Here is a 72,089-nt window from a genome sequence, read left to right as displayed (position 1 = left end):
ATTAAACCTGAGGCATAGGAGATGGTTAGAATTATTGAAGGATTATGATTTAAGAATTCATTACCATCCGGGAAAGGCAAGTGTGGTAGCCGACGCGCTAAGCCGAAAATCAGGAGGTACTTTGGCGCATTTACCGATAGTTAAAGAGATTTCTGTTTGTGCCATAGCACGTTCCTCTTTTATTGAGCGTGTTAAGTCTAAGCAATTTGAAGATCCAAATTTGGTGGATATTCGAAATGGTGTACAATCTAAAGATATCCTCGCTTTTTCTCTTGACGAAGATGGGGTATTGAGGATGAACGGTCACTTGTGTGTGCCAGATATTGATGGATTTCGTAATGAAATTATGGCTGAGGCACATAGCTCAAAATATTCTATACATCCAGGGTGCACAAAAATGTATAAGGACTTGCGGGAGATTTATTGGTGGAATTGAATGAAGGACAACGTTTAAGACTTCGCGGCTAGATGTTTAAATTGACAGCAAGTAAAAGATGAGCATCAAAGACCTGGTGGGTTGGCTAAAAATATTGAGATTCCACGTTGAAAGTGGGAGATGATTAATATGGACTTTGTGGTTGGTTTGCCTCGCACCCCCTTGAAGCATGACTCTATTTGGGTGATTGTAGACTGACTTACAAAGTCGACGCATTTCTTACCAATAAAGATGACTGACACTGCACCACAATATGCTAAGTTGTACTTGAAAGAAATTGTCAGACTTCACGGTATTCCAGCTTCCATTATATCTGATAGTGGGGCCCAATTTACTGCTCATTTTTTGCAGTCCTTTCAAGAGGGACTGGGTACAAGTGTCAATTTGAGTACCGTTTTTCATCCACAGACTGACGGATAAGCTGAAAGAACTATTCAGATGCTTGAGGATATGTTGCGGGCTTGTGTCCTTGATTTTGGTGGAAATTGGGATGAACACTTACCTCTAATCGAATTTGCCTACAACAATAGTTATCATGCTAGTAACCAGATGGATCCATATGAGTCTTTTTATAGACGACGTTGTAGATCACCTATTGGAAAACCCTTGTATTTTCCAAAACTTTACCATGACGGTTGGTCGCATGGGACTTAACCTTTTTCAGCTTCATTTTGCCTTTGTGGGCTTTTCACTTATTTCTTCTAAATTTAACTTCGGAGCATTGGGGAACCTTTGGCTTTTCAAACTTTGCCAAGACGGTTAGCCACGTGGGACTTAACCTTTTCAACTTTATTTTGCCTTTGTAGGCACTTCAATTAAATTTTCTCCTTCTAAGAGCTTTTGATTTTGGAGGATCGGCCGCCATGGCCAGTCGGGGTTGACTTGATACCTACCAAGGCTGTGGGTGCCTTTGTTTTTGCATATTAGCTTGTATCAAATGAGAGCCCTGTAAATTAGTCTTACTATTTTTTGCATATTAGCTTGTATCAAATAAGAGCCCTGTAAATTAGTCTTACTATTCTTTCTTTGTCTTAATTTGGGAACAAAGTTAGACCGAAAGGGATTCAAAGAAAAACAAACAGTAGAATAGAGAATGAATTTAGACAAGAAGTGGCCCTTTCAGGGAAACGAAAGAAGGACTTATCTGAAGTACATGCGGACTTCAATGAATATGACATGCCTTATGGACTGGATGCCTGATCTGTGTAAACTGTCCGACTCTCAGAAATTCATCACAATTTTTGCCTTGAAACCGAGAAACCTTGCCTAGGACTTTGTCAATGCCAATGGCTATGAAGATCCTATTTTCGATCAGTGGCGCCCTTTGCGGTTTTTCACCAACTGACCTCTCTCATTTCTCTTCTCACCATCGCCTTATAGTGCTCTTTGCGAGTTTTCACTAACAAGACTCCCATTCTAATTTCTTTACTTCCCATCGCCTTATGGTGCCCGTGAGAGTTTTCACCAATAAGACTCTCTCATTTCATTTCTCTCATTTTGGTTGCATCAGATCTTGTGACTGTATCTTCCAATTCTTGAACATTCTTATTGATTGATCGGAAGGACTTTGAAAAAGGTTTGGGTGAAAAGGATTTGGACTAACTTATAACTTTGGAACCCTTCGGGCGAAACCATCGCCAAACCATTATAAATTCTGCCCCAGTTTCAACTTTTGGGGAATGTGGATTTTTATTTTGGTGTGACTGAACCCCAGAGAGAGGCTACCTATGTATCCTTTCGGAATCAAGTCAAACGTAGTTCAAGGGTGAGAAATTTGTTTTTGATTCTCTTTTGTTTTGGTTTTCTTTTCTATTTTGGTTTCTTCTCTTTCTTTTTCCTTTCCTTTTTTCTCTTTTTTTTCATTTTCTTTGTCTTTTCTTCCTTTTTTGTATATTTCCTTTTCTTCTCTTTTCATTGTTTTTTTTCATTTTTCATTCAATAATGACTTTCGGGTTCCAATGAGGGTAATCAAAGAATAGGAACCGGCTCGAAAGGGTTTGCAAAGGGTTAAATATTTGGATAGTGAGAAAAAAAACCTTTTTCATCCCAACTGGAGAACATTAATGCTATATAGAGGATCCAACATAGTACCTTTTGACTGCACCTGCGTTGACAGTTGTTTCAGGGACATTTTCTTCGATGTGTCCCAAGTACAACGCTCTCTTTTGGCAGTACTCTTGTTCAATGTATGGACCTTTCCAACCTGAAGCCAATTTTCTTTTAGTTGTTCTGATTCTTTATTTTATTTCCTTAAACATATCTTCATTGCATTCTGATTCTTGATTCATTATTTCAAAGTCTACCATCATTTTAGGATCGGGGCATGAAGTCCATAAGCATGCCATGTTATTGAAATCTGCATTTAACAGAACTGAAAAAAGAATAAGAGAAGTGACAAAATTAAGAAAAGAGACATTCCTCGACAATGAAATATTAATTTCATTTGATTTTTTTCTTCTTTTTTTTGATTTCGATTGATTTTTTTTTTTTAATTTTAAAGATAGAAGTGTTTACACCGGAAAGTAAGATAATAAAGTAAAACATCCGGATCACACCCTGAGATAATCCGGACGCAGAAAGGATAGCAAGACTGGCTACTAAGACTCCCGTCTGATAGGGAACTTTTAGGCTTGACGACCATTTTTGGCTTTTCCTCTGTCTCGGCAAGGGCTGTAAGGGCCTTCAGTGCTGTATCAAATTCCTCATCTCTCCAATTTATGTTCATCAAACCCTTTGAACCACTCTGAACGGCCTGTGATGTGGCCTTAAAGGCAACATGACTCAAGATTTGGCCCGTTTTTAAACCATTTTCGACCATCTCCCCAATTTTGATAGCCTCGGCGAACGGATTACCCATAGCAGACATCATGTTCTGGAAGTAGTTCGCCTCTTGGGCCTGTAGGAAGACCGTAACCATTTCTGTTTCGTCCATTGAAGGCTTTCCCCTGGCGGCTTGCTCGCGCCATATGACAGCATATTCACAAAAATATTCAGCGGTTTTCTTTGTCAATCTGGACACAGAGTTCTCTTTTGGGATTTTTCACTCTTGCTTTTTTTCTTTCTTTTTTTATTTTATTTTTTTTCGCTCTTTTTTTTTGTTATTTTTGTCACTCTTTTCTTTCTTTTTCTTTCTTCTCTTTTTTTCACTCAGTTTATTTGATGTCAATGATCGAATCCAATGGGATTGCCTACGTATCATGACGCCGCATGAATCAGATCTTGCATAGTTCGGAAATATAAGGAATAAAGTAAATAAACTAACTCTTTTTTTTTGGATTTTGATTTTGATTTTTTTTTCTTTTTTCTTTTAATTTTTGAAAGACTTATAAAGAAGAAAGATTTTTTTATTTCGATTTCTTTATTTATTTTTTTTGAATTTTTGAAAAGAAAGAAAATATTATTTTGGATTTATTTTTAATTTTTTGGGAGAAAGACTTCTAAAGAAAAGGTAGAAAATATTGTTGGATTTTGATTTGATTTGTTTCTTTTTTCAAATGAAAGACTTCTATAAAGAAATAATTTTTTTTTTGGTTTCAAATTTTTTTTATTTGAAATTTTCTAAGGAAAAACTTCTAAAGAATGAATTAAAGAAAATTATTTTTGGATTTTCACTTGCTTTTTTTCAATTTTCAAAAGAAAAACTTCTATAAAAGAAGGCAAAATTTTGGATTTTATGTGTCAAAGAAAAACTTATAAAGAAGGAATTAAAGGAAAATATTTTTGAATTTTTAAAAATTGGGACCGGAACCGATGAGGTTTGCCTACGTATCTCACATCCGGTGAGAATCAGACCAACGTAGTTCAGTCAGTTTTGACGGAATAGGGGAAGAAGCATGACTTTTGAAAACATTGGCTTATTTTCTTTTCTTTTTTTTTTCAAACTTTCCGCAGAGTTTCGGAATTTTTTAAATACCTATCTTTCACTCTTGTTTTTTTATTTTTTATTTTTTTTTATTTTGATTTTCTTTCCCTATTCTAGAAGTCAGTCAACATGCAAGCCGAAACAAACATATGCACAAGTAACACATAAAATGCATCAGGATGGTCCTTTATATTGGGTACACCTGTCCTAGACTGACGCAACCCCTGTGTTGAGTCTCCAAAGTCAAATGCACGTGATGCAAATAAACGTTCCTACTAGGGATCTGGCATGAGGCTATGTTATTCTAGGTTTAGATCCTGGGTGTGTTGTTCTAGACCTGGCTTACCCGAGCGGACAACTCGAGCCGGGGAGGGGGCAGCTTACCGGGAATACAGAAACTTCACCAACTTTGTAACTTGTCCAATCCTCGTTCTAAAATTAGGGATATGACTCTAATAGAAAAGAAGCCACGCGAAGCGCACGCTTCCCAGAAGATTTAGAAGACTCAAAGAGAAGAGGGTTTTGTAACAGTTTATATACAGTTCAAGCAATATCAAAGCGGCATTTAGCATATTAGGCTCAAACACGTAAAAATCAGATAATAAATAAAAGCCAAGTATAACAGCTATTCTAAGCTCGAATTCTGAACCCCGAACCAGAGATTCTGGGTTCTTATCCCCAGCAGAGTCGCCAGAGCTGTCACACCTCATTTTTCCCGAGGGGATAGTGAGTTTTTCCAATTTAAGTGACATTATTCGAAATGGGATTATTTATTTATTCAGAGTCGCCACTTGGAATAATTTATGGTGTCCCAAGTCACCGATTTATTTTAGAATCCCAAATCGAGGAAATTTAACTCTTATTTATGGTCTGTGAACACAGAAGATCGGGTAAGGAATTTTGTTAACCCGAGAGAAGGTGTGAGGCACTCCCGAGTTCCGTGGTTTTAGCACGGTCGCTCAACTATTAATAATTGGCCTAGTTATCTGATTTAATACATGTTTTAAACATATATGTGCATTTTTATTCCTTTTAACCACTTTTAATTATTTATGAAACTTTTTTGAACAAGTCGCGATGTCGAAAACTCATTTGTTTTTGTACATATTGTGAATCGCGTCACGTGAAACGCACCTGATATTTACAACATGTTTATTTTTATTATTATTCGAAGTTGAAGTCAAGTCGCGTGAAACGCGCACTTGAGTTGAGATTTACGTATCGTGACCATGCCACGAGAACCATACCCATAGTCATGATGATTTATTAATCGCGCCTAAAGCAACTAGCACGTGTTCATGATTTGTTTTTCCTTACGGGTTTGAGATCTGTGTAAGATCAAGAGCTATGGAAATCAATTGTGGAAAATGGGTCAGCTTTTGCTCTTACTAAATTGGGCCTGACAGAAACTATTTTGGACCAGATAAATTAAATTGGATCGTAGTATAATTGGCCCTTTAAAGTCAATTAATGAGTATGCCCAGTTACTAGTTCATCAAGCTACTCCCTTATCAATTAGTCAATTGCAGTAGTACATATTTCATTAAGCAAAGCCCAACCACCGGGCCCAATTATTATTATTTTTAAGTCCAAACCTCATTTTTCAATTTTAACTAGCAGACATAGATTTTATCCCCAAAGTTCAAAAATACACTACGTGCCCAAAAATTATTTTTTTATCAATCTTCATGTTAATCATCAAGAATGTAGCAAAATTTAACAAAGCTAATGAGACCTAACAATTAATATAGAAAAAAATATATTTTAATCTTCACGAATCTAAATAAGATCAAATTATATATTTAAGCATAATATCTTAATAAAATAATGATGAGAGAAATAGACCTTTACAAGACTGTTTTGAAGCTCGGACAATGGAAAAAGATGTAAATGGAGCCTCGGCCAAAATCGACAAATGGAGCTCGAACTCGACGACTCAACTTTGGAGCTGTTGTTTTCTATACAAAAGGGGACTGTTTCGCTGGGTTATCAGCTCGTTTTTTAGGTGCTTTTTAGCTTGGTTTCCACTTGGTTCGGGGCTGGAGTTTAGGTGATGAATTGCTGGATTTTTCGAAAGAAAGTCGAAGAAAGAATGACACGAGTAGAAATTTCCTTATCCTAGAAGAAGAAAATATTTTTTTATCAATTCCTTCCTCCCTATTTTTTCCTTTCTCTCCCTCTTTTTTTTCCTCACATTTCTCTTCTATTTATAGAAAAAATTTCGGAATTTTATTAAGTTTTTTATTTTTATTTTTTAATTAAAAAGAATTTTCACTTCATATTTTTGTTATTTTTTTAAAAAAAAAATTCCCCACTTTCCTTTACTTTAATTTTTTAATTTCTCACTTTTTTTTAATTTTAATATATTTAAAATCCCACTTTTTTACTTTTCTTTTTTATTTCCCACTTATTTTACTTTCTTTTTTTTTTTTAATTTTTGCTTACTTTTACTTTTATTTAAAAAAATCAGATACCCTTACTTTTATTTTTTAATTCTAACTTTATTTTACTTTTCATTTTTTTAAATTTTTACTTTCTTTTACTTTTTTTATTAAACAATTTCTACCTACTTTTACTTTTAACTTTTTAATTTTATATTTCTACTTTTTCTATTTTTTAATTCCCATCTGAATGTTTTTTAAAATAATAATTAATTTTCATTTATTTTCAGTTTTTTAATTCATTTTATTTAAAAATAAAGATAAAAATAAAAATAATACTAATAGTAATAATTGACCTTTTAAATTATTATTAATTTTTACCCTATATAAAAAAAATTATAACAAAGCTAAAAAAACTATATATTAAATTTCTGAAAATATTTACATAGTAGAAGGTGATAAAAATTCAAATATAGTAAAAAATTAGGTGCTCACACTGGTGTTTGGAGATATATGAAGTCGCGGATGCATTCATTGAGGTAGCTGTGATGAGTATAGTCATGTGGGAAATTTTATATTGTATTCTTATGGCTCGTTGTGAGGTTGGAATTTTGGGATAAGCCTAAACGAAGGAAACTCTACCGAAATTTTTAAAAATTTAGAGAGTTAGTCAAATTTCAAAGCCGTAAAGAGTCAAGGCCGGGAGATTACACTTTCATACTTAAACATGACCAAGAATTTACATTCGATGACGAATGTTTCTAAGTGGGGGAGAATATAAAGCCCCGTAAATTCTTTTAGTTAATTTCTACTAATTTTGAGCTTGAGAATGCAATATAATTAAATCTGAGTTACATGATTATTCGAGTAGAACAAAGTTATTGGGATGCTTGAGGATAATATTGATAGTTAATCATTGAATTAGTAGAGGTTACAAGGTCATCAAATGCATTTGGAGTATATCAAGTTTCTATGTCATAAGTGCTGAAATTTTGAGAATTCAATGGTATGTAACTAACTTGAAGAGTTGGAATTTAATAAAAAAAACAAGGATTTAATATCTAGCCTTCAGTTGGCAATGAGAAAGGATTTAGAAAACTAGGAAAGTTGTTGGCCAACAAAGAGATAAAGGGGACAAGGATATGGGGGAGGGGGGGGAGGGGAGAGACAAGGAAACTAACTAAATAGCAAAGATAAGGGAATAATGGAAGTAATTATGAAAGACAAAAGGCAAACATATTAAGTTGGGAAATGGAATGATTAAAGTTGAAGACCAAAATATTTCTTCAGTGATGGAAAAAATTGGAACCCAGCGTGAGAGAGTGAAGTGCAGCGAAGGCGTGCAACTCAGCACCCGAAATTTAAAACCCATAACTGAAGTTTTTATAGGCATTTCGTAGAGAGAGAAATTATATTATTTTGGACTTGGTCTTGGGGATTAGAGAGAAGGAGGAGCTCTTTATCATTAATACATCTTCAAGGAAAGAATTAAATGTCTTTCTTTGATAGATTTGGTTCATTTATTACATCTCTTAACCCTCCAACATCGTGGGATTCATAGATTTTTCAAGACAATCTCAAGGACATTTCAAGAAACTCAAATCTTGAAACTTTTAGGGTTTGACAAAGAGGTAATTTCGTCACTCCAATCTTATGTACTATACTCCATGGGCGTAGTAGAGTATATTTATGAAGTTAGATTTATATTTAAACATCTATTCATAAAACCCTAGAAGCTATTCTTGAAATAGTGTTGGGTCTTTTTTGAACAATGTTATTTTGAGTTTCTAGTGGAACGACTAGATCTCATAACAAGTTTAATGAATGAGTTGGAGTTAAAATTCAAGAATTGATCTTCAAATGATGAAATGAGGATTTTTGTTAAACTTATGAAATTGGACTCAAGTGTTAGAAACATAGTTGGTTTAGTTGGTATCCTTGTGATCTTCTCCGTATTGTAGCAACAAAAACTCATTGGAGTCCACCCGTCCCATAAAAAGTGTATCTTCTCCGTATTGTAACAAGCTAACACCGGGTCTAAGTGGTTATCGTGTAGCGGATTGCTCATGTCGGCCCCCAAATCATCAAATCTTCACCTTTCAAAAAACTTTAAATCGAGGTATTTCGCCTTACTTTTTGGTAAAACTCATGTATAAAAAATACGTATTAGTTGTTTTTTACTTTGGTCTATATTTTTTCGTGATTGTTTCGTGATTTAATTAATTTATTATTTTTTATCCGGATTAGATTATTTATATGCTAAAAAATAGATAAATTATTATTTTATAAATAATTAATATTATTAGTTGTTATAAAAAATGTTTATTAGTTATTTTTTACTGTGTTCTATATTTTTTTGTGATTGTTTTGTGGTTTAATTAATTTTTTTTAATCTGGATTAGATTATTTATGTGCTAAAAAATTAGTAAAATAGATAAATTGTTATTTTATGAATAATTAATGTTATTAGTTGTTATAAAAAATGTTTGTTAGTTATTTTTTTACTGTGATCTATGTTGTTTCGTGATTGTTTTTTGATTTAATTAATTTATTATTTTTTATTCGGATTAGATTATTTATGTGCTTAAAAATTAGTAAAATAGATAAATTATTATTTTATGAAAACACAAAAGGCACTAAACAACAATAAAGTCACATATTAATATACGTACAACAATAAAATCCAAATAACATTGTAATATAGTGCCATGTAGCATAGTAAAATTGATATTAAATTTTAGCTAATGGTAGTTGACTTTGTTCATGGCCTTTTTGAGTAGTGTTACTTTAGTGGGAAAATGTTAGAAACTAACATATGAAATATTAATATAGAAAATTTATCAACTTAAGTATCTTTGTAGTTATTGAAATCAATCATTTAATTATCTATTAACCCCAAAAATATCTGGAAAAAAAAATGATAGTTCAAACACAAACTCTCTCGAATTTTAGCCAGCAAATGTAATAAAATAACATAAAAACAATAATATTTGTCAAACTAAGTATTTTTATATGAATACTTATTAATTATATCATGTATAACTATAAATATTAATTATTTAATCTATTATACCCAAAAATAGCTGAGTAAGAAACAAACATATAAAATAATAAACTAACATATAAAATAAGAAACAAACATATAAAATAAAATAAAAAATATAAAATAATAAACTAACATATAAAATAAGAAACAAACATATAATGTAATAAACTAACATATAAAATAATAATATAGAAAATGTATTAACCTAAGTGATAATATATTAAAAATACCGATTAGATATTAATATAAAAGATTAATTACGATGTATTTAAAGGTGTTAAGCAATAAAAAAAATACTTTAATTAATATTGTTCAATTTATAGACATCGTCATTGAGGTTCCCCCTCTGCATCCCGGACCTACATCTCGAGAGATACTGTTGCTACAGGGCAACCATAAGTCTTCATACATCTGGGATGGGCAGTGTCTAACCAAAACATTCCATTCCGCCTCAGACGTATAGACGATATGCGAGAGTTCATTAGGGACCACCCACTTTATCCCCGTATAGTTAGACGCCTTCAGGATACGGGTTTCTACATGATCATAGAGATCGGCCGGTTGCAGTTCGACCGACCGTTGATCACGACTATGATAGAGCGGTGACGACCGGAGACGCACATGTCTCATCTACCCACCGAGGAGGCTACCATCACGCTTGAGGATGTGGAGGTTCTTTTCGGGCTGCATGTCCATGGATTACCCGTAGGTTACTCGCTTGCTCTTAAAGACTATAGGGGAGTGCATTACCTGCATATGTTGCAGCGGCTCACCGGTTTCCAGCCAGCGGAGCTGACTGCATTGAGTAGGGCCAGTCGATTGCAGCTAACGCCCGTCCGGCATCATCTGGCGGCGATGGATGCGGAGATTACGGATGATTCAACACCAGAGGATATCGATCGACACACGAGATTGTTGTTGCTGCTTATGTTTGGTGGTGTACTGTTCCCGAGCACTTCGGGAAGCCTAGTCGGCTTGAGATTTCTACATCATCTGGAGCGGCTAGATGATTTACATGGTTACAACTGTTCTAGGTTACATGTATATGCAGATGTGTCGGGCGTGCATGGGCACCCAGAGAGACAGTGCCGGATTTTTACCGCTGCTGCAGGTGAAAACATAGTCAATTCCTTTCATGATTATAACATACATAGTAAAAAATACCTTAAATTTTACGTCCACAATCGATATTAGATATGGGCCTGGGAGCGGTTCCTGCAATTCCAGCCACATCTACCACCGATCGCTCCGGATGCACCACCTCTACCGTTTCTCCCTTTAGCTTAGAGGTGGGTTGATAGACGAGGCTACGGATGCAAGGTCGAGGCTCGACATCATCTCCCCTATTACAGGGATTTGTTGGATTTGCTTGAAGGCGCGCATGTACATATATACTTATGTTTACTTGGCCTGGCTTTATATGTGTTGCGTTTACTTACGATTCTTATGTTTAATAAATAGTTCGTATGAAGGCCATACAACGGCGCACTCATAGCTGGTTTGACCGATTATTGCTCCCGCGACCGAGCTATGTGGAGCTCTTCCGTCCCACTGATATGTCTCGATATAGTCGAGCATCATGCTACGGAGTGAGTCCTTCGCCAATTTGGTCGACTGCACCTTGTACCTATTCTGCCCACTTGGGTTAGGACACATTACCAGCGGGATGATCGTTGCAGGGTTGACGAGACATACTTGGCCTGGCTAGAGGCCCAGATTGAGGTTTGAGACCAGAGGTATGACTTGATTCCGCCACCCACTCCACCTGAGCGTATGGATGGCGAGCATGAGTATATGGGTTGGTATCGCAACGTTACCCGACTTGTCGTCGGGAATCCCGTTCATCGCCCTGGTGGTCGGTACATTCCGTACGCCGAGAGGCATGAGGCACTGGTATGTTATTTGTTATACTTACTTATAATGTTACATTATCCTTCCGTAATTAATATTTTACATGTTAGGCAGGCTATTGGCTTACATCAGTTCTACCAGTTGGGACTGCGATGTTGCAACATACCGGCGAGGGAGCGACAACTTTGCACGTGTTTGGCCGTCAGGTTACTGATCTTGTTGTCGAGACATTGAGATGTGCCCTAGATGATTAGCGCTTAGGATACGAGACTGCTTATGTGCCACTAAATGAGTACCATCATGGGCCACCAGTGGAGCCTGAACGTGGTAAACGTGGCAAGCGTGGCTAGAGAGGAAGGGGTGTCCCACGAGGTCATGGTGGTCGGCGAGGACGGGGTCCCCAACAAGCGGGCGTTGAGGAACCCGTGGAGGATATTAGAGATGATCAGCCAGGTGACCACCCTGAGCCACACGATGCTCATCATGACATGCCATCATTCAGCCTTTAGTTGTCGCCAGGGACTTTGTAGGTGACCCCGTCAGCTCCATTGTTGATTGCGGGCACGACCATTACGCGACAGGAGTGGGATCTGTATTTTCCTAATCCCCCAGAGCCATCGACGGTTGGTGATGATCGTCCGACACGAGAGGTGCATAGTGGGTGACGACTGAGTTATGGCTTATCACCGAGGGATGTTGAGGATCTATCACATACTTCGTCTACTCCAGTGCACCTCGATGTTCCGACATAGTGTTGTGGCGCTACTGAGGCACAAGTTTGTTTGTATTGCTATTATTTCTTTTTGTTTTTATCTCATTGATTAGTTAGTAATATCCAAAACGTTTTTTTTCTTTTAAATACATCGTTGTCGCCCATGACGGAGGCCACATTGTGCGATACTGACATGTCGGAGACGGATGATCTTATTCAGGAGCCCATTGAGACCATGGTATGGCCATTAAATATTTTTTTGCTAACACGTACGTTACTAATTTATATTTCATATAGTAAAATATCTTATTATTTTGTAGGTTACTATTGGCCCGACAGTCGATTCTACCGAGTCTGTTAGCCTTACTGACGATCATGTTGCAATGCATCCTCCGATAAAGAGGCGACGTGATGAGGATGATCCTGATAGCGTAGCCGGGCGAGATGGGGTGTTCCTCAGGCCAGCCAATGCCTTAAAGCATACAGACTATGGGACACATTGACATTTATTATTATTTGTATATATGACATTAAATATATAATAGTAACATTATTTATGTTTTACATAATTTGCGCATGTGTTTATATTTCTCGGATTATTTATTAGTTTAACGCTTAGAACAAAAAAAAAATGACAGCTTAACATAAAATTTAAATTTATTACCAATTAAAGATAATATTGGTGGTCAGTTTAGTGCAGAAGAATTATTGGTGGGGCAAGACAATTTATATATAGCGTGGTTATTCACCGCGCTATAACTTGCCGTTAAGTCATAGCATGGTGAATAACCGCACTATATATATATATATAATGATACACAATATTATTTTACCTATTTGTGTCGTTTGATTCAAAAACAAAATAAAAAACTTTGGTTTCAGATTTCTGAAAATCGTCCATAGAGCTTCGGCGACTTTGACGACAGCTTTGGACAGTAAAAAATGGTGCCTAAGAAAGTACCTCCCTCCCTAAAATTTGGCTTTTTTGGACTGAAATGAATCTTTGGTTATGAAAATAGTGGATTTTGATATGATGGAATGAAGAAGTAGAAAATCAGATAGGTGGGTTTGTATGTCAAAATGGTATACTATTTGTTGTCCATTTCTGTTGTGCCAAAATGGCAAAATGCCATTGTTGTTTTGTTTGTATGTCCCAGACAAGTGACTGGAGAAGAGAACTGTTTTGTTTTGTTTTGTTTTCTTACTGCAGTACCATAAAAGATAAGCCTTTTTCTGTTAGTTTTAGGGTTTATTCTTGAGCTGGATATTAGTGTCCACACATTCCAAACACAAAAGATCTTTTATAGGTGTATACATAAACAACCAAACTACACCAAGCCCCACAGATAAGGGACTATTTTAATTTTCTTCTCTGGCTGTAAATTATTGTCTTTCTTTTAGACTTTAGTGGTCCACTAACAATAGCAAACGAAGACTTTACAAGTTCTTTGGGAAGACTTTGGTGTAGAGGAAGAAAACTTTGTGAAAGAGCAAAGCAACAATGGCCGATCCTGTAATTGGTGCTACTGTTCAAGTTTTTCTTGAGAAGCTGCTTTCTCTCACTATTGAGGAAGTCAAATGTTTAAGGAACTGCAACAAAGATGTCGATATGCTAACACAAAATGTATCCATGATCCAAGCTTTCATTCACGATGCTGAAAGACGACAAGTTGAGGATCAAGCTGTGGAACAATGGCTCAAGAGGCTTGAGAGGGTTGCTGAAGATGCTGAAAATGTGTTTGACGAGTTCTTATATGAATCTCGCAGAAGAGAAGTGAAGATCCGAAACAACCCAATGAGAAAGGTCAGTGGTCTCTTTTCTCATACAGCTTTTAAGAGCAAAATGTCTCGAAAAATCAAAAACATCAACGAAGAGTTGAGTGCTATCAATCAGTTAGCCAATACCCTTAGTCTCCAACCTTTAAAAGGTCCTTCTCGGCAAATACTACCAATTCGAGAAACAGATTCTGTGGTAGTTGCTTCTGATGTTGTTGGTAGAGACAAGGATGTTGCTGAAATAAAGGAGAAGATGTTGAACATGAGAGTGGATGTTGTTATGTGCACCATTCCTATAGTGGGTCTTGGAGGTTCAGGGAAAACAACTGTCGCTAAGATAATTTTCAATGATGAAGAGATCAAGCAACATTTTGAAAAGAGAGTTTGGTTGTGTCTACCTGAAATGTTAGAAACTAAGAGCTTTCTTGAATTGATGCTCGAATCATTGACAGAAAGGAAACTTGAGGTCCAAAGTAGGGATATAATAGTCAAGAAGCTGCAAGATGAATTGGGAGGGAAGAAGTATTTGCTTGTCCTGGATGATTTGTGGCATGTTGACCCCCCTACATTGTGGCACGATTTCGTGGACACTTTGAGAGGAATAAATACATTCAGAGGAAACTGCATTCTTGTGACTACTCGTAGGGATCAGGTGGCATCCTCAGTAGCAGCAGATCCTCATAAGTTGAAAAAATTAACAGATGATCATTGTTGGTCCATTTTCAAACAAAGAGCATTTGTTGATGGGGAGGTTACAGAGGAATTAGTGAGCATGGGCAACAGGATTGTTGAAATGTGTAAAGGTCTACCATTGGCAGCAAGTGTGTTGGGAGGCCTCTTACGCAACAAAGAAAAACATGAATGGCAGACAATTCTTGGTGGCAACTCCCTTGTTGCAGGTGGAGGTGATAGTGGGGAGAATAATTTAAAGAAAATCCTAGAATTCAGCTATGTTTATCTACCATCTCCACATCTGAAAAAATGCTTTGCGTACTTTGCAATGTTTCCAAAAGATTTTGAATTTGAAAAGGACCAACTAATCCAACTCTGGATGGCAGAAGGATATCTTCGTCCTTGCCAAAAGACCACCTTGATGGAAGACGTCGGCAACAAGTTTTTTCAAATTTTGTTGCAAAATTCCTTGCTGCAAGATGTTAAGCTAGATGAGCACAACAATATAACACACTGTAAGATGCATGATCTTGTGCATGATTTGGCTGGAGATATTTTAAAATCTAAACTATTTGATGAGAAGAGCGACGGTGGAGAAAATCTTTCTCAAGTTCAATACTTTGGATGGAACTCACCAAGAGATAAAATAGATAAGATAAATAAGCCAGGACATCTGTGCACATTGTTCTTGAGAAGTAATCATATATCTGAAGATACGCTATTGAGCTTTCAGTTCTTGAGAGTTTTAAATTTGTCCAGGTCAGCCATCAAGGAGATATCAACCTCAATCGGCAAGCTTATACACTTGAGATATCTTGATCTCTCCAACACTATGATCAAAGCGCTGCCCAACTCCATTTGCAAGCTCTACAATATGCAAACATTTCGAGTCAATAACTGCTTTTCACTCAAGGTGCTTCCAGACGAGATGGGAAATATGATAAGTTTGAGACATATATATTACAAATCTAAATACAAACCAAATTATCATCATCCTACAGGTTGGGGAGAATGGTGTATTGATAATTATCTCTTTCATATGCCACTTAAGATGGGTCAATTAACTTGTCTTCAAACCCTACAGTTTTTCAAGGTAGGTTTAGAGAAAGGTCGTCGAATAGAAGAATTAGGTTTTTTAAAAAACCTTAGAGGTGAATTGACAATCAACGGTCTGCAATTGGTTCATAATAGAGAAGAAGCTGGAAGAGCATATCTACAGGAGAAACCAAATATCTACAAGCTGGCATTTCTATGGTCCCATGATGAACCAGAAGACTGTCAAATAAATGATGAGGATGTTTTGGATGGTCTTCAACCACATCCTAACTTGAAAACCTTAGCAGTAATGGACTATTTGGGGACTAGATTTCCTTCATGGTTCAGTGAAGAGTTGCTACCACATTTGGTCATGTTGAAATTAAGTGGCTGCGGAAATTGCAAAGAAATTCCATCGCTTGGCCAACTGAAAGTCCTTCGGCATCTTGAACTGGTGGGCTTCCACACGTTGGAATGCATTGGGCCTCCATTTTATGGCGTTGAAGTTAACAATAATGGAGCAAGCAGCAATAACGCTAATATTCAAGTGTTCCCGTTACTTAGAAAACTAGTATTGGAGGATATGCCTAGCCTCACTGAGTGGAAGGGAGTGGAATTGATGCCAACTGGAAGTGGTGGTAGAGGCGGAGTTGGAGTAAGAATGTTTCCCGAGCTTGAGATGTTGTGTATTAGTAAATGTCCATTGTTAAAAAGTACTCCAAATCAATTTGAAATCTTACGTGAATTAAGGATTGAAGGAGTTAACAATGAAATGCCATTGTTGAACTTGTGCAGCAACTTGACTTCTCTCATTGAGCTTTTTGTCAATAATGTGAAAGAGCTCACTTGTCTTCCACATGAAATGCTACACAACAATTTTTCTCTTCAACATCTATGGGTCTTAAATTGCGGAGAGTTTTGTGAATTTCCACAGAGTTTGTACAGTCTCCGTTCTCTTAAGAGCTTGATAATTAAGGACTGCACCAATTTCAGTTCCATTCCTGTTCCCAGTGGACAGAATCATTTGACTTCCCTCCAAAGTTTTCAGTTATACAATTGTGATGGATTGACTAGCTTACCAAGTGGTCTGCTAGAGCATTGTCCGTCTCTGGAGTCTTTGGCAGTCTACAACTGTAACAACTTAGTTTCCTTCCCTTTACATGTGTGGGAAATGCCTTCACTTTCAGCTATAGCTATATCAGAATGTCCCAAACTGAATAGTGTACCCACAGGGGGCCTTTGCTGTCTCACTGGTTTAAGGGCATTGTCAATAGGTCCTTTCTCAGAGTTGGTGGATTTTGGCGCATTCCAATTGATTTTTAATGGCATTCAGCAGCTATCGTCCCTTCGTACATTGTGGATGTATGGACGTGCGCACTGGGATTCTCTGCCCTATCAGCTTATGCAACTTTCTGCCCTAACAGAGCTTGGAATGGTTGAATTTGGAATCGAGGTTCTTCCTCATAGTCTTGGCAACCTTACTTCTCTTGGAAAATTGACGCTAGTGAGGTGCAAACTTCTAAAACATGTGGACTTCTTAGATGCCATGCCCAAATTACGGCATTTGGAGATCCGTGATTGTCCATTGTTAGAAGCTCTGTTGGATGGGCTCGTCAACCTTGTTTCTTTGGAAGAGTTAATTTTAAGGAACTGCGAAAAACTACAACATCTGCCATCTAGAGATTCCATTCAACGGCTCACCAAATTACGGCACCTGGAAATTCATAACTGCCCACAGTTAGAAGAAAGTTGCACCAATCTGACAAGCCAAATTACGGCTCCCATATTTCAGTTTTTCCGCAAGTCTCTGTTTCTCTTTCAGTTTCTGAGTCTATCTTTTTTCTTTTTCAAAATCTCCTCCATCCTCCTCTCCCTAAATTTCCAAAACTTCTCATTCCCCAAACCAATACATGTTACTGTAGTACTGAAGAATTCCAGGAAAAAAAAAGGTTCTATATTAATTCAATCCTTCAACTTGCAATTATATGACATCACGAAAAATGCAAAGTTATCAGTGAATTGAATGCTTTCCCTTTAGTATTTTGCACTTCCACTTGAAACTGTTGGATTTTCCATGTGGATTTTTCACTTGAAACCTCTTCTTTTTTTTCTTCTACTTGTTCTTCTTTTATTCCTTGTAATAGGAAAAATAGCTTGTTTTTGAAGTTATTTATACAGACTGGGCAGATAGGAATAACCGAACAAGTAATTGAAAACCAAAGACCTCTGAGAACGATTTGCTCAGAGTCAGCACTCTAAATAATTACTCTCTTCAGCTGGTGCTCTACAAGGATGCAAATGCATCACAAAAGGTTGCTCTAAAGTTTGGCATTTCCTTTTGCAGATTAAATTTCAATTGAACTGCGAAATTATATTATCCACATTCAGACCTTGTTTGGGTACGAAGCAACATTTTCAGGAAACTGAAGTCTACATATGAAATATCAATAAACCCAAAGCTTAAAGGGGTTTCAGTGAGAAGCTATACGGGTCTCTCCTTCGTCTTTGGATGGCCTTCTTTGCCTTTTTATTCCCCCTGTAAGTTTCTGCAATATTATTTGACCATAAAGTCTGATACCTGCTCTCATCGAAACTTGGTGTTTAACTTATTTTAATGCCGAGATGACTCCAGCAGCATTTTATAGCTTAAAAATGAGTTTCGGCATTTGGATCAAAGAAATTATTTAATTTATCGATCTCCTACAATATGACATTCCCTGTTTCCTAAGGATCTTTTTGTCTTGCTTCTTTTTTGGTTCGCCTTATTGCATCAGTCAACTATCTACGATATTGTTTAACTGTTAGAATGTAAGCTGCTAGGAAGAGCCTACATTAGTTTCTGTCAATTTGGTGCTTCTCTCCATATAAGTTTTCCTCTTTCGTTGGCCAGAGCTTCGCTTCATATAATCCAGTGTTTTACGTTGATGATAGGAGTGTCTATTACATTCTCACAATATTAAAATTCTACCAAGTTTCCCCATTTCCTTTGTTGTATTAATGTCTGACCCCTCCCCTCTTCCAACCTGTAAAAGAAGAAGAATCAGTATTTGTCATATCTGTTCAGGTACTATGTTGAAGATAATAAAGGGTGTACAGGGAGGTGCAATTGAATTATGTTCATGAGCTATCCCTGCGATGTAGCTGTGGAGGTTGCTATGACACAAAGACAAAATGGATGTGCAGTATTAGCTGCACCTTGCTTCCATGCCAGCCTAGACTTAAAAGTTGTGTAGAAGTATGCCTAAGAACAATTTCGTCGATTTTACTTTTCAGCTCCTTTTTCTCATGAAAATATTGTACTGTTTAACAGGGATGCTTTTCTAGCAGTCTCCCTTGGGGAAGAACTGAGACTTGAATGGATTGAACAGTTTGAGGGACATTCATCCAGTAGGTTGAAAGATTCTCTACTTTTATAGGACCAATATTTCCATTTAAGCATCTTCCAAGTTGTTAATCTCCTAGATCCCTTGGTTAGCACTGTTTTTATCGCTTTTCTTACCTCTTTTGATCCCCTAGTTGCATAGGGACTAACTTAACCGAGGTAAGTTAGTCCCTATGCAACACAATGATTCAAAAGTTATGTTTGTTTTGCATGATTATCGTTCAACAAAAGAGTCTATCTTTAGGAAAGTGATGTGATTTTGGGTAAAGAAAACTGCTCATATCTTTAGGAAAGTGAAGTATTTGATTGGCATAACATTGGTTTGTCATGATTGGTATAATCAGTTGCTCTTGCATAAGAGAAGGAGAAATGTAGAGAGGCAAAAAAAAAATGACCCTCTTCCCATGTTAATATTCATATTTTAAAAGCCACTGACAATGGACTCTTATTATGTTCACTGTCTTCAACAGTATTTTCTTTTTCCTATTTAATTTTCAGGGCACGGATTGGAACATTGTGCAGAGTGGTGCCTTTGGAGACCGTGATTGCACAAATCTGGGAAATTAGGTAAGTTAGCTTTTGTTCATAAAAGATTGCAAATGGTGCCTTTAGATCAATGCTTTTTTCTCTGCAATTGATTTTCTTTTCCCCCCTAAATGCTGTTTTTCCTATTTACCTTTTCAATGTAAATAGGATACCGGGAGAGCAGATATAGGAGGGGTGATAAGAGACTCTAATTGAGATCTCCTCATGGCTATTCTCAATACCTGTTCAATGTAAAAGCAACAATGAGGCAGAAGCTGTAGCAGTTAAACTTGGTGGAGAACGGTGTATACAGCTAGGCTACACCAGATTTCATCTAGAGCTTGATTCTCTGATTGTTGCCAACATGATTACAGAAGGATGTACCAACAATGCAAAGATGAAGCAGATCATCAGAGATGCCAAAAGAAGTATCAACCATGCAGAAGTTGTGGTCTCTCATTGCTATAGAGAAGCCAATCAGGTGGCTGACGCTTTAGCCGAAAGAGCTGCAATCACTGGCAGCAGTTCCTATTTCTACTATTTTTAGAATCTCCCTAAAGAAGCTAGAGGTCCTTTCCTACTAGATAAATGGAAATTGCCTAGTATACGAAGTAGGTATGATAAAGCTAACTTTTTTGTAAGCTAATTCATTTAGTTTTTCTCATGGAAGAGTAGTTGTATATTTCTCTATCTTCCATGGGTTTTTTGAAGACTGTCTTTGCAACGGTCTTGTGTATACGAAGTTCAGGTCTATGCCCCCCTTCTTTTGTCATCTTTACCTTCTATATACATGGTACGGGTCAAGCCAAACCCCCCAACACCACAGGAACCTTTCCCTGGGTGATGGCTTGAAGGGAAAAAAAAAACAGCATCCTATTTTCCTCCATCTCTTTTGTACTGTTCTTTTTAAATTGAAAACTCTCAAGGAACGATCCTAAGTCGCGATTGAAGGATTTCAACAAAGAAAGTTGCAAAAGACTGCTATATGATGAATCTTATACTAGCAAAGAGTGCCTCATTGGCTCTTAAAATGTCTTTAGCAATCTCTGTTCGTATTAATAGGTCTGCTTTATCCTAAAGCATCTCTTTTTCCAGTGGCTACTTATGACCTGCTTCTCCATTCTCCAAGAAGGATATGTGTGCAAAAACTAACCTTTTACTATTTCCTGTGTTTCAGATTCATGGTTGAAACAAACGGCATGGACCTTGTCGAAATCGTAGGCTGTAAAAGACTTCTCTTATATGTGTTTCAGTGTCATGGTAGGCAAGGGAAATTGCATTTGGTAAACTCATTTGCATTTGGCTGAATCTGGATTAGAGATATTATTTCCTTGTATGTGGAAAATCCTGGACTAAGATTTGACATCAGAGGCCTTTCTTGCACAGTGCACATGCTACACCTGCCTCTTCTTATAAATAGAATTTGTCTCCAGCAAACACTTCAAACTTGTAGCACTTATCTGCTGTATCATTACCTAGTTGATAGTTTCTTTAATGTATTCTGTTTTTCCTTCTGAAATTTATCGTGCTTTATTTATGTCCAAACACTATGATGGCTCAAATCTAAAGTTTGCATTCCGAATCCCCAAGTCATGCACTAGACGTGTGTAACTCCAATTCCCAACCTGCACATATCTATATATTGTTTAAAAGGAAAAAAAGGTTAGTTTTTGAGTTGGTTTGTTTATTCTAAACTTCACTTATGATAATGTTAAAACCAGCATGTCGGCTTCAAAATAGGTCGAGTGATTAAGTTTTGTTGCACATGATAATTAGTTGAGCTTTTGCTTATGCAGAAATCAAAGTCCACTGGACCAGTCGGAACGCCAAGCCTACAGCTCCTAAAATCAGTTGACCGATAAAGTGAGTTTTTGACCTTTTTCATCCCTATTGTTTCACCTCAACTTTCACTACATCCTTATAATATCATACTTAACTGAAAACATCCCTTAAGTTTTTCAAACTTAACCGAGAACATCCTTCCGTTAACTTTTCCATCACTTTCTAACGGAGCTTTCTTTTTCTCATGTGCATTGCTTCTTCTTCATTTTTCTTTCCGATAATTTCCGGCAAGCTCTTTAAAAAATAGAAATAATTGACTAGTTAGTCGTCCGACATCAAACCAGCAACACACCTTCTCCAAAAATTTCTCCTCCTTTTTATGTTCAAAACCTCACAGATTCAACCCATATCACTAGATTCCTCATATAAGTTAGCCCATGTGAGAGAGAGTAAGTTTTTTTTTCTTTTTTGGGAGGAGAGGGAGGGAAGAAGAATCACAGGGAGTGAATGAAGGAGAGCATCAAGAACCGGCGGGAAAGATAATAAGTAAGATTTGATCTCTAGTTTCAATAATTTAAGTTAATATCTTTTCGGTTGTTTTATTAATGGGTTAGTTTCTTCAATAAGAATATAAATCTCTTAGTGGAGTAAATTAGTTTTGGGTGACTGTAAAATGTAAAGCATTTCACGAACGATTAATTTGGCAATCTGCAGATGAAAATAAGATTCGTTCTCTATAACCAGACCAAACTTTTGACAAATTAAATATGTGATGCATTTGTGATGCAAGAATGCTTCAGATACATAATTTCAAAAAAGCTTTCTGCGGTGGAAAACATGAAGTGCACGTGAGAAAAAGAAAGCTCCGTTAGAAAAGTGATAGAAAAGATAACGGAAGGTTGTTCTTGGTTAAGTTTGGAAAACTTAAGGGATGTTTTCAGTTAAGTGAGATATTATAAGGATGTAGTGAAAGGTGAGGTGAAACAACAGGGATGAAAAAGGTCAAAAACTCGATAAAGTGAATTAGAACAAATTTTATCCCGAAATTATTATTCTTATGCCATGTACCAAATGACCCCTTAGAGTTTGTTATGGGACAATCCCTAACAAACCGGCGTTATTGAACACCTTTCAAAGTCAATCAGAGATAGAGCGAATAGTTGCAACCAAAGGTAGAGGGGTCACCAGCACCCGTAAAGTTCGGTGGCAAAAATTTCATGTACTATATCTTTAGATAATAGTGATATATTAATAGTGGGCACCCTATTAGGGGCGGCTCTAAGGCTTTGGGTAGTGAGGCCGTTGTCTTAGGCCCCTAAAATTTGAAGGCCCCAAATTTATTTTGAATTCATATTATTATATTACTATATACTATATAATATATATAAATAATTAGTATAAATAAGTGTTATAGTATAATTTTTTGTTACTTGATTGAGGTTTATTTAATACAATAAATTTATAAATTTTGATAATTTTCTCCCCTCATTAATTAGTATATTTGCTTCACTCTTCAATTTTAAATTTTATCCTTTTTATATAGGAATTAAGTTATATATATCGACAACATAATGAATTTCTTTTACAATGTTCTCTGAAACTGCATGAACATCTTTTAGTGTAATTCGATATATTATATTAGGTAATTTATAATTTATTTTAGATAATCACCAATAATTATTACTTAATAGAATGAACTACAATATCGTTTAAATTGATCAGAAGGAGTAAATATTTTTAACATTGTCAATGTTCAAAACTTAAGTTATTACGTTATGTATGTTTATTTCTTTTTCGTGTTTGTGATGATAGCCAAATCAAAAGTTTCACTTTGAGTTCTGGACCACAACACCGATAGTCCACCAATTTATTTTTGTGTCTTCTTCCTAATTTTTTTTTGAAATTTACTTTTTTCTTAAATGCGTACTATAGACCTTGTGGCCCGGCCCTTCTCCGGACCTCACGCATAGTGGGAGCTTAGTGCACTGGGCTGTCTTTTTTTTTTATACTTTTTTTCTTAAATGATTAATTTGTTATTTAAAAAAGCAAATTTTGTTGTTGGTGTAAATATTTTATAGAATGAATTTAAGGGCCTCTCAATATAGTTTCGCCTTAGGACACGAGATTCGTTGAGCCGCCCCTTGCACCCTATATAAAAAGCATATTTTGGTGGAATTACAAAATACACCTGCGACCTTCAAATCCTGAATCCGCCTCTGGTTACAACTTAAGCGAGTCATTCTGATGGATCTCTCTACACTTGCTATCTTCTTTTAGCAAAATTTGAAGTTCGGGGAGAAATTGAGGGATCCCCAATAGGATGAGGTGTAGGTATTTTCACCATGTAAAAGCTCAATAGGACTCTCAACCACAGGAATTCATTCGTTTGTTAAGAAGCTGCTTGGACTGTTAGCAATAGTCAGAATCCTTCGACAGTCCGTACCCATTAGTCTCTTGGTAGTAATAGTCAAAATGTTCAGTCAATTACTTTGTCTTTGATAGAATGAGAACCATTAGCATATTAGCCAAATTTGGAACTAATTATTAGTAATAGAAAATAGAATTGAAAAATAGTGAGAAAAACACAATCATAGAACAATGTGTATGAGTGAGAACCACAGAGCGGTGCTTGAACTTATTGAAAATTTTCTATTAAAACTTAATTAAGTAGCTTTCTATTTTAATATTGTAGCATCTAGTTTGATGTTTTAGTTTCCCTTTTTTAGGCCCCGGGGCTTGGGTTTGGATCCACGGGTACGGATAGATTATTCTGCTAAATTGATAAGTCTTATCTAAAATAGGAAAAGAAAAGATTATTTTGTTGAGAATAAACCCCCTACAGAAATAATATTCACAATAATAAAAGCCGAATAATAACGCAGCACCGAGATACGGTAATTAACAAGAATAAAAGAGTGACAACGACACCAATATTTTTACGTGAAAACCACGGCCTTGAGAGGAGCAACTGATATCACTATAACAAAGAATTTTACATTTTGTAGGTCCGAGTAAAATACTCCAAAGACCACTACAACACTCAAAACAAATAATCCTCTTTTGATATTCCCACCTCACTACAATATCGCTCAGTCTCTACTTTTCTCACAGAATATTTTCTTATACCTTGTCTGTGATGCCTCACTCTTTCTTTCTCTCTTTGTTGGTGTGTATGACAATGAGAGCAAGACACCTATTTATAGTGTTTAGGATTGCTTCATTGATGTCATCAATGATATCATGAGTTTGGCAAGAGTCAAATATTCAATGTAAAACCAAAGAAATATTTTCCATAAAATCTTTCTTACTATTCCTTCAGTTGGCTTGACAATTCAAAGCCAAAAGGAAGATGTCTTACTTACACATGGGATGAACCCATCAAATTTTCCCCTCCAGTCCCATGCACCTGAAGGAGGTAACTCCAGTTTTTCATATAGAGTTCATGCCGACAAGTTCTTTGCACAATTCGAACTTGTCTCTTGGTACCACCTTGGTCAGCATATCTGCGGGATTCTCACTTGTAAAAATTTTCAAGACTTTTAGAGATTCATTCTTTACCATTTCTCGAATCCAGTGATATCTCAAGTCGATGTGTTTAGTCCTTGCATAGTACATGGAGTTCTTGCTAAGGTCTATTGTACTTTGACTGTCACAATAGATGACATACTCCTTCTGATGCAGGCCAAAGCTCTTGAAGGAACCGTTTCAACCATATCATTTCCTTGGCAGCTTCAGAAGCGGCAATATACTCTGCTTCAGTTGTAGAGAGTGCGACACACTTCTGCGACCTTGACTGCCATGATATAGCTCCCCCTGAAAATGTAAACAAATATCCAGTAGTGGATTTTCTATTATCAATGTCACCTGCCATATCAGCATCTATATAGCCCTTCAAGATTGGATCAGATCCTCCAAAGCACAAATAATCTCCTGTGGTACCTCTCAGGTACCTGAGTATCCACTTGACTGCTTCCCAATATTCTTTTCAAGGATTTTCAAGGAATCTGCTAACAACACCAATTGCATGAGCAATATCAGGTCTGTTGCATACCATTGCATACATCAAGCTTCCGATTGCTGAAGAATAAGGAACTCTAGTCATGTTTCCTTTCTCCTCCACACTTGTAGGACATATCTTCTTGCTCAACTTTAGATGACTAGCAAGAGGTGTGCTGACTAGCTTAGCATTCTTCATGTTGAAGCGTTCCAGTACACGTTCAATGTACTTATCCTGAGACAGCCACAACTTTCTGCTTGTTCGCTCTCGAACTATCTTCATACCCAGAATTTGTTGTGCTGGGCCCAAGTCCTTCATATCAAATGACTTGGACAAATCTCCCTTCAACTTTGCGATCAGCCCCTTGTCTTTTTCTACAATTAACATATCATCCACATACAACAACAATATAATAAAGTTATTTTCAAAAAATCTTTTGAAGTATACACATGGATCAGAATATGTCTTTGTGTAAGTTTGACTTTTCATGAATGAGTCAAACTTCTTGTACCACTGCCTTGGTGCCTGCTTCAACCCATAAAGACTCTTATTCAGTTTGCACATCATGTGTTTCCTTTCAGCTACTTCAAATCCTTCTAGCTCCAACTGCTCCACTTCAAGATATAGGCTATAAGCTGCTAAACTCAAGATTGTTCGAATAAAAGTCATTTTGACAACAGGTGAGAAAATTTCGTCAAAATCAATACCTTTCTTCTGCTCGAAGCCTTTTACCACTAATCGAGCTTTGTATCTGACCAGCTTGTCATTTTCATCTTTCTTGAGTTTAAAGACCCACTTACATTTAAGTGGTCTTTTACCCTTTGGAAGTTCAACCAGTTTGTACGTGCCATTTTTTCTGCAAAGATTCCATCTCCTCTTGCATGGCTTTCATCCACTGGTTCTTTTCTGGATGGGACATCACCTCCTTAAGACTTTCTGGCTCCCTCTCATCACCGATGAGGACATACTCCATGGAAGGGTACCTGCATGACTCTACCCTTGGCCTTTCTGATCTCCTCAGAGGTTAAGGTTGTTCTTCTCCCAGAGTGGGGTGATCCACATGATCGACATTATCATCAAGTTGCTCCCCCTGCTCAATAACCTCACCAGGTTGCTCCCCCTGCTCGGCAACATCGTCGGTCATACTTTCTGCATTTGTGGGATTGTTAGAAGTAGAAGGAATAGTAACAAGGTTAGGAATAATAAAATTCTTGGCCTTCTCTGACATATCATCAGCAGTTCCAACTTCATTTTCTCGGAAGACTACATCTCTGCTTCTGATGACCTTCTTCTTTACGGGATCCCACAATCTGTATCCGAATTCTTCATCTCCATATCCGATGAATATGCAAGGAACAAATTTATCATCCAGCTTTGTTCTCTGCTCCTTTGGTACATGTGCAAAAGCAACCTTCACATGCGAATAGGACACCTCCTTGTTGGTCCAAACTCTTTCTAAGATGTCAAATGCCAACGGAACTGATGGACTCCTATTGATCAGGTAACAGGCTGTCTGAACTGCTTCACCCCAGAATAACTTAGGCAGTTTAGCCATTCTGAGCATGCTTCTCACCTTCTCCACAATGGTGCGGTTCATCCTTTCGGCTACGCCATTGTAATGTGGGGTTCCAGGAACTGTCTTTTCATGTCTGATCCCATGGTTCGAACAGTACTCTTCAAATTCCCTTGAAGTGTACTCACCTCCATTGTCACTTCGGAGACGCTTTAGCTTTTGGCTTGTCTCCCTTTCCACCATAGCATGAAACTTTTGGAAAACTTGAAACACCTGATCTTTGGTTTTCAAAATATAAACCCACAATTTTCGTGAAGCATCATCAATAAAAGTAACAAAATATTTGTTACCGCCCATCGATTCAATTTCCATTGGACCACAAACATCAGAATATACCAAATCAAGTATATTCAATTTTCTTTCAGACGATGTCTGAAATGAGACTCTATGCTGCTTACCAAATAAACAGTAGTTATAGGGTTTTACCGTTGTATCTTTGGCATAAGAAATGAGTGATTTCTTGGCAAGAATCTGCAATCCCTTCTCGCTCATATGACCCATCCTTTTGTGCCACAAATCTGCAGAAATCTCATCTTGTGCCGTGTTCAATTCACCTTGGCATATTTCTGCATTTGTCCTGTACAACGTGCCATGAGCAACTCCCTTTGCAATCACCAATGATCCCTTGTTGAGTCTCCACTTTTGCTTTGCAAAATAGTTCTCGTATCCATCTCGGTCTAAAGCAATTCCAGAGATCAAGTTCATCCGCAAATCAGGTACATGTCGCACGTCCTTCAGAACCAATGTGCATCTGACATTTGTCTTGATACAAATGTCACCAATCCCCGCAATCTTTGAGTAACTTGTGTTACCCATTCTCACAAGGACGAAATCACCTGTTACATATCTGCAAAAAAGATCTCTTACCGGTGTGGCATGGTAAGATGTTGCTATATCTGTGAGACTCCAGGTGTTTCTCTCTTCTCTTACGTAATATACGTAACGTGGCGTGGTTATATTAGGTATATATGATTGGGTATAGCACATTGGGAGAATAAGACTGAAAATGTGTGGTAATATCAAGGAACTAAACTAAAGCTTTAAGTCAAAGGAATCCCTTAAACAAAGGTTCATGGTTAAAGAAATGGCTCGGGTAGCACCCCGCGCGTTCGGAAGGTTTAAGTTAACTTGCACCTGTGGGATAAGACTAAGAGTGTATAATATGCTAAGAATAATGTGTTATGAGGTATTATAATATCACACTGGTCACATGTTAAGTTTTGGAGTCAAGCAAGTTGCGAAATAAAGGTCGGCAAAAGTTATCGTAAATTTCTCTAATAAATTTTCTAAACTTTGGGTAAAATGTATCAGATCATTTCTCCCAATATATAAAGAGTTATGGGACCCACAACCTACCAAATCGAAGGTCTACGAGTTTAATTTGCAACCAAAGAAATCTCACATCAAACCGACATTGGAGTAAAACGTTATGACTGTTTTAACGCGGACTGTCCGGGCTGAAATCGGGTCGCGAACCGGGTCGGGTCAAACAAGTGGTATAAGTCGGAAAATCCGACTTTTAAGACCCCAAAACATTTCATATTCGTCCCAAAACAGTGAGAAAGCTTAAGAGAGGGTTTCATGGTGTTCTTGAGTGATTAAGGTGCGTTTTTAACGATTTCTATCGTTAAAGTTTGCCCCCGTGCCTAGAAGCGCAATCTCTACGCTTTGCAATCGTTTCCCCTTCTATTAGCTGTGTTTGGAGCTATTTTTGGAAGATAGGAAATTGTTGTTATTGCTGGTTCTTCAGGATTTATACTTGGTTTTCCAAGGTAATCATCTAGGGACTCTTTTATGATCGTTTTTACAAAGTTCTACGGGTGTTTCGTCAAGTTAGGGTCATATGGCAAATCTGCCGATTTAAGCTCATTTATGAACTGTTTATAGGTGCGTATAAGCTGCATATATATAGCGGTTTCGAAGCTTAGGACGTAAGGAACAACTTTCGTGAAGGAACTACTGGCATTCGGACGTTCGTTGGAGAGGTATGTTAAGGCTAAGCTTCGTCCTTCCTTTTAGCACGAATTTTGGGAAATTCCTAAGACGCCAAATGTGATATTTTACTATTCTGTTGCTAGAAAGACCTTCTGTGAAAGGCATTGGTATCGTAGCTGAAGTATTTTCATGATGCTATTAGGTTGATATTCCACTCGTTCGGTTAAAAAGGGTATTCGACATCTATATATGTCATTTTGTCGGCTTTCTTAAATATATGTCCATATATATGAATTCTTATTCGTCTTTGGGTTGTGTGACTTAAAAATAAAGGCATTTAGTATTTGCGATCAGTCCTTCTTCCTTGTTAAAGTGTATTTTAAAATCTCTAAAGTGACACGTCGATTTCAAAATTCTCAAATATAATTTTTATGTTTAAACTACTAAAATATTTGATTTTTTTTGAAATACTTTCTTTTACTAATTATCAAGAAATCAGGTATAAGGACTAAGTGAAGCACCTTAAGCTTTTTATGAACATATTCAGAGTTAAGTTATCTTTCTAAAAGTCGAGTTAAGTTTTCAAACTTATTAAAAAAGATATGAGGTTCCACGAGACATTTGTATGCGATACGAAGGTGATTATGAGATTATGAGAATAAGAGTACCAATGAGCCAAGGTTGGCTAAGTTCTTGTTATGGCCTATTATGTGCATTCAAAGTTCATATCATACATGACATATTATGCATGGACTTCGAGCTATAATCGGAGGTAAGGGGCCTATTTGCCCGAAAGACTATATATATTGTACAGATGGCCATAGGTTGGGAATATGATACCGGTTAGCTACCGGGAGAGACCGCCATTGCTAGCATTTGGTTGGGTATGTCATGCATTTACATCAATATATATGTATTCACGACATACGATTACACGAGCATACCATGCATATTTTATTACTATGAGGTCGGATGTCGGCCATGGAGGCTATCAGAGTTTCAGTGTCAGGTGGTATCTTTATTACCTTTTTACATCAGTTATGTATGGTTCTACTTTCTGCCTTACATACCAGTACATTTTTATTCGTACTGATGTCCCGTTGCCTGGGGACACTGCATTTTTGTTTCGTGCGTGCAGGTCCAGGTAGGGACTCTGATCGACCCCTCCGCTAGGATTTCGGGGTTCAGCTGTGAGTTGGTAAGCTCCACCTCTTCCTGGAGCTTTAATAGGATGGTTACTTTTGTTGTACAGTTTGGGTATAGTTGGGGCCTTATCCCGACAGTGCTTATGACACTCTTAGAGGCTATTGTGGACACAATATTCTGGGTTTTTTTTTTGCTGCTTTCAGTCTCCAGCCCATAGGCTTGGCATGTATATATAGGTGTGTAGGCATGTATGTCTTCAGTCGTGGCCTCGTCGGCCATCTAGTATTTTATTATTTTGGCTTGTCTACCTATGTTTATATGGCTTATTATTATTCATGCCATAACCTTACGGTCCAGGCTTAGTATTTCAGATGTTGTGCTGCCCGATCTGTTGGCCCCCCAGTCTAGTTAGCTAGTATGTTTAGTGGCTAACTCGATCGAATACAGTATCGAATGCCAGTCGCGCCTCCCCTAGTTTGGGGCGTGACAAACTTGGTATCAGAGCAGGTCGTATCCCAGGGAGTCCACAAGCCGTGTCTAGTAGAGTCTTGCTTATGGGTGTGTTGTGCACCACACTTATAATCAGGAGGCTATGAGGCATTTAGGAATGGTTACATTTCTTTCAATTAATAGATTGTGCTATAGAGTGAAGTTATAAGAACATACGAAATCTAAATCGTGCTTTGTGTTTCCTATCTAACAGGCTACCTACGCTCAGGAGATAGCACAGCGAGAGATAGGTATGGATCCGGGAGAAGGTACCAGTCGTTCCCCACCGTGTCAGAGGGATAGATTTCCCTTAAGGGGTCACAGTGAGTCTCCAGTACCCCTAGTTTCAGCTTCCCCAGCACTTGTTGGAGCCCAGGGAGATGCAGTACCCCCCAGCCTCACCAGTTCCATTGGTACCTAAGGCAGCTAGAGACACAGGACCTCCAGCACCTATTGTTCCCCCATCAGAGACTGGGGAGCAGGGGATGAGGGAGGCTGTTCAGTTGCTGACTAGGATGGTTTCTATTCATGAGTGACAGCTAGAGTCAGGAGCAGATTCCCGGAGAGATCGGATAGGAAGTTCGACGGTATGAGAGTTTCTTCAATTGGCCCCTCCATTATTTACAGGATCCAGTTCCACTGAGGATCCCCAGGACTTTATAGACCATATGTATAGAGTATTGAGGGTGATGCATGCCTCTGTCACCGAGGCTGTGGAGTTGGCTTTTTTTCGACTACGTGATGTAGCCGTCCTATGGTATGAGGCATGGGAGAGATCTAGAGGACCTGATGCTCCGCCAGCAGAGTGGGAGGACTTCTCTGAGGCTTTTTAGCCCATTATTTGCCACGGGAGGTTCGGGAGGCCCGTCTTGACCAGTTTCTTAGCCTAAAGAAAGGGGATATGAGTGTGAGGGATTATAGCCATAAGTTTAATTCTTTGGCAAGGTATGCACCAGATATAATACATACCATGAGGGCTAGAGTTCATCATTATGTGGATGGTTTGGGGGATCATCTGATTAGAGACTGTAGGGTTGCATCCCTATCGGATGCTGTAGATATTTCCCGCATACAGGCTTTCGCTCAGACTACAGAGGACATTTCCCGTCGGATTCGTGATACTCGCATGGATAGGGAGCAGAGTAAGAGGGCTCGTACTATGGGGTCTTATAGGGAGCCACGAGTTGATTTTAGGCCCCCACTCCATCGATATCCACCTCGGTCAGCAGGTAGTTTCCCACCACAGATGCAGGGCCAGCGGTTTGATCGTTATATTTAGTCAGGACCGGGGCAGAGCTCAGGCCAGCCTGAGGGCCGTCAAGAGGAGCGTTCTGCGCATATGAGACAGCTGACTCCTCCATGTACTCAATGCGGTAAGCTGCACACCGAGCAATGTAGACAGGGTTCGAGTGCATGTTTTCATTGTGGGCAGACAGGACATTATATTAGCCGGTGCCCGGGGTTAGGCAGAGGTACACCAGCTCAGCCTTCAGGATTCACAGAAGCCTCTTCACCCTCAGTCCGTGCTCCCCGACCAGGTCCACAGTCTACTCAGGGCCGTGGTAGGGGGAGAGGTAGAAGAGACACCTCAGATTCTAGTGGTGGCCAGAACCGCTTTTATGCACTCACAGGCCGACAGGATTCAGAGGCATCCCCAGATGTTATCACAGGTATATTGACAATACATTCTCATGCCATTTATGCATTGATGGATCCCGGCTCTACATTTTCATATATTACTCCATTTATTGCTGGTAACCTTGACATGAGATCTGAGTTGTTGCCACAGCCAGTTGAGGTGTCTACGCCAGCTGGCGACTCTATTGTAGCTAATCATGTCTATCGAGATTGTACAGTGTTAATTAATGACAGTCCAACCTCTGTTGATTTAGTTGAATTGGTTATTCTAGACTTCGATGTCATTATGGGTATGGATTGGTTGGCAGCTTGTTATGCTAATATTGATTATCGTACAAAGTTGGTCCGATTTCATTTCCTGGTGAGCCTGTCCTTGAATGGAAAGGTAATGCAGCCACGCCCAAGGGTAAGTTTATTTCATATCTTAGGGCTCGGAAGTTTATTGCTAAAGGTTGTATATACCATCTGGTTCATGTTAGGGATATAGATAAGGAGCCAGCGACTCTTCAGTCGGTTCCCGACGGTATTCCCTGACGAGCTTCCAGGAATTCCCCCCGAAAGGGAAATCGATTTCGCTATAGATTTGCTTTCTGATGCGCAGCCTATATCCATTCCTCCCTACAAAATGGCTCCTGCAGAGCTAAGGGAATTGAAGGAACAACTGAAGGACTTGCTCGATAAAGGCTTTATTAGGCCAAGTACATCCCCATGGGGTGCTCCGGTACTCTTTGTTCGAAAGAAAGATGGGTCCTTGCGGATGTGCATTGACTACAGGCAACTAAATAAAGTCACTATCAAGAATAAGTATCCTCTTCCATGGATTGATGACTTGTTCGACCAGTTACAAGGTGCCAAATGTTTTTCGAAGATCGACTTGCAATCTGGTTATCATCAGCTACGAGTCAGGGATATTGATATCCCAAAAACAGCATTTAGGACGAGGTATGGCCATTTTGAATTCCTTGTCATGTCTTTCGGGCTTACAAATGCCCCAGTAGCCTTTATGGATCTTATAAATCGGGTATTCAAGCCATTCTTGGATGAATTTGTGATTGTGTTTATTGACGACATCCTGATATATTCGCGATCGGAAGCCGAGCATGCGGACCACTTGCGAGCTGTATTGCAGACTCTCCAGGACTACAGGTTATATGCTAAATTCTCTAAATGTAAATTTTGGCTAACTTCTGTAGCTTTTCTTGGTCATGTTATTACCGGCGATGGTATCAAGGTTGATGGCCAAAAGATTGAAGCTGTGATGACTTGGCTGAGGCCCTTGAATCCGACAGAGGTTCGTAGCTTTTTAGGCTTGGCAGGGTATTACCGAAGGTTTGTGGAGGGATTTTCCTCTATCTCTGCACCATTGACGAAACTGACACATAAGGGAGCTAAGTTTCAGTGGACTGAGGCATGTGAACAAAGTTTTCAGGAACTAAAGAAAAGGCTTAGTACGACACCTGTCTTGACTCTTCCGGATGGCACCGAGGGTTATGTTGTATATTGTGATGCCTCGAGAATTGGCCAAGGTTGTGTTCTTATGCAACATGGTAAGGTTATCGCGTACGCCTCCAGACAGTTGCGAAAACATGAACAGAACTATCCTACGCACGATCTTGAGTTAGCCGCAGTTGTATTTGCCCTAAAGATTTGGCGGCATTATCTATATGGGGTTCATATTGATGTTTTCACCGACCACCAGAGCCTTCAGTATTTATTTAAACAGAGGGAGCTGAACCTACGACAAAAGAAGATGGCTAGAATTACTAAAGGACTATGATGTTGATATTTTATATCATCCCGGCAAAGCTAATATTGTTGTTGATGCACTTAGCCGGAAGTCCATGGGCAGTCTAAGCCATGTTGAAGCTGATAAGGTCAAGATGAACAAATATCTATGCCAGCTAGCTAGTTTGCAGGTGCGTTTGGTAGATGCAGAGGGTGGACGCTCGTTCAGAATACGGCAAAATCTTCTTTTGTTACTGAAGTGAAAGAGCGACAACACGAGAATCCTGAGCTTATAAAACTGAGGGAAAGTATTCCACAGCAGCGACAACCTTTATTTGAGCTAACTGGAGATGGAGTCCTTAGATACCAGGGCCGCTTATGTGTAGCGTCAGTAGGAGAGCTCCGTGCCAAGATTCTTTTGGAGGCCCATTATTCTAGATATGCAGTTCATCCCGGAGCGACAAAGATGTATCGGGACCTTCGACAGATCTATTGGTGGAATGGAATGAAAAAAGATATCGCGGAGATGGTAGCCCAATGTCCTAACTGCCAGCAAGTTAAAGCCGAACATCAGAGGCCTGAAGGCCTAACTCAGTGTATTGAGCTTCCATTATGGAAATGGGACATGATAAATATGGACTTCATCACTGGTTTGCCTCGCACTCCACGGAGGTATGATTCTATTTGGGTAATTATTGATAGGCTTACAAAATCTGCTCATTTCCTGCCAGTCAGGACGACATATTCAGCCGAGGATTATGCCAAGCTTTACATTTGAGAGATTGTTCGCCTTCACGGAGTGCCATTATCTATTATCTCTGATCGAGGGGCTCAATTTACAGCATATTTTTGGAAATCTTTTCAGAAGGGTCTAGGCACGCAGGTAAATCTTAGCACCGTTTTTCATCTGCAAACTGATGGACAGGCAGAGCGTACTATTCATACAGTTGAGGATATGTTACGTGCTTGCGTGCTAGATTTTAAAGGAAGTTGGGATGATCATTTACCTCTTATTGAGTTTGCTTATAATAACAGCTTCCAAGCTAGTATTCAGATGGCTCCTTACGAAGCACTATGCGGGCGGAAGTGTAGGTCGCCGATCGGTTGGTTCGAGGTCGGGGAAGAAGAGTTGCTAGGTCCTAACTTAGTCCAGCAAGCACTGGAAAAGATAAAACTTATTAGAGACCGGCTGCGTACAGCACAAAGTCGACAAAAGTCTTATGCAGATGTTCGACGACGAGACTTAGAGTTTGATGTAGAAGATTGGGTTTTCCTGAAAGTATCGCCTATGAAGGGCGTCATGCGATTTGGAAAGAAGGGGAAGCTCAGCCCCAGATATATTGGACCGTATAAGATTATTCGGAGGATTGGTAGGGTGGCGTACGAGCTTGATTTGCCTTTAGAATTGGAAGCAGTCCATCCTGTGTTTCATGTATCTATGTTGCGAAAGTGCATTGGAGATCCTTCACGTATTACGCCCATTGAGGATATTCACATTGTTGAAGACTTATCTTATGCAGAGGTACCAGTAGTTATTTTAGATCGGCAGGTAAGGAAGCTTCGAACTAAAGAAGTGGCTTCCGTGAAAGTGTTATGGCGAAATAACAACATCGAGGAAATGACCTGGGAAGCTGAGGAGGAAATGAGGAAGAAGTACCCCCACCTATTTACGACTTAAGGTGAGTCGCATTTAAATAATTGCCAATTATTTCTTTACAGCAACTTAATTGGATTTTAAATGACTTGAAAGTGCAATTTAAATTTTTTTATTGCGAGATAGCTACACGAAGCCTAGTAGTTGGAATCTTCAGAATTTGATTTATGCTTTGCAAATGTAACAAATATAGCCTCGCAAATAACGTATTAGCGGACAAGAAATGAAACCAAGGAATTGACTTGACCCATTCGCGGACGAATGTTCTTAAGGGGGGAGACCGTGAGACCCCAGGTGTTTCTCTCTTCTCTTATGTAATATACGTAACGTGGCGTGGTTATATTAGGTATATATGATTGGGTATAGCACATTGGGAGAATAAGACTGAAAATGTGTGGTAATATCAAGGAACTAAACTAAAGCTTTAAGTCAAAGGAATCCCTTAAACAAAGGTTCATGGTTAAAGAAATGGCTCGGGTAGCACCCCGCGCGTTCGGAAGGTTTAAGTTAACTTGCACCTGTGGGATAAGACTAATAGTGTATAATATGCTAAAAATAATGTGTTATGAGGTATTATAATATCACGCTGGTCACATGTTAAGTTTTGGAGTCAAGCAAGTTGCGAAATAAAGGTCGGCAAAAGTTATCGTAAATTTCTCTAATAAATTTTCTAAACTTTGGGTCAAATGTATAAGATCATTTCTCCCAATATATAAAGAGTTATGGGGCCCACAACCAACCAAATCGAAGGTCTACAAGTCTAGTTTGAAACCAAAGAAATCTCACATCAAACCGACATTGGAGTAAAGAGTTATGACTGTTTTAACGCGGACTGTCCGGGCTGAAATCGGGTCGCGAACCGGGTCGGGTCAAACAAGTGGTATAAGTCGGAAAATCCGACTTTTAAGACCCCAAAATATATCATCTTCGTCCCAAAACAGTGAGAAAGCTTAAGAGAGGGTTTCATGGTGTTCTTGAGTGATTAAGGTGCGTTTTTAACGATTTCTATCGTTAAAGTTTGCCCCCATGCCTAGAAGCGCAATCTCTACACTTTGCAATCATTTTCCCCTTCTATTAACTATGTTTGGAGCTATTTTTGGAAGATAGGAAATTGTTGTTATTGCTGGTTCTTTAGGATTTATACTTGGTTTGCCAAGGTAATCATCTTGGGACTCTTTTATGATCGTTTTTATAAAGTTCTACAGGCGTTTCGTCAAGTTAGGGTCATATGGAAAATCTGCCGATTTAAACTCATTTATGAACTGTTTATAGGTGCGTATAAGCTGCATATATATAGTGGTTTCGAAGCTTAGGACGTAAGGAACAACTTTCGTGAAGGAACTACAGGCATTCGGACGTTCGTTGGAGAGGTATGTTAAGGCTAAGCTTCGTCCTTCCTTTTAGCACGAATTTTTGGAAATTCCTAAGACGCCAAATGTGATATTTTACTATTCTGTTGCTAGAAAGACCTTCTATGAAAGGCATTGGTAGCGTAGCTGAAGTATTTTCATGATGCTATTAGGTTGATATTCCACTCGTTCGGTTAAAAAGGGTATTCGACATCTATATATGTCATTTTGTCGGCTTTCTTAAATACATGTCCATATATATGAATTCTTATTCGTCTTTGGGTTGCGTGACCTAAAAATAAAGGCATTTAATATTTGCGATCAGTCCTTCTTCCTTGTTAAAGTGTATTTTAAAATCTCTAAAGTGACACGTCGATTTCAAAATTTTCAAATATAATTTTTATGTTTAAACTACTAAAACATTTGATTTTTTTTTTGAAATACTTTCTTTTACTAATTATCAAGAAATCAGGTATAAGGATTAAGTGAAGCACCTTAAGCTTTTTATGAACATATTCAGAGTTAAGTTATCTTTCTAAAAGTCTAGTTAAGTTTTCAAACTTATTAAAAAAGATATGAGGTTTCACGAGATATTTGTATGCGATACGAAGGTGATTATGAGATTATGAGAATAAGAGTACCAATGAGCCAAGGTTGGCTAAGTTCTTGTTATGGCCTATTATGTGCATTCAAAGTTCATATCATACATGACATATTATGCATGGATTTCGAGCTATAATCGGAGGTAAGGGGCCTATTTGTCCGAAAGACTATATATATTGTACAGATGGCCACAGGTTGGGAATATGATACCGGTTAGCTACCGGGAGAGACCGCCATTGCTAGCATTTGGTTGTGTATGTCATGCATTTACATCAATATATATGTATTCACGACATACGATTACACGAGCATACCATGCATATTTTATTACTATGAGGTCGGATGTCGGCCATGGAGACTATCAGAGTTTCAGTGTCAGGTGGTATCTTTATTACCTTTTTACATCAGTTATGTATGGTTCTACTTTCTGCCTTACATACCAGTACATTTTTATTTGTACTGATGTCTCATTGCCTGGGGACACTGCATTTTTGTTTCGTGCGTGCAGGTCCAGGTAGGGACTCTGATCGACCCCTCCGCTAGGATTTCGGGGTTCAGCTGTGAGTTGGTAAGCTCCACTTCTTCCTGGAGCTTTAATAGGATGGTTACTTTTGTTGTACAGTTTGGGTATAGTTAGGGCCTTATCCCGACAGTGCTTATGACACTCTTAGAGGCTATTGTGGACACAACATTCTGGGTTTTTTTTTTTGCTGCTTTCAGTCTCCAGCCCATAGGCTTGGCATGTATATATAGGTGTGTAGGCATGTATGTCTTCAGTCGCGGCCTCGTCGGCCAGCTAGTATTTTATTATTTTGGCTTGTCTACCTATGTTTATATGGCTTATTATTATTCATGCCATAACCTTACGGTCCAGGCTTAGTATTTCAGATGTTGTGCTGCCCGATCTGTTGGCCCCCCAGTCTAGTTAGCTAGTATGTTTAGTGGCTAATTCGATCGAATACAGTATCGAATGCCAGTTGTGCCTCCCCTAGTTTGGGGCGTGACAATATCAACCACCCATTCCAACTCTGGACCTGATAAGTGCATGCATTCCTCTTCCTCGTTTATACAGAGGACACCATTATTATTGTTTTGCACCATGGCGGTTATGTTGTCGTCATTCTTCTGGCTACTAATTTCATCTTTGCCCTTCCTTGGATTTGGGCAATCTCTTTTGAAGTGACCTGGTTGGTCACAATTGTAGCAATTTCTAGCTCTTGATTTGGATCGGTTCTTAGACTTCCCACGAGCTCCGGATCTACCATAGTTGCTCGAACTCCTTTGATAACTCCTGTCTCTACCTTCTGTGATGAGAGCATGTCCTTGATTTTCAGGCTTCTTTCTCATCTTCTCGTTGAGTAAAAGAGCTGATGTGACATCTTTCAACTCAATGGTAGTCTTACCGTGCAGGATGGTTGTTGCTAGATTATCATACGAAGATGGCAACGAGTTCAACAACAAGATGGCTTTATCTTCTTCCTCGATTTTCACTCCGAGATTGGCGAGCTGTGTGATTAGTCCGTTAAACACATTTAAATGTGACAAAAAATTCGTACCTTCACCCATGTATAAGGCGTATAGCTGCTTTTTCAGGTACAATTTATTTGTTAGCGTTTTGGACATTTATAAGCTTTTCAACCTTGCCCAAATGCCACGTGCAGTGTCTTTATCAATGATGTTATTTACCACATCATCTGATAAGTGCAACCTGATTGTACTAGCAACCCTTTCATCCAAGTCAGCCCAATCCTCAGCTTTCATGGTATCAGGCATTTTGGAATCAACATCTAGTACCTTGTGTAATCCATGTTGGATGAGCAGATCTCTCATTCTTCTTTGCCATGTTGAGAAACGGCTATCTCCGTTAAATTTTGCTACCTCATACTTTACTCCAAACATTTTTTGTTTTTCACCGAGTATAGTACTACTGACAGTGAATAGTATTTCTGTGAACGAGCAGAACATGTGCTCTGATACCAGTTGTTAGGAATAAACCCCCTACAGAAATAATATTCACAGTAATAAAAGAGGAATAATTACGTAGCACCGAGATACGGTAATTAACAAGAATAAAAGAGTGACAACGACACCAAGATTTTTACGTGAAAAACCCTTTTGAATAAGGGAAAACCACGGCCTTGAGAGGAGTAACTGATATCACTATAGCAAGAAATTTTACACTTTGTAGGTCCGAGTAAAATACTCCAAAGACCACTACAACACTCAAAAGAAATAACCCTCTTTTGATATTCCCACCTCACTATAATATCGCTCAATCTCTATTTTTCTCACAGACTATTTTCTTATACCTTGTCTGTGATGCCTCACTCTTTCTTTCTCTCTTTGTTGATGTGTATTACAATGAGAGCAAGACACCTATTTATAGTGTTTAGGATTGCTTCATTGATGTCATCAATAATATCATGAGTTTGGCAAGAGTCAAATATTTAATGTAAAACCAAAGAAATATTTGCTATAAAATCTTTCTTACTATTCCTTTAGTTGGCTTGACAATTCAAAGCCAAAAGGAATATGTCTTCCTTACACATGAGATGGACCCATCATATTCAACTTACGCTCGTTTATAGTCTGTGTTGGAGTGTAGCCTGTAAACCGAAACCAATTGCATTTGTACATGATTGGTTAATGTACCAGAGAGGGTCCTTTGGGGCGGAGCTTGCATACGGCTTACAAGTTAAAAAATCTATTGAATATACACAAATTATTAATTTAGAATTTAATAATTTTTAAAGCTTAAAATTTCGAACCTATAAACTTTAAATTTTAACTCTACCTCTGGAGTTATTGTAATCTTATTTTTCACGAGCACTTGATTATACTTCCTCCGTTCACTTATACTTGACACGTTTTGACTTTTCACGCCCCTTAAGAAATAATAAATAAAGTGCATAATTTACCATGATACACATATTAATTGATGCATATTTTATTGGATTTGAGAAAATGATTTGAAATGAGTAATAAATATTGTGGGTATAACAGGGGAAAAAATTGTCTTCTCTTGATATGCGTAAAGTGACAAGTAAAAATAAAAATTTATTTTTAGTATACTTGTCAAGTAAAAGTGAACGGATGGAGTACTTAGGAGGGACCTCTTTTTAAACCTTTCTAATTTGGTTAAATCACTGGTATTCAGAACTCGCTAACTCGATTAATTCGAATTAGCATGAGATGATTTACCAAGAAGGAGTTGAGGTCGAGTGAGCTTTCTGTGTTCCATAATTGAGACAGAGAGTTCCAACTCCATCATTAATATAGCATTCCTCTCACATTGCCCCCTTTTTTCCTTAATGTATTAATTTTTTGTCATTTCCTATCAAATAATTATCCGTTATTAGAACTTTTTTTCCATAGCTCGAACTTAAAACTTTCGAGTTCGTAATTTCTGATTGCCCTCGTGATTCATGTGATTAGCAATTAATTTACTTTGTTAGATCTGCAGTTGGCGGGACCATCCTCTTGTAATACTCCATGTGTTTCAACTAAAAGAGTAACGTGCTTAATTTGAACACGTCGATCAATTCCCGTATTCACCTACTACCTTCCCACCTCTAATTTTTTTCCAATCTTTTCACAAAATATCTAAGATTTGCGCGTTGACCCATTCGAATCTTCTCTCTTCTGCTTAGATGCTAAATTTTTTTCTAGAATTAGTTAATCAACTATAGTGTTGCTTTGATGCAAAAGCAAGAAGAATTTTTCGAGAGATTTGGTAGTACCTTTGTGGTCTCTGGATCTAGTAATGCCGGAGATCTTACATGAGGAAAGTAGTTCATCGTCATCTGCCGCTGCCGCTGCCGCCGCCGCTGCAACCGCCGGCGATTTCAAGCTTAACCTTTTTGGAAAATATGAGGTAGGGAAACTCCTTGGTTGCGGCGCTTTTGCGAAAGTTTATCATGCCAGGGACGTTAGAACAAGGCAAAGCGTGGCGATTAAGACCGTAAGCAAGCAGAAGATTTTGAAAGGTGGTTTCACGGTGCATGTTAAGCGGGAGATCTCTATTATGCGGAGGTTGCGCCACCCTCATATCGTGCGCCTCCATGAGGTCCTCGCTACGAAGACGAAGATCTACTTCGTCATGGAATTCGCTAAAGGTGGAGAGCTGTTTGCTAAGGTCAGCAAAGGCCGATTTAGCGAGGATCTCAGCCGTCGATATTTTCAGCAATTAATCTCTGCCGTTGAATACTGCCACTCTCGCGGCGTGTACCACCGCGATCTGAAGCTGGAGAATCTCTTGCTTGATGAGAATTGGGATCTAAAGGTCACCGATTTCGGGCTAAGCGCAGTATCGGATCAGATCCGACCCGACGGATTCCTCCACACGCTCTGCGGCACTCCAGCTTACGTGGCACCTGAAATCCTCGAGAAGAAAGGATACGATGGAGCTAAGGTGGATATATGGTCATGTGGCATCATCCTGTTTGTGCTCAACGCTGGTTATTTACCTTTCAGTGATTCAAATCTAATGGCTATGTATCGGAAAATCTACAAAGGCGAATTTCGTTGCCCTAAGTGGACCTCACACGGGTTAAAGCTATTACTGACTCGACTACTGGACACGAATCCTCAAACTCGAATCTCCATTGAACAGATCAGAAACGATCCGTGGTTTCGAAAAGGTTTCAAAGAGGTGAAATCGCAGCTCGATGACGAATTTCAGTTCAAAAATAGCTCCGACACGAATCACGACGGCAAGTTTCTGAACGCATTTCATATAATCTCGATATCCTCAGGTGTTAATTTGACTGGATTATTGAACTGTTTAGGAGGCAGAGACAAAGTGGACGTTGAAAGGTTTGTTTCAATGGAGCCACCAGAGAGAATTACGCGGAGGATTGAGGAGGTAGCTAAATCGGAAGGGATGAGAATCACCGGAAAAAATGGCGCCGCCGTGAGGGTAGAGGGGCAAAATGGAAATTTTGTACTAGTAGCGGAGATTAATAGATTGACGGAGAAACTGGTTATTGTAGAAGTTAAAAAGAGGGAGATAGGGGCTGGACCCGAGCGAAGTATGTGGAAACAGAAATTTAAGCCGCAGCTAAGTGGATTTTTCTATAAACATGACGGACAGGTTTCCAGTAGCTGAAAAGTTGGATTTGCTTTTCAAGAGTCAACTGATTTCACTATAAATGATTTTTCCTGGTTAAAGAAACAAATTACTCGATCCATATTCATATTGCTCATGGGATATATCTTAACACATCTAGCATATATTCATTTCAAGTGCATATTCCATTTTTTTATTGCAGAGTAGTGAAAATCCATAAGAAGCAACAGAGTGGATTTTATGCGGCAATTACCATTTTCTAGCTACTAAGTCCATGCAAATTGAGGCTCAATAAGCGGGTACTTTTTGATACTGTATTTGAAGCAGCGGATCCAATTCATTCAAAGAGGGAGCAGAGCGGGCAGGCAAAGCAGGGCAAGTGTTGGATTGCACCGAGAGCAATGCCCCTCGGAGCGCATTGCTTGGGCCTTGGGGTAAGTCAAAGTTGCTGATCTTTTTTATTGTATTGTCTTCCTTGGGAAGCAAACCTTCCTCGTCGTCTGCTGTCTCACATTCATCAGGACGAGTGTTGCATCGTTCTATCTTCCCCTAAGGTGTATTATATTGAAAGGCCATTTCTAAGTGATGTCCTAGCTAGCTTGGATACACATGATCCGGCAAATTCTTGAAGGGACATGAAGAAAAGAACTTACATTTTCTGCAAATAGGGATTCTATACTACCATGTCAACTTTGGCAAATCTTGTTGTATGCCTGTTACTATGTGAAGAGTTAATTGAAGAATGTATTTTAGTATTGTATTTAATAAACAGAGGGGAACACATACCAGGTTATGTATCTTTTCTTTTTACCTGGTACTTGTATTTCCTAATAATCTCTTGTTTCATAGTAAAATGATTATTGATCATGGACTTCATTAGGGATATCCTTTTCTGGATAGTGGGAAACGACATATAGAAGGATTTGTTTTTTTTTTTCTTCCTATTTTAACTTTCCTAATGGTAAGCGAAGGTCGTTATTAGAGTTGATAAGGATATTTCATCTATGCTCCTACTTGGTCCTTGTACTATATCTTAAAAGTTTGAGGAAAAGATGCTCTGATATGATCAACTACAGTTTGAATGCAGAAAATGACTCTAGATTTGATGCCAAAAAAACGTCATATAGCTTAAGGACATATGCGAGGACATTTTGAAAAGTAGCCAAATATATGTTACATGGACACGGGACGAGTACCTAATACATGTGTGCATCTGCCTAAGAATTGAGGATGTACCATTACGAGTACTCATATTACGTGGACATACGATGTTCTATATGACGGTTGATTTACACACAGCAATTTTATGATCCCATATTTAGAAATTGGCAACTTTTCCAAAATTAGACCAATGGTCTGAAGTTCAAAAGCGATAACCTGATCTGAAGCTTAAAATTCAAACTATATTCAGACCACGGTCTAATTCCGAAAGAATGACCAACTTCTAAATACAGGCGGTGGCAATTGGGTTTTAGTGCAAGTCAGGCGCCCGTCTAACCCAAGAAAATAAGACAACAAAATGCTATCCAATCTAAGTGCTCATAGCAATCAAGAACGACTAACTTTTATTAAATTAAGCTTCTTAGATAAACATCAATGCATATAAACAAGAGATGAAGTTTGCACTTCAATTTCACACACTATACACAATAAGGCACAAACTGAAAGATGGTATCCAATTTTTTAAATACAACACATCCCAAGCTAGTCTCAATAACCTGTCTTCCTTAAGAGGCAGAATGCATTGAAGTTTGCAACTTTGGTAACACTTCCTCTTTACCAACAGCAGGCTCACAGGCATGCAAGATAGCACATACGTCATTTTTCTCCAGAAAATGTTCCGCATTAACGAGGATCACTGGTGCATATTCAAAGACCATTTTCTTGCACTGCAGAACATCACGAGGCACACAGAAAAAACCGGCAAGACAAAGAAAGAAAAGAAACATCAGTACAGTTATCAGACGACCTTTTATCCTTCCACGTATAATCATCAAGTATTTCATAATGCTCTTGGATACGGAAATATTGCAAGTAATATAACTTGACCTGGCACTTATTCCTCAATATAGTAATAATTTTCTGAGAGCAATTAAGTCTTGTGATCACGTATTACACCATGTCTCAAAGTAAAATATAATGGATCATCAGATATCCTTTGCAAACTCGCCCCTTAATGAGGAAGCATTCATTGACAAGCATTTCATTTCCTCTAACAATTTAGTGTTGTGGAGTGTGAACACATGGGGCTTGCAGAAGCTTTTTAAGGACACCAAAAAGTCCAAAACAACTAATATAGTTGTTAGCTATCAGAATTCGAGGACTTATCTGAGATGGAATTTGCGAAGTAAAAGCAGGCATTAAGGTATAGTTATGATAGAAGATTAGTTTCAGAGGGTTTTTACCTTATTAGCATATTTTTCAACGGATCCACATGCCTTCAGGAGCAACTCAAGTATGTCTAACTGAAAGAATATAAGAAGAAAATGAGTTTACTGAAAGATAATACAAGTGAATATATTCTGTCACAAAAAAACCACATACTGTCACTTACCACTAAAAAAAGAAAAAAAGACAACCACTTACTATCTCCATATACATCTATGGTAAATTTAATGACATTCTTTTTATGAGGATAAATGAAATAAAACATCCAACCTGCCAGATCCGAACCAGTTAATCCAATGACATAGTTTTTTTAATTACTAACACAATGCTCAACAATATATCTTCATGATATCACACCCAAGGGCATAGGCTAGCTATCAAAGAAGTGGGAATGAAAACCATGAAATCAAGACTCAGATCATAGTAGAGGGAACAAAAAAGCTAGAGGATTCTTTCTATCTGCCTAAGTTTTCGTGGGCTGAGTTACTCAGTACCTGTTCTGGCGAGAGGTAGTAGGGGTATCAATGGATCATTAAAAACCGACTAAACCGACCGACCGTACGGTACCCAACCGATTATTAGGTTTCTTTTAATAAAACCGTAGGTTTCTAGATGAATATATTACCGCACCTATAATTAGAGTAGGTTTTTTATTTTTATAAAAATAAACCGAGAAAATACCGAACCGTACCGAATAAATTTGTACATGAAAAATATATTTTATATTATTAAGTTTAAAAATAATAAAACATTAATTTTTTTCCTTGGACCTTGGAATTTTGGAAACAATCACAAGCCAACAAGTAATTATAACACAAAGTCCTAGCTCCCAAACATATTCTGCTACACCTATTAAAACTAAACTAGTTCCAGCATCTTAAGTAGCAAACTACAAGATTGAATATCTTTCTTCTCGTATGATTTACGTTTCTCTTATTGGATACTTAATCTTCTAATAGACTCTATTTTTGAATCCTAACTTTGATTAATATATTCCTACTTGAGTGATTTATATTTCTCTTGTCTTCGCTTACTTTCTTACTTTCTTTTAGTGAGATGAATCTCTCTTCTAGCCATCTTTCATATTCCCTTGATTCATCCATTTTTAAACAGTAAAAATGTTTAGAAAGTTTTGCCAAAGTCCATGGAAGTACATATGTTATTCACATTCTAACTTCTACTATCGATCCTTACATGACATTTTAAGAAAAATACTGAAAGTTAACCGAACTAAACTAATACCGAAGATAAATCGAGATGATTGAGACAGTTTTCAAAAGTCTAACTTTGGTTATACATAATAGAGTAACCGAAAAACTGGTACTATACAAATTTTATAAATTAACCGGCCGAACCGAACCATTGACACACTGGTAGGTACCCAATGGAATAGTCAAGGTGTGTGCAAGCTTAACCAAAGAGTCCCAGCACCACCTTAGCAGTAGACACAAACATACCTATCTTGTATGAATAACTTGCAGCTACAAAGAAATGCTAAAAAATAATTTTTTATGCATTCACAAAGTTGAGAAAATACAGTTTCATAAATGTGATGGTAAATACAAGTATATTATGATATTTGTACCTTATCAAACAATATGCACATAATTAGTAACTTCTTCCAAATGACGTATCATTATCAGTAACACATTTGCAATTTTGGATTGACATTTTTATGTAGCATTTAGAGAGTCAGATTAACCACCTTCCGGCCTTTGTAATAGTGCAGACTCTCAGCTAAATGTAAGTGGACGCTAACCCTGAAAACATGGTTCTTTTTTCCTTTCTCTTGATAGTTCGGCATATAAAATGTATATATATATATAATGAAAGACAAGAGTACCTGAGTGTCAGGATTTTTCAATTTCAAAAGTGTCTCATTAACCACTTGATGACACAAGTCACAGCCATTCTGAGAGAAATATCGAGAGATGGAAACCACTTTCTGACAAAGGTCAACCTTTTGGCAAATATCGTCAGGTTTTATAGTGGAGATCACTAAGAAGAAGGGACGAACATACTGATCCACCAGGGCAGTGCACTACAAGCAAAAGATTTTAAGAGAAAGTCACTTGAAAATTAATGTTGCAAAAGATAGAAAATAGCATTATCAATGTTGTTGCATAATCCTAAAAATATCAAGCTATGCACAACACAGGCTGAGAACTTCGCCTCACTTATAAGGGGCTTTCCTGCAGGTGCCAAAGCGTCAAGGCATCACCTAATTGCTAGTATACATCGACACTAAATAACAAATATAGACAGCAAAGTGATACATTTATTCCAAATATATGTGTGTGTGTGTGATTAGGAATTATTAACAATTTAGTAGCATTATTGGCAGTGTCAATTAATCATTTGGGCAAAATTAATGGTCAATAGATGGACATTTAGGTCAGATCATAAGTACCTTGAGCTTGTATATTGGCATCTTCGAACAGGTGTTGAGAAGTAGGTCAAGTATCTTTGTTTGGGTCTCGTTATTAGAAAGGTAACCAAGTGCACTAGCAGTATATTCTTCACACAATGTGCACAATCCTTCGACGTCTTTCAGAGGCTGAAGTTGTTTCTGTGCCTGTAGGTTACTTATCCACAATGCTATTGCAAGAAAACCAAGATCAATGTTATGTCATAATAAAGTTTTTATTCAGGTACTCCGTACTCCTAAATCAATCAAGTAAAATAAATGACTTCGCATAAATATATCAACAAGATGATAGCATCTGCTACAGGAGAATATAGTTAAACATAGATTAGACTAGTAAGCATGAATAAAAGAAATCTACCAGAAAGATAATTGGACGGAGAAATCACCTACATCCCCATCTAACAAAATATTAATAATGGATTTGCAGGCAAGCATCCAAGTTAAGACTCTGAGGATAACTTTTCACCATAGTTTCTCAAATTATCATGAACCCCTTATTTTAAAGAGAACAATACCTTGTGCCCAGTTATTTTTAGAGTAAACTGCTATTATGACCTAGACTACCAAGCAAATAAAATGAAACACTTGACCTTCCAAAGTTTGTATTTCCACAGTCTATCCCTCTATTTAATAAAAACAGGCCATATCTGACATTACACACACACAACAGTATAACACACACATAGGAAAAATTGATATCGATATCATTATAAGTCGTATGAAGTATATCTTAAATAAACGGAACTAACAAACCAAATTGACTTAAAAACAGAGGACCCCATGGCAAATATATTGACGGTACTTCCTCAAGAGACTGGTTGGTTGGTAATAGGTGCAAAAAGAAAGATCTTCGGTTTAGAGAAAGTTGATGTTGCAGTTTAAAATTTAGAGGATTGGGGAAGAAAAATTGGAAGAGAAAGGTCATTACTATACAAGTTTTTAGGAACTGAAAATTAGTAAATGAATAAACTGCAAGTAAATTTAAAGCTTAGCTTAGGAAATACTTTCACTAGCAAAAAAATCACAAACTTCCACTAGACATCTAGACATCTACCCTGGAAAATCCAAGAGGTTCTCGTTAATTATGGATAGGTCACTGACCATAGAAGGACATCAATGCTGTTCACAGAATTTGTAAATTTTATGGCTGCAGATTTACTATTTAGCAGTCATCATTTTCCTATGTGTGTAATTTAAAGCTATCCCATTATTTCAGAATCCATATTACAAAAATCATATCCAAACACAATACTAAAGCCATTGGCACTGGTAACAAAAGAATAGGAAAAGTACCTGAAACATCCGTGGTTTCTTTAATAAGGAGGTCAGGGGCTGCTAATTCTCTAGCAGTACAACACACAGCACCGAGTATGAGAAGGCAGAGGCAGACCTTGACATCCATGCTGCCAAGTGAAACAGTAAGTCCAGATTCAAGAAATAGCATAATAAAGTACAAAAAAGTGAAATCAACGAGAGACATGCTAATAGCACTAGATGAATGACAGTTGCAAGCACATGAAGCTGTCTTTTCTTATCGTGCATTAATTATGTGTTTCGAACCCACATAAACATACGTGCGAAGTAACATTTATGAGAATTCCATATAACAATAGGGCAAAGATATGGGATTTGCCCCACAGAAAGAATGAAGTTTAAGCGAGACTAGACGGAAATGTGATGCCTAAGCCCACTTGTGGGATTTTACTGGGTTGTTGTTGTTGTATTTGTTGTTCAGACTCAAAGAAAAATGGCACGAGAACAAGATGTACCACATAGAAATAAAATAGGTGGTTGAAATAGAGGTGTTATAGGACTGCTATGCAATAACAAATACCTACCAAGATGAAAGACAAATTCTATCAAAAAATTATGTTACCAGTAATACTGTATGTTGCGCTTCTAAGTCCCAACATATCCACAACATGAGTGTCTTAAAAATGAGAATGTTAAGATAAATGTGTGGATATACAAGAAGCTCACAAATGACCATGTCCGACATAAGCTGAAACTAACATCCTTAGAGGATAAATGACAAAAGTTTATCTAGTGCTTATCGGGAGTATTATAAGTTTAAGATATATGAGTCTCTAAATTTAGAGAAACCCTAATTTAATTTAAATGGCTCATATAGTTGACCTCAACTAATTTGGTTGACAGATAGTTATTGTTATTATATTTGGTGTTTTGCTTACAAGTCCATTTAGTCAGCAAGGTTTCTTTAATGAACCTTGTTTGGTTACACAGCACAAGAAAATGATTTGTGAATGAAGTAGCCATACTTAAGAAGGGGGATCTGACAGAAATATGCAAAATTGGCTCTCCTAAAAAGATTGTTTTGAGTATAACTTTTGCTTACATTTACTTAAAGATGAAAACTTTGGCCGCTCAAAAAGTTCAACAATAAATAAATCATCACAAGGTCTATCAAGGATTTGCAGCATCGAATACTGAGTTTCTAACACTACTTGCTACAATGTACTGCTATACACTTCAGGCACATGCCTGTTAGGACCAGATAGTAGTCCAACTTCAATCATCATCATCATATATATATATATATATATATATATATATATATATATATATATATATATATATATATATATATATAACCATTTTTCTTCTAGCTTGCAAATATATCTATGTGTTGCAAGCAATATGCTTAAGAGTTGGAAGTCAGCATTTTTACCATGGACAAGTTTATTCAAATAATGGGTCTTGAAGACTTCTTTTTATTTCAATAGAACTGATCTCACAGTCATTCATTATGAACTATTCACTCAAACGAGAAGAACAATAGGAACGCGAGAGGAAAAAAAAGAGTTGAAGTGCACATAACAAGAAGACTCATAATTTCCTTTGCAATAATTACACTGCATATTCAAGCTGAGAATCTATTTGGCTCATGCTGGCTTTGTCTCAGGCTAATCAAATAAGCAATAAACTATCGCTTAACTCAGTCCAACAGTTGCATATGCAGGTTTCCAAGGTAACTAAGACTAGACATACTGCCTCTACACTTTATAGCATTAAAATTATCAACGTCAGCCTTTCGAAAGTATTTGTGTATTTTAAATAAATTTACAGTCTCACATATACTGTCAAATTTGCTCTTTTGTCATAAAAGCCAAGATACAACTCCTATATAATAATGCTCAAATTCAAAACCATCCTCTTACTATAGAACCAGAATCTAGAATCTGATCCCTATGCTGAGTGTTATACATCATATCAACCAATCAATCAATCAACAATTCCTCAATCTCAAACTACTGACTGATCAAAGACTCCAACTTTGCTCGAGTGTTTGACAGCCATATCGATCAATCAATTACGCCTCAATAGCCTCAATCCCAAATAGTAACAGATCAAATTTTAAAATTAACTTGAGTCACGACTAAATTAGATGATAAGAGCAACAATCTCAGCTACTTCTACTGTCAGCAGAAATAACTAAATTATATTCCTATGATCTCAACTTCAATAAGGTTTAGATTCCTCCACAACATAAAAAGGTTTCGCCTTTTGAATTTACAAACTGGATTGCAGCTGAACCCCCCACCCACCTCTTCCCGTTGTTTGAAGTTTGATCCAGTGAATAGGGAATACGTCAGAAAGATAAAATTACTTGATTGAATCAAACATAATACTATGAATTTAATAGAAACATAGACAATAAGAAGAGTGCAAAGACAAGAACAAACCCATAAAATAATTAAGAAAAAAAACCCATCGAAAGCAGGAAAATTATTTGTTCAAGGAAGATCAGCATCAGTTATGTCTTTAATGTAAATAAACAAAGAGAGATCATCGCAGAGAGGAAAAATAAACAAAATTAAATTTAAAAGGAAAACTCTATACGGAAAGATGAATGAGAAAGATGAAGAATGTTTACTTGCAAAAAGGGGAAGATTTTCTGAGTTAGCGAAAAATACAGAACGCTTCTTTCAACCAACGCCCCCTTTCTTGTAGTAGGAAGCTATCGCAATTATTTTTTGGCTTCTTGTGGATTTCTATTGGGACCTAATCCCCTGCGGCTGCTATATTTGGATCTTTATCCAACCGCATTATTTTTCTTTTTGTTTTTCCTTTTTCTTTTTTAAAATATTAGTAATCAAAAGTAGCAACAACCTCTCTTCTTTTTTGGTCTGGATTAATTCAAAAAAAAAAAAAAAAAAATCATTCCTAAATCACAATCTTTGGGGTGACGATCTCTTTTCATTCTACTATTGCTTTGAGAAGTAAATCTAAAAGTAGTAATCTTTCTATACATTTCACGTGACCCTAAATTATCGGACAATTTTTACTTTAGCTATTGTTTTCTTTATTAATTTTAAAATATTTTTACTTATTAACTTATATTATTTTTATGTAATTTTTTTATCATCCGTATTCGGTATAAATTTTTAGTTTAAGAAAGCGGGTTCTCGCATCATTTTCTTGAAAATATATTATATCACTGTGGGAGAGATTAAAATGAGTAATGTTAACGATTCCATTATTCACACAAACCCTTCTATGACTTAAACTTAAAATTATAAGTTTGAAGTCACGGCAAAACTTAGATATTTTTAGGATCTTTTCGCTTTTAGCCCCCGCCAGAAATTATTTATACTGAAAAAATGACATTTTATAGTCGCTCTCAAAATAATAGCTGAAAAATATATATTCTTTGTATATATATACATTTTGTATGTTATATATAAAAATTAAACAAACTTTATACATATTTTCGGCTACCGAATGTAATTAGACTTTTTTATTTTTAACCAATGCCAGAAATTATTTACATTCAGTAGCCGAAAAAGTGTATTAAATTTGTATAATTTTTGTATATAAGATACAGAATGTATATATATACAAAAAATTATACATTTTGAGAGCGGGTATATAATGTTGAGGCTTTTTTTACTTTTAGCCCGCATCAGAAATTATTTACATTCGGTAGCTGACAAACTATTTATTGTTTACTCATTCCTTAGCATAAGTCCAGACAAGTAAAACTTGCTTAGTTGGTAAAAGCACCTCCACTTACGATAGTTAGGTGCTAGGTTCGAATCACGCTGGAGGGTAAGTGTGAAAACACTATAAATCCTCCTAATTTTGGAGGAGTTTAAAAAAAAAAAAGTTTCAAAACAAATATTATCTTTGTCCTTTCAAATACACTCCCCCTGTAAAATTTCAAATGAAGCTTCCCTTTGAAAAGGTAGTCCTTTACTTTAGTATTACACAATTAAGAAGATGGCTTGTAGACAGAGTAATACGACCCGACCTATTCATATATAGACAATATAGGAATATTACACGAAATCTCTGACTTATATCCCGCCAACAAAATCATCATATCCATTTAATAAACATTACGGGGTTTTCTCCTTTTATTTCTAGCTCCTCTGGGGATATTGAAGGGAATAAGTAAGGGTCTTTGCATATATAAAAACTATCACTTATCAAAAAAATGTCGAAACTATCAATGTTATCATCCAAGTATTCTAGTGGTTAGTCTACTATATTTCTGACTTATACTAAATAAGATGCATTATTTTGTGAAATAGTTTATGGACATCTAATAGCTCGTCGATAATAGAAGAGGAGGCTACCTAACAAAGGTTGATTTAGAATTTGAAGTTTATGAATTTTCATAGCAAGCTAATACTTAATTACTTTAAGTTAACATTAGAATAATAATTGGGTTCACAGTCAAATATTTATAGATACTTTGTGAGATTTTTGATAAATATACATGATTTAGGCAAGCCAACCCTCTAAATCCGCCCCTGGCTATAGGAATGGCAATGGGGCGAGGCGGTTGCGGGGCGAGTTAAGCCTAAATAAAGTATTATATTATTGAAATTTGATTATGATTTCAATAAATTATTACGTTTTGTTTTGATAAACTATGAACTACTCCATAGTAATAAATGATTAACGTTATTTATAAGCTGGCCAACTTTCAAGAATGTTATTACTCCTAATTTTTTTTAAAAAAATTACTAGATTCAAACACAAAACCAGGTAAATGTGTTTTGGCCCAAAAAAAAAAAAAAAAAAACAGAAAAAGCAACGGTAAACTTTTCCTATAGGATATGTTGCAATATGTATTTGAATATTTGGACTTTCAGTGTTAGCCTAAAGGCTCAAAATTGGATAAAGGAAATGGAGGGTAAAAGAACTCGCAATCCACCCCGCCCCGCATTGAATTTAATTTTATATATTAAAACTCGCTCAGCCCCGCACCATAGCCATTCCTACCTGGCTACCATAAGTGGCAAGCATATATAAGTTAGTCTGGACTCTTACATTGAGTAGAAGATCACTGCAAGCATATAAATCTTCCTCAATGTTGATGCAATTAAGTGGTCTAAATTCAGAGGCAGAGCCAGAATTTGAATCTTGTGGGTTCAGAATTTTCTAATCATTTTTAAGTTAATGAGTTCTAAATTAATAAGTTGTAAATGTTTAATGAATTTTATCAAACAAATACAGGGTTTGAACCAAAGCTACTGAGTTCGGCCGAACCCGTTACTTGCTCTCTAGCTCCGCCCCGTCTAAATTGGCCATGATTTTTTATATATACTCTCTTGATATTGCATTTCTATAGTGTCATGTAACTACTAGAAAACTAGCATTTTTCGTCCAAGCCATACCGACAGAAATCGGTCGGAAATTAAGTAATTGGTCGCAAAAGTCAACAATTTTTTTTAAAAAAAATATTCGAACGAATTCGGTCGGAAATTGGTCAAATTTGACCAACATCTGGTCATACTTGTATGTAATGTACAAAAATATTTTTTTATTAAAATATTTCCAAATTTCTGACCGAATTCGGTCGGAAAGTTTGAAATTATTATTTTTCGCCCAAGACAAAAATTATATCCAACCGAAATAAGTTATAATTAAATATTTCCGACCGAGTTCGGTTGGAAAAACGATTTTAAAATAATTAAAATATAAATTTAATAATATTTGTGTGTGTGTGTGTAAATAATAAATAGCTTTTAAATAAATAATATTTAATACTTATTTGTGTGTGTGTTTTAAAATTACTTTTATATGGACATTATATCCTATATCTATGTATGTATGTATATATATATATATATATATATATATATATATACACACATATATATATGTACATAATATTTAATTGATTTAAGATCCTAAATTTTAATATTCAATATTTAATATCGAATATATATATATATATATATATATATATATATATATATATATATATATATATATATATATCTTAAAATGTATATATACACTATAATGTATTATATATATAATAATTTATATTGTTAAATATATACTCCCTCCGTTTCAATTTATGTGAATCCATTTGACTGGGCACGGAGTTTAAGAAAAGAGAGAAGATTTTTGAACTTGTGGTGTAAAATGATGCACATATATTTTGTGTGGCTATAAATCATTGCATAAAGGTAAATTATTTCCAAATAAGGAAAGAAGTCATTCTTTTTGGCAGTGACTAAAAAGGAAATAGTTTCACATAAATTAAAACGGAGAGAGTATATAACAGTATATATATTTAATTTAGGATATTATACCAATTGAAAAATTAATTAAATATTAAATAGTACTTAATTTAAGATGTATTACTTCTTTATTTTTGCTGAATTATAATAGCTACTCTTGTTTATTTAATGTAATTGCTATGTTGCGGGTTCATACCTAATCATCAGGTTACAAAGACAATTACTGAAATTCTTGGCCGGTTGTATAATGCACCCTATCCGACTTGGAGTGACTTTTCACCGGATCTCGTGCAATAAATGTTCAACCAATTTAAGGTTTTAATACAATTATTATCTATTTAAGCATTATATTAACAATATTTTCATCTAACGTTACATACTTTATTTGCAGACTAAGTGTGCCTGGGAGGAACAGTATAACCATGAAATTTGTGCAGATTGGGAGTACAAATGCCGTAAGAGACTATCTGATTCCTTCTCCTCCGCTCGAAAGGTTAACAAGAAGTCTTCATGGGTTCTACCGCATTTATGGGAGGATCTGCAGAGGTATTGGACCACCGAGAAATTCGAGAAGAAGAGTGAACTGGGAAAGAAGGCCCGAGCATCTGAGAAGGATGGCTCCTTGCACTGTATGGGTACAAGGAGTATGGGGGCTACGAGGAGACTACTGGTAATTCATTAAAATATTTACATCTATTTTTAACGAACTATATTTATATATGTTAATTTAATTAACACGTTTTATTATATTTGTAGGAAAAAAAATATAGGAGGAAGATGACTCATGATGAGTTCTTCATGGAGACTCACATCCGGAAGAAGAAGAAGGCGCCGACAGATCCAACTAGATGGGTCGAGGACAGGGCAGAGACTGCATATGTAAGTTTCATAACTACTATAAATGTTTATAATATTATATAGTTAATAATTTTCTATCTTCTAAATAAAAGGTCGCTACAAGATTAATGTGGAGGAGTACACTCAGAGCTTGCCACCGAATGAGCAAGGCGAGCGACCACCCCTTACAAACGAAGAAGCGCAGAGGATATGGTTGGATGTTGTCGGTGATCCTAAAAAGGGGATAGCATACGGCCTTCCAGAGAAATCATTGCGGCGCTACAGGGCTGGATTGCAAGGTATAGGGACTTCCGCCCAAGGCGAGGTAATTGATAGGTCGACTATCTCGTCTATGGAACAGAAGATCGCAAAGCTGACAACAGAGCTTAAAGAGACAAAGACTAGAGAACAAAAGAGAGATGAACAATTTGGTAGCCTTCAAGTTCAGTTAGAAAAGAGGGACGGACAATTTAATCTCCTTCAAGGTCAGTTGGCCAATCTTCTTGCTAGTGGTATTTTCCCCATTCTCCGGTCTCATGAGCCTTCCCCATGTACTAATCCTTCTCGTCGTGATCCTTCGAACCATGCCGACGATGAAGGCTGTAGTAGTGAAGATGGAGATGATGCAATATAAAACACTCATTGAATGGTGTGTATTGCTAAACAAAGTATTAAACTTGTCAATATTTAGTTGAGACTAGTTTTGAATGATGATTGTATTGTTGATATTATTTTGTTATTGAACATTTGTATAGTTGTTGTTGTGGTTGGCGTTGTTGTTGTGGTTGTTATTAGCGTTGTTAGATAATGGTTGTTAGTGTTAGTTAATTATTTTTGTTAGTTAATTGTTGTTGTTGATTAATTATGGTTGAATGGCAGCAATGTAATGCTGCCATCATAGGATGGATATTGGTTGTAATTGACAGGTGGTGTAGCTTAAAAGCAGGCATTTTCTACCTAGTTTTTACCCAGAAAACTGACCGAAATCGGTCGGAAATTAGATTTTTTTGCCCAGAAATTCATAATTTCCGACCGAATTCGGTCAGAAATTTCAAATGATATCTCTAGTTTTTTGAAATTTCCGACCGAATTCGGTCGAAAATTATGAATTTATATTTATTTATTTTTTAAAAAATTAACAATTTACTACAACTTAAAAATAATTATTTATTTAAATAAAATTATTTTTAAAAAAAATTCCGACCGATTTCGGTCGGTATTTGAAAATAATAATAAAAAATTTAATTGATATCGACCCGAATTCGGTCGGAAATTGAAGTTTGACAGTCAGTCAACGCTTTGAAATTTTCGACCAACTTCGGTCGGTACACGTTAGCGACCATCATTTTTCCGACTAATTATAAGCGATCGAAAATTGATCGATTTTTATCAATTTCCGACCGATTTTGGTCGGTTTTGGTGGACGAATTTACACAGATTTTTAGTAGTGTGCAGAGGTAAAAAGGCTACCAAACTTACAGAGTTTCCTATTTTAACACATCTACTTAGACCGAATTACCATTAACAAACGTCTCTTACAGTTGACCATGTTTACGTGGCAATAGTTTTAGCTAATATGACAACTTTTTCGTGGAGGAACTGCAATAATAACATAACAGTACTACAAGAGTTAAAACACCCTCATCTTTTTGTTCCAAAAGGAAATATATTAACTTATTATTACAGAATGAAGTGCCGCTATGAGCACTTTATGCAAACACAAAATATTACAATCAGTAATCTTTATGGCGAAAGTTAGCAAACAAAACAGATTTACACCCTTATCTACACAGGCAAATCTGACAATCAAGTCATAATCAAAAGCCAAACTGATTTACACAAATATCAGACATTGGCAACGCTTGTGATAATCTTAGTCTTCACCCGATCTATCCTCGTTGATCTCCTCCAGAATCACAACCAGAGCGACTACGAAAGCATAATCCACGTTCGGATACACAGTAACACCAAAATTGTCTTTCCCAAGCAATATGCTTTGAGCAGTGTGTTTCCTATGCATTTGTGCAATTATGGTATTTGTATTTCCAGCATAGATAGCACAAGATCTTTCAAACCAGCTTCCTTCAATTCTGAAATCGCAAACGTCTTCTTTTGTGTTGTGAGCCAAGAACACGTCCAATTTGGTTTTGAACTGAAGAAGCGAAGACTTCTTTACACTAAAAAGAAAATTTGTTGTATCGGTGCTCTCTCCGCGGTATACTTGCCATCTCCTATGGGCAGTCAACATCTGAAATGCAAAATAGAAAAAGGAAAATGAATAAATGTCAAGAGGGATTCCTTTGCTTAGATGCAAATTTCTTACAATACGCAAAATTATATCGACACAGGCGGATATGGTCATTCTTTTTGGTCTATCTATGGTAAAAGTGAAGGTCTCACAACTATTTTCTTCTGTATCTGTATCATAAGCAGAGGCTACATTGGAAATAAAGTGGCATAAATGTTAATGAGACCCGATATTACTGCTTATTTCTTAATAGTAGTTAGATTTCCTGAATCCCCGATATATAAATCTAGGAAAAATTGGTACAACAAAGGTTAATAATGGTAAATCATCACCCTTTCATCAGAAATGAAGGACTAAATTGGTTGTAACTGTCTAATGTCCAGAGAACAGAAATAACAAGTTCTCATGATTTTGTTTTACCTGTCGTACGCGTAAGGAAATGAAGGACGGAGAATAAGCGTAAAAACCTACCTGCAACAAGTTTTTACATCAATCCAATACATATGTCTTCACATAGAGTCTTATCACTTAATCATTGTTAAGTAATACATATTCTCACCTTAGTTTATTAATTAACCATGGTAAATATGCATGATTTGGTAAAAATACCAAGTGCGAGTAAGTTTTTATTGAAAATAAGATACCAGATCATACCCTTTAATTTGACTAAACCTGACTACTGAACAAGCTTCTTAGTTTTAGGTTATTTGACATTTTCTACAAGGAGAGGATATGACCTAATTTGAGAAACTACTAAGAACAGATGCAAATACTTTGCTCTACGGATCGCATCAACTAAATGAATTCAATAGATATATATGGCATAGTAGTGTTAGTGAAAAGGGAAAAAATCAATTATACCACAAATAAAAACTACTAATTGGAATCTTACTAAGCTAGAAGCCTAGAACATACAAATACTATGAACACGAATTAAGGAAAATGTAAAGGACTTAAGTTATATATATCCACCGAGAGCATAACGAATTTTACATTATTAGTAATAGAGGCGAATCTCGGATTTGAATGTATAGCAACTATAGTAACCTCAAAATTAATATACGATAATAATTGGGTTAACGGTCAAATATTTATAAATATTAAGTCAATTTCTTAATATAAATACTAAGTTTGAACAACTATCGAATTCACGTGTAAAATACATGATAAATCCGCAACTGATCAATAGTAATACCTACTTTATCAAGTTAATTATTTCCAACAGGTTACCAATTTTTATCATAAAAACTAAATTTATATGTAACTATGATATGATTGTGTAAATATTTTTTTATAGTATATACACTGCATAGAACTTAAAGGAAATTTAGTTAAGAAGAAGGATAACCTTTTGTTGGAAAGTGACAAGAGGGTTGCCAGCAGCATCAAGCAAAACTCTGCGATCCCGAAGGCTAAACAGCTTGCCTTTGACCTTAAAAATGATGTTGCCGTTGACATCGGTAACTCCGAAACTACCTTCAGACAAGGTCATCAGTTTCCTCACGATGTTCAAATCAACTGGATATGGAGCACAGAACTGTGGGCTTATAATTGCAACCTGAGTTCCTGCCGGCGGCATAGCAATCTGAGGAGGATAACTACTTGTTCCTGCCATTTGTTGTTTAGTAAATTTATTACTCTAATTAAACAAGATGAGATTTGGACAGATTTAGAGATATTTCAGTTTTGTGAATCTTGCGTGGGAGTTGAAGTCTTTTATATAGTGGAAATTAATTAATTAAAGTAAAGAAAGGAAAGTGGGAAGATGGTGATGAGGAACTTTAGAATAAGTATTAAATTCTTGAAATGGAAGTAATGGTTTTGGAATTGTTCTTCGTCGGTAACGCGTATATGATTTATGAATATTCGCGTATAGTGATTAGTGGCAGTCTACATGTGCGGTAATATACGCGCAACAATATTCATTGCTATCTAAATCTAAAAGAATTGTTATGAAAAAATAATTATATTGTGGATGTTCATTTATTACTTTGCTATAGATAATCTTCCTGAATAAGATTATTTATTTAATACTCTGTTGAAGTTTATCTACAAGCAACTGATGCAGACAGGTTGCAAGTAGCTCAATGAAATGATTTGCAGCAGCTTCTTATTAAACAGACAGGTTGCAAGCAGCTCATGCAGACAACTTACAAGCAGCTAAAGAAAAGCCTTGCAGCTGCTTCCTGAAAAGCCTCGCAGCTGCTTCCTTTCTTCTATAAATAGAGGAGTTTTCAGTTCATTATGTACATAAGCTTGAAGTTTGAATAATATATCAATCTCTCTCTATACTTGTCTTTACTTTACTGTCTTTATTTTATAACACGTTATCAGCACGAGACTCTGCCATCTCGAGAAAATACTTTGAAAGTATCAGACGTACGAACTTTTTTTTTCTAAATAATGTCAAATCTTTCTAAACTTGAGTTTGTAGCCCTGGATATATCGGGCAAAAGCTACATGTCTTGGGTGATTGATGCCGAAATTCATCTTGATGCGATGGGTCTGGCAGGCACCATCAAAGATAAAAATCAGGCATCAAATCAAGACCGTGCCAAAGCAATAATATTCCTACGCTATCACCTTGATGAGGGCCTGAAAATAGAATATCTTACTGTTAAAGATCCAGTCATACTGTGCAATAATTTGAAAGATAGATATGACCACCTGAAGATGGTCGTTCTTTCACAGGCACATTATGATTGGACTCATCTAAGGCTACAAGATTTTAAATCTATCAGTGAGTATAATTCTGCTATGTTCAGAATTATTTTCCAATTGAAACTATGTAGTGATAATATTACTGATCATGATATATTGGAGAAAACTTTCACCACTTTTCATGCCTCGAATATACTCCTGCAGCAGCAATATCGAAAGATGAGATTCAAAAAGTATTCTGAACTTATCTCACATCTTCTTGTAGCCGAGCAACATAATGGGCTATTAATGAAAAACTATGAAAGCTGACCTACTGGTTCTTGTCCATTCCCCGAAGTAAATGAGACGAACTACCACCAAGCTAAGCGTGGAAGAGGACGTGGCCCCAGTCGTGGTCATGGCCGTGATCGGAAAGGAAACTCTAATCGTGGTAATAACAATGCACTAAAGAACCCTCCTCACCACCAGCAGTGGAAAAGGAAGGAACAAAAGCATGAAGCGGAGCAAGCAGCAAAGCCAGAAAATGCATGCTATAGATGTGGAGGAAAATGACACTGGTCACGTACATGTCGTACGCCAAAGCACCTGGTTGAGCTGTATCAAGCCTCCCTAAAGAAGACAGAGAAAAATGCTGAAGCAAATTTTATTTCTGAAGATAATTTAGACTTCATGCATTTGGATGTAACTGATTATTTTGCACTCCCAGAAGGAGAAACAAGTCATGTGATCGGTAGTGAATTTGTTGAAATATAAATATTTTAATTTTTATTGTTTGTAGTAGATAATATGGTTATGTAATTGTTGTACATAAATAAAAGTTATGCTTTGATAATAATGTTTACTATCATATTTATTTTGTTTATGTCATTTTGAAGAATATGGATAATCCTCTAATTATGTTTGGATCAAAGACCAATCATGAAGATATTTGTGTAATTGATAGTGGAACAACTCATGCCATATTCAAAGATCAGAAATACTTTTCTTATTTGCATAAGGAAAAAGCAAATGTTTTTACAATTTATGGTAATATAAGTTTGATTGAAGGCTCTGTAAGAGCTATTGTATTTCTGTCTAAGGGAACAAAACTTATTATAGACAATGCATTATTCTCCTCCAGGTCCCGAAGAAACTTATTGAGTTTTATAGATATCCGCCGAAATGGGTATCATGTTGAGACAATAGATGAAATGAACGTGGAATATCTTTGCATTACAAAGAATATTTCTGGCCAGAAATGCATTGTAGAAAAGTTACCAACTTTATCTTCTGGCTTATACTATTCAAATATTAGTACAGTTGAAGCACACTCTATCGTAAACCAGAAGTTTACTAATTCAAATACTTTTGTGCTTTGGCATAGCCGTTTGGGCCATCCTGGATCAATAATGATGAGACGAATTACTGAAAATTCGAGTGGGCATCCATTAAAGAACCTAGAGTTTCTTACAAATGATGAATATTTTTGTGATGCTTGTTACAAGGCAAAATGATCACTAGACCATCACCAATGAAGGTTAGCATTGAGTCCCTTGCCTTTTTAGAACGTATACATGGGGATATATGTGGACCTATTCACCCACCAAGTGGGCTGTTTAGATATTTTATGGTCCTAATAGATGCATCTTCAAGATGGTCTCATGTGTGCCTATAATCATCTCGCAACCCGGCATTTGCAAAGTTATTAGCCCAAATAATTCGATTAAGGGCACAATTCCCAGATTATCCTATAAAGGCCATTCGCCTTGATAATGCTGGAGAATTCTCATCTCAAGCTTTTGAAAATTACTGTCTATCAGTTGGAATAAAATTTGAACATCATGTAACTTATGTTGATACTCAAAATGGCCTTGCAGAGTCATTTATTAAACGGCTGCAATTGATAGCAAGACCACTATTTATGAAAATAAAATTGCCCACTACTTTTTGGGGCCATGCTATCTTGCACGCAGCATTACTTATTCGTCTCAGACCAACACATTATAATAAATATTCTCCGTCACAATTAATTTTTGGTCATGAACCAAATATTGTCCATCTACGAATTTTTGAATGTGCTGTATATGTGCTAGTAGCACCACCACAGCGCAATAAGATGGCCCCCCAAAGAAAGTTAGGAATATATATTGGGTTTGAATCACCCTCTATTATTCGCTATCTTGAACCATTGACGGGAGATTTATTTACTGCTCGATTTGTAGATTGTCGATTTGATGAAACAAATTTCCCACAATTAGGGGGAGATAAAAAGGAAATCAAAAGAGAAATTGTGTGAAAAGTTTCATCATTATCTCACTTTGATCCACGTACCCCTATATGTAATTAGGAGGTCCAGAAGATCATCTATTTATATAATATAGCAAATCAAATGCCAGACGCATTTACTGATTTGAAAAGGATAACTAAGTCGCATATCCCTGCAGAGAATGTGCCTATCCGAATTGATGTCCCAGCAAGACCATCTACTAGCATGAGAGCTAGTGAACCTAAAGCACATCTAAAGCGTGGTAGACCTTTGGGTTCTAAGGATCGAAATCCTAGAAAAAGAAAATCGACAAATGATCAAAATGATATTATGAAGGGATCTCCTGAAGAGACCCAAGATCTGATTAGTTCTGAGATTCCTGAAGAAATCAATGAACTCGAGATTCAAGTGAGTGAGGAACTTTTAATAAGTTCTACTAGTGATGAGATTAATTTAAATCGATCTGAAATAGTGGTGGATAATATTTTTGCATATAATGTTGCACTTAACATTATGCAAGATAGTGAGAATCTTGAACCCCGATCTATCGAAGAATGTCAACAAAGATCTGATTGGCCAAAATGGCAAGAGTCAATTCAATCGGAATTGAAGTCACTTGCTAAAAGAGAGGTCTTTGGACCAGTAGTCCAAACACCTGCTGGTATAAAGCCAGTTGGTCATAAATGGGTTTTTGTGCGAAAAAGGAATGATAAAAATGAAGTTGAAAGATACAAGGCCCGCCTTGTTGCACAAGGATTCTCACAACGACCTGGAGTCAATTATTAAGAAATATATTTACCAGTTATGGATGCCATAACATTTCGATATCTCATTAGTTTAGCCTTACGTGAAAGGCTTGAAATACATCTAATGGATGTGGTTACAGCTTATCTGTACGGGTCACTTGATAATGAAATTTACATGAAATCCCTGAAGGATTTAAAATGCCTGAAGCATATTCAAAATCTCGGAAAATGTACTCAATCAGATTACAAAGATCTTTGTACGGTTTAAAGCAATCTGGGCGCATGTGGTACAATCGCCTCAGTGAATATTTGTTGAAAGAGGGTTACATAAATGATGTTATTTGTCCATGTATTTTTATAAAGAAAATGGCTTCAGAATTTGTTATACTTGTTGTTTATGTTGATGACATAAATCTTGTTGGAACTCCAGAAGAGCTCCAAAAGGCAATTAAATATCTTAAGAAAGAATTTGAGATGAAAGATCTTGGAAAGACAAAACTTTGTCTTGGTCTGCAAATTGAACATTTAGCAGATGGGATCTTTATCCATCAATCTGCCTATACAAAAAGGATCTTAAAACACTTTTACATGGACAAAGCGCACCCATTGAGTACACCAATGGTTGTTCGATCACTTGAAGTGAATAAAGATTTGTTCCGACCCCCAAAAGAGGATGAGGAACTCCTTGGTTCCGAAGTACCCTATCTCAGTGCAATTGGTGCACTAATATATCTTGCTAATGCTACAAGGCCTGACATAGCATTTTCTGTTAATTTACTAGCAAGATATAGTTCTTCTCCTACACGGAGATATTGGAACGAGATTAAGCATATATTGCGATATTTAAAGAGAACTCTTGATATGGGTTTGTTTTATGCTAATAAAGATAGTGCAGATCTTGTTGGTTATGCAGATGCAGGTTATTTATCTAATCCCCATAAAGCTAGATCTCAAACCGGATACATGTTTACATGTGGAGGTACTATCATATCATGGCGCTCCACAAAGCAATCTATTGTTGCTACTTCTTCAAATCATGCTGAAATAATAGCTATTCATGAAGCAAGTAGGGAATGCGTATGGTTGAGATCAATAATTTATTTTATTCGAGAAAAATATGGTTTGAAATGTGAGAAAAGACCCACAATTTTATACGAAGACAATACTGCATGCATAGCCCAATTGAAGGGAGAATTTATAAAAGGAGATAGAACGAAGCACATTTCACCAAAATTATTCTACACACACGATCTTCAGAGAAATGGTGATATTGATGTGCAACAAATCCGTTCAAGTGACAATCCGGTAGATTTATTCACTAAATCTTTACCAACTTCAACTTTTGAGAAGATGGTATATAAGATTGGGATGCGGAGACTCAAATATTTGAAACAAGGTTTTCATCAGGGGGAGTAAAATATGTGATGTACTCTTTTTTCCTTACTAAGATTTTTTCCCACAGAGCTTTCCTTATAAGGTTTTTAATGAGGTAGCTAGCAATGCGTATTACTAAATATGTGTACTCTTTTTCCTTCACTAAGATTTTTTCCTAGTAAGGTTTTAACGAGGCACAATACCTTTTAATGAACATCCAATGGGGAGTGTTATAAAAATAATTATATTGTGGATGTCCATTTATTACTCCGCTATAGATAATCTTCCCGAAGAAGATTATCCATTTAATACTCTATTGAAATTTATCTACAAGCAGCTGATGCAGGCAGGTTGCAAGCAGCTCAATGAAATAATTTGCAGCAACTTCTTATTAAACAGGCAGGTTGCAAGCAGCTCATGCACACAGCTTACAAGCAGCTAAAGAAAAGCCTTGCAGCTGCTTCCTAAAAAGACTCGCAGTTGCTTCCTTTCTTCTATAAATAGAGGAGTTTTCAGTTCATTATGTACATAAGTTTGAAGTTCGAATAATATATCAATCTCTCTCTATATTTGTCTTTACTTTACTGTCTTTATTTTATAACAAGAATAATGTAGTCATGAATGATGCTTCCAATATTTTATTTTACGGAAAAGGGACTAAAATGTCCCTTTACTATGTAAAATAGGACAAGCTAACCCTCCGTTAAAAGTTAGTCTCCATTCTTCCATTGCCGTGAACAAATGAGCTCGTATATGTCCTCCATCACTAACGAAGCACTCATAAATCCACGTGGAATAACATTTTGCATTTTACAAATCTAAAACCATATACCCCCTAATTAAAAAATGCCATCTGAATTTAAAAAATACCCCCACCCCTCATTTTTTTCATACCGCACCCCTGCCCCATCCCCAATCAGATAACAACACTAAGAAAGAAAGAAAGCAAAGTTCTTCACCATTCGAAGCACCTGGATTTCAACCGACGAACAAGAAAATCAGAAAGAAAGTATTCTTTCATCATCCACCAGCCATTCAAGATTTCAACCGACGAACAAGAAAATCAGAAAGAAAGTATTCTTTCATCATCCACCAGCCATTCAAAGTAGAGTCTTTTTTGTGCTTGCAAGTCAGACTTCTCTTACACCCAATCACCGAATTCTCATCCTCATCAAAAATGGCTTTTCCTTTATCTTGTTGCATCCAATTTCCATTGCCCATACTCCTATTGAATCTAACATCACCGAGCTTCTTCTTCTTCTTCAATTGGGTGAAGAAATAATAGATTTTCTTGAAACTATTTGGACCATCTCCCCGCAGTTCCCATGCTCTTTGTTGTAGACATCAACAAAGCCAATAGATCCTTCAAGTAAGCATTTTCCTTCAGGTAACACTAAAGGTGACAAACGGGTGTGCCGGGCCGGGTTGAGAAAAAAAAGACCGGCCGGTCACCAATCCGGGCCGGGTTTCGGGTTATACAAACCGAGCTTAACAGGTCCGGCCCCATCCGATCAAAAATTGAACCGCAACGGTTCCCGGCCTAAGGGGTCAGGCCGGGTTTATGTTTTTTTTTTTGTATAACTAAAGTAAAAATATAAAACAAAAAAAGAATCTTATAAAAAGAGTATTTGAATAAAGGATGCAAAGACTTTAAAATTCTTATATTTGAATATTTCATTAAGAATTTAAGATAATAGAATACAATGAAGATGGAAAATATTGCACTTATAATTTGCAAGTTCGAATTTGCAAATTAAAGTTTACATTTAACAACAACTAAATTAATGAAAAAAGAGTAAATTCAAAGTTTAATTATTTAATATAAATCTAGAACTTCAATGATTTTGCATTGTCTTAGTAAGTTCTTCATAATCATTATGACCTTCTTGGCCATCTTCTGGAGTGTTAAATTCAAAGGTTTTCATAGTTTCATTACAAATTTTCATTACATAATAATACTTCAAATTAATCTAATAAACTAAAACATTAAGCATAATACGTCTAATAGTTTTAAAATAACACAAATTGTCTCAAATCAACTTAAAATCTTAAATATGAATTTTTGAAGGACGCTCAAGACAACTCTTCATATGCCTCCTTAAACAGCTTGTGCCCTCCCACTTTCGACGAAGATTTAAGACTCGACCACAGTTCTTGTACTTTACTTTGTGAACTTCTTCATTTTCTTCTACCACCTCAAAGTGTTCCCAAACATATGAGTGCACTCTAGAATCACGGGGCATGATTTAACTTGAATTGAGAATTTGAGTTTGAGAAATGAGATATGAGTGAAGAAATGAAGAAGAGTGGGGCGGGGGGGATTATTTATACTTTATAGTTTTTTAAAGGGTTAAATTAGTAATTACTAAAAGTGCTATTTTTTAAAATAATTGCCCAAAAAGGGCTATTCTTGCAAAATATCCGTTGGGCAACGGTCAAATTGGAAGCTGACCGTTACCAACGGTCAAATGAATTTTTTTTAAAAAAAAAAAAATCACTGTTGAACCGGGTCAGGCCGGTTAACCGGTTCAACAGTGATTTTCCTTGACCGGGTTTGACCGATCCGGTTAAGCGAAAATATTTTTTTACACGGACCAACCCCCTTAACCCAGCCCACCCGCTCCCCTAACTATCGGTCCGGGCTGGTTCGGGTTACTACAGGTCTGAGCCGGTCCGAAAACGGGTCAAATCGGCCCTTTAAACAGGTTTAGGTAATTCGAAGGGTTAACATATTAATTTAGTGGATTAGGTAAATATTGGGGGTGGGGCAGTGGTGTGGTATGGAAAAAAAGAGTGGTGTGGGTATTTTTTATATCCTGGTGGCTTTTTTAATTAGGGGATATATGATTTTAGATTTTTAAAATGCAAAATGTTATTCCACGTGGATTTATGAGTGTTCTGTTAGTGATGCAGGACATATACGAGCCTATATGTTCACGGCAAGGGCAAAATAGAGACCAACTTTTAATGGTGAGCTAGCCCGTCAGTAAATGGGCATTTTATGCCCTTTCCGTTCATTTTATATAGATAGATGTTGATTGGACAAAAAGATTATACAAAATAAAAAAGAATTCGATGTATATCTAAAGTATACCGTTACAACCAAAAAGATAACACAAAAGAAAATAAAAATTATCGGTATATATCTAAAGTATGTTAAATTTTTTGTAGTTTTAAACATAGTATTGTTAGTAATCTGCGCTCGAAAATATATTCAAAAATAGAAATAATGTAAAACCAGAAATGTAGAAGAATAGAATTAATCCGAGCCCACTGAATTCATAGTGTTTCCTTAAGGAACTTAATCCCCTCCTAGTACCCGAGGTTTAGGATTATTTTCTCCCAGGATAGAACGGATTACCCTCACTGGTGTAGCGATACTTCAAACCCTAGTGACCAACGAACTCAAAGATCAGTAGCAAATCACACTTACTGCTTTCTTTCTGTTAAAAATAATGCAGAAGGAAGAAGGAGAAATCAGAATTTTCGTTAGGAAAATCCGAAGGAGAGGTCATGTATTTATAGCCAAAATGTTGGGTAATACCGAATAGTTGCAACTCTTCATGTAAGGCTACAACTCAAAATGGTTATTTTATAAAACGGTCATTTACGCAAACTGCCAAATTCAAATTATAACGGAAAAATTAAAATGCAGGAAAAATTAAATTACCATTACAGAAACAGTCTAATTTGGATTAAATAATATTGTGTTAATATAAATAATTAAATTTGGTCCAAAAAATTAATCAATCAATTAGATAATTTGATCAAATCCAAATCTGAATCCGAAGCCGAAACCAAAGCCAAGCGAGCGATGACGACGGCGGCGTGAGGCTTGCCTTCTTCTCAACTCTTTAAGAGCTAGAAGAAGTGCAATTATATATATATATATATATATATATATATATATATATATATATACACACACACACACACACACACACACCCACACCCCCTCCCCAATCAAAACTCTTTTCCTCCACCAATATGGGACAATGTCCCTTTGTCAAAGAGAAAAATTCAAAAAAATTATTTTTCCTTCCATTTACCATTCACTCTATTTTTAAGCTCTAACAAGCTTAAAATCCAACAATCCCCCACATAAATGGGGAATGAATATATCATGGAAATATGCATGAAAATTTGTGTGATTTACAAGCAAGGATTAATCGCATCTCAATAAGTAGGTTTCCCTTTGAACTTCCATTAGTGAACTTATGTCTGATATACTTGATCAATCGATAGATTTGATATCTTTGAACCGTCGAACTTTAGTGTATACCTAGACAACCATAAGTCACACAATCAACCCTTAATCGTCTTTGGTTCTCATTGTTGTGTTCATTTCAGCCATGAACACTGCCTGATTTCATAATTGCGTAAAGAACTGGCCTTGCAAAATTTTCCTTGAAGCGGTTAACACTTCACACTTACATAGGTAATTCCTAAACGTGTCATCCCGTAGATACACTCTTTGTTATACCCCATATCAAATTTAGAAACCATTAAAAAGCCAATGTTTTGTCCTTGGTATTAAACATGGTCTCATCACGAGAATGGACCAAAACATTTAATTGACAATGCTGAACCATCATAAATGACTTTGTTTGATCTCCTTGAACCTAGATCTTGGGATCTCCAGTCTTCTAGGTAGAGTTACCGCCACAATGACTTGTTCTCGGCCATAGTCTCATTCCCCTTGATGATCTTTCAACTACCTCTCTAGTTAGGCCTTTTATAAGTGGATCTCACACATTATTGCTTGAATTTATGTATTCAATTATGATAATTCCCCTAGAAAGTAGTTTCCTAACGGTTTTATGTCTTCGTCGTATATGACGAGATTTATCGTTATACATAACGCTCCCAACCCTTCCAATTTCCGCTTGACTATCGCAATGTATTCATATTGGTGCCAACGATTTGGGCCAAAATGGAATATCTTCCATTTAAATTTCGGATCCATTCAGCTTCCTCACCGCTCTATCTAAGGTTATAAACTCAGCCTCCATTGTAGAGAGAGCAATACAAGTTTGTTTGGACGACTTCCAAGATACCACTCCTCCACTAATAGTGAATACATATCCACTTGTGGATTTAGAATCAGTTGAACCGGTAATTTAATTTGCATCATAGTATCCCTCAATCACCGTAGGATAATTATTGTAGTGCAAAGAAAAGTCTTGGGTATATTTTAAATATCCCAAAACTCGTTTCATCGCCATCTAATGAGATTGAACTGGATTACTCGTGTATCGACTCAATTTACTTATAGCACATGCTATATCTGGTCGAGTATAATTTATGATATACACTAAATATCCCAACACACGAGTATAATCCAATTGTGATCTGCTTTGGCCTTTTTTCTTTGCAAGTGCAAGATTCATGTTAGTTGGAGTCTTTGCAACTTTAAAATTTAAGTACTTGAATTTTTCAAGTACTGTTTTAATGTAATGAGATTGCGACAATGCCAGACCTTGAGGAGAATTATGGAGCTTAATACCCAGAATTAAATCGGCAACTCCCAAGTCTTTCATATCAAGCTTGCTAGTTAGCATACGCTTAGTCACATTTATGTTGGCAATGTCATTACTCATTATCAGCATATCATCCACATATAAGCAAACAATGACTATGTGATTTGTAACATTTTTAATGTACACACATTTATCACATTCATTTATCTTAAAACCATTTGACAACATTGTTTGGTCAAATTTTGCATGTCATTGTTTGGGTGTTTGTTTTAGTCCGTAATGCGACTTAACAAGTCTACACACCTTCTTTTCTTTACCTGGAACCACAAACCCTTCAGATTGTTTCATGTAAATTTTTTCCTCCAAATCTCCATTTAAGAAGGCCGTTTTAACGTCCATGTGATGAATTTCAAGACCATATACCACAGCTAATGCTACTAACGTTTGTATGGACGTAATTCTTGAAACTAGAGAGTATGTATCAAAATAGTCAAGTCCTTCTCATTGTATATATCCTTTGACCATAAGTTGTCAATAGTACCATCATCTTTTATTTCCTCTTAAAAATTCATTTAGATCCCAACGGTTTATTGCCTGGAAGAAGATCAACAAATTTTCCATGTATGGTTGATCAGTATGGATTCTATTTCACTATTAACTGTCTCTTTCCAAAATAATGATTCGGAAGAAGACATATCTTCTTTAAATGTTCAAGGTTCATTTTCCAATAAGAAAGTCACAAAATCTGGTCCAAATAAAGTAGACGTTCTTTGACATTTACCACGTCTTGGATCCTCCTGATTATACGTACTTTCTTTTTGTTTCTTTCTGAGGTCATTTAGATCCTTCACCAATCGACTCATATTTTTTATACGGATATATATTTTCGAAAAATTTAGCATTATCTGATTCTATAACTGTATTATTATGAATGTCAAAATTTTCTGATTTATAAACCAGAAATCGATATGCTTTACTATTGGTTGCATATCCTATTAAAACACAATCAATGATTTTCGGTCCTATCTTTACCCTTTTGGGTTTAGGAACTTGAACTTTTTCCAAACACCCCTACACTTTAAAATAATTCAAGTTGGGCTCCCTACCTTTCCATTTTCATATGGAATGGATTGAGATTTGTAGGTGGTACTCAGTTTAGTATCCGGTTAGCCGTAAGAATGGCTTCCCCCCATAAGTTCTGTCACAAACCAAAACTAATCAACAAAGCGTTCATCATCTCCTTTAATGACCGATTCTTTCTTTCCGTAATCCTATTGGATTGGGGCGTGTAAGGGTCATTGTTTGATGAATAATTCCATATTCTAAACATATTTCTTCAAAGGGACATTCGTATTCACCACCCCTATCACTTCTTGTCATTTTGATTTTCTTGTTAAGTTGTGTTTCAACTTTATTTTTGTGTTGCTTGAATGCATATATTGCTTCATCTTTACTGTTAAGTAAGTAGACATAACAATATCAAGTACTATCGTCAATAAACGTTATGAAATACTTATTTTCACCACGAGATGGTATTGACTTC

At 36.7% G+C, this 72,089-nt stretch overlaps 4 protein-coding genes across 12 annotated transcripts; 2 read left to right on the top strand and 2 right to left on the bottom strand.

The window, feature by feature from the left end:
- Positions 1–13,551: 13,551 nt before the first annotated feature.
- LOC104090986 (putative disease resistance protein RGA4) lies at positions 13,552–21,260 on the top strand. Of its 7 annotated transcripts, none has more exons than XM_009596213.4 (7): positions 13,552–17,574; positions 18,116–18,309; positions 18,836–19,006; positions 19,082–19,158; positions 19,652–19,720; positions 19,847–20,293; positions 20,856–21,260. In XM_009596213.4, exons 1-2 carry the CDS (start codon positions 13,790–13,792, stop codon positions 18,129–18,131), a joined length of 3,801 nt encoding a protein of 1,266 aa, XP_009594508.1. In that variant the 5' UTR covers positions 13,552–13,789; the 3' UTR covers positions 18,132–18,309; positions 18,836–19,006; positions 19,082–19,158; positions 19,652–19,720; positions 19,847–20,293; positions 20,856–21,260. The 7 variants fall into 7 exon arrangements, with proteins under 7 accessions (XP_009594508.1, XP_018624564.1, XP_009594505.1 ...); XM_009596214.4 differs by having other exon boundaries at positions 13,553–17,570; XM_018769048.3 differs by having other exon boundaries at positions 13,552–18,261.
- A 19,934-nt stretch (positions 21,261–41,194) lies between these two features.
- On the top strand, positions 41,195–43,520 carry LOC104094905 (CBL-interacting serine/threonine-protein kinase 14-like). The gene is made up of 2 exons (XM_009600928.4): positions 41,195–42,281; positions 42,357–43,520. The coding sequence occupies exons 1-2, from the start codon at positions 41,333–41,335 to the stop codon at positions 42,674–42,676; spliced, it is 1,269 nt and encodes a 422-aa protein (XP_009599223.1). The 5' UTR covers positions 41,195–41,332; the 3' UTR covers positions 42,677–43,520.
- A 665-nt stretch (positions 43,521–44,185) lies between these two features.
- On the bottom strand, positions 44,186–51,490 carry LOC104094904 (uncharacterized). Of its 2 annotated transcripts, none has more exons than XM_070195092.1 (6): positions 51,349–51,490; positions 48,747–48,856; positions 47,436–47,623; positions 46,869–47,066; positions 45,043–45,102; positions 44,186–44,526 (listed from the first exon to the last, which is right to left on the bottom strand). In XM_070195092.1, the coding sequence occupies exons 2-6, from the start codon at positions 48,853–48,855 to the stop codon at positions 44,365–44,367; spliced, it is 717 nt and encodes a 238-aa protein (XP_070051193.1). In that variant the 5' UTR covers position 48,856; positions 51,349–51,490; the 3' UTR covers positions 44,186–44,364. The 2 variants fall into 2 exon arrangements, with proteins under 2 accessions (XP_070051193.1, XP_070051194.1); XM_070195093.1 differs by having other exon boundaries at positions 51,158–51,393.
- Positions 51,491–57,438: 5,948 nt separating this feature from the next.
- LOC104094903 (protein LURP-one-related 10-like) lies at positions 57,439–59,864 on the bottom strand. Of its 2 annotated transcripts, XM_033655790.2 has the most exons (3): positions 59,389–59,825; positions 58,461–58,511; positions 57,439–58,040 (listed from the first exon to the last, which is right to left on the bottom strand). In XM_033655790.2, exons 1-3 carry the CDS (start codon positions 59,653–59,655, stop codon positions 57,666–57,668), a joined length of 693 nt encoding a protein of 230 aa, XP_033511681.1. In that variant the 5' UTR covers positions 59,656–59,825; the 3' UTR covers positions 57,439–57,665. The 2 variants fall into 2 exon arrangements, with proteins under 2 accessions (XP_033511681.1, XP_009599218.1); XM_009600923.4 differs by lacking the exon at positions 58,461–58,511 and having other exon boundaries at positions 59,389–59,864.
- Between the last annotated feature and the right edge of the window lie 12,225 nt (positions 59,865–72,089).

This window comes from Nicotiana tomentosiformis, chromosome 2 (assembly GCF_000390325.3).
Source record: "Nicotiana tomentosiformis chromosome 2, ASM39032v3, whole genome shotgun sequence".
Classification (NCBI taxonomy): domain Eukaryota; kingdom Viridiplantae; phylum Streptophyta; class Magnoliopsida; order Solanales; family Solanaceae; genus Nicotiana; species Nicotiana tomentosiformis.
Note: the sequence above shows the minus strand (reverse complement) of the source record. Positions and strands in the feature narration are given on the sequence as shown.

What these genes read in the sequence shown, in the direction of transcription:
- LOC104090986 (XM_018769048.3), top strand. Translation starts at nt 13,790, where the DNA reads ATGGCCGATCCTGTAATTGGTGCTACTGTTCAAGTTTTTCTTGAGAAG.
- LOC104094904 (XM_070195092.1), bottom strand. Translation starts at nt 48,855, where the DNA reads ATGGATGTCAAGGTCTGCCTCTGCCTTCTCATACTCGGTGCTGTGTGT. An exon ending in AGAAACCACGGATGTTTCAG is followed by an intron (nt 47,624 to 48,746) that starts GTACTTTTCCTA and finishes TTCTTGCAATAG; the next exon opens with CATTGTGGATAAGTAACCTA. An exon ending in TGAAAAATCCTGACACTCAG is followed by an intron (nt 45,103 to 46,868) that starts GTACTCTTGTCT and finishes ATATTCTTTCAG; the next exon opens with TTAGACATACTTGAGTTGCT.
- LOC104094903 (XM_033655790.2), bottom strand. Translation starts at nt 59,655, where the DNA reads ATGGCAGGAACAAGTAGTTATCCTCCTCAGATTGCTATGCCGCCGGCA. An exon ending in TTGTCACTTTCCAACAAAAG is followed by an intron (nt 58,512 to 59,388) that starts GTTATCCTTCTT and finishes AACTTGTTGCAG; the next exon opens with GTAGGTTTTTACGCTTATTC. An exon ending in TTTCCTTACGCGTACGACAG is followed by an intron (nt 58,041 to 58,460) that starts GTAAAACAAAAT and finishes TTTGCATTTCAG; the next exon opens with ATGTTGACTGCCCATAGGAG.
- LOC104094905 (XM_009600928.4), top strand. Translation starts at nt 41,333, where the DNA reads ATGCCGGAGATCTTACATGAGGAAAGTAGTTCATCGTCATCTGCCGCT. An exon ending in CTCCGACACGAATCACGACG is followed by an intron (nt 42,282 to 42,356) that starts GCAAGTTTCTGA and finishes TGAACTGTTTAG; the next exon opens with GAGGCAGAGACAAAGTGGAC.